This window comes from Azolla caroliniana, unplaced genomic scaffold (assembly GCF_043228905.1).
Source record: "Azolla caroliniana isolate FFs.n. ecotype wild unplaced genomic scaffold, voAzoCaro1.0.p SCAF_9, whole genome shotgun sequence".
Taxonomy (NCBI): domain Eukaryota; kingdom Viridiplantae; phylum Streptophyta; class Polypodiopsida; order Salviniales; family Salviniaceae; genus Azolla; species Azolla caroliniana.
In genome coordinates, this window is record NW_028230444.1 from 11,701,802 (window position 1) to 11,773,890 (window position 72,089).

At 42.8% G+C, this 72,089-nt stretch overlaps 3 protein-coding genes across 3 annotated transcripts; 1 reads left to right on the forward strand and 2 right to left on the reverse strand.

The window, feature by feature from the left end:
- Window positions 1-972: 972 nt before the first annotated feature.
- Window positions 973-2,965, forward strand: LOC147860178 (FAD-dependent oxidoreductase family protein). The gene is made up of 2 exons (XM_087324878.1): window positions 973-1,818; window positions 2,302-2,965. Exons 1-2 carry the CDS (start codon window positions 988-990, stop codon window positions 2,857-2,859), a joined length of 1,389 nt encoding a protein of 462 aa, XP_087181004.1. The 5' UTR covers window positions 973-987; the 3' UTR covers window positions 2,860-2,965.
- A 273-nt stretch (window positions 2,966-3,238) lies between these two features.
- On the reverse strand, window positions 3,239-7,094 carry LOC147860179 (uncharacterized). The gene is made up of 4 exons (XM_087324879.1): window positions 6,983-7,094; window positions 6,808-6,861; window positions 6,678-6,729; window positions 3,239-4,053 (listed from the first exon to the last, which is right to left on the reverse strand). The coding sequence occupies exons 1-4, from the start codon at window positions 7,042-7,044 to the stop codon at window positions 3,736-3,738; spliced, it is 486 nt and encodes a 161-aa protein (XP_087181005.1). The 5' UTR covers window positions 7,045-7,094; the 3' UTR covers window positions 3,239-3,735.
- Window positions 7,095-25,316: 18,222 nt separating this feature from the next.
- Window positions 25,317-37,704, reverse strand: LOC147860180 (DNA topoisomerase 1 alpha-like). The gene is made up of 16 exons (XM_087324456.1): window positions 37,601-37,704; window positions 35,574-36,835; window positions 34,717-34,911; window positions 34,520-34,600; window positions 34,369-34,428; window positions 34,080-34,174; window positions 33,056-33,212; window positions 32,826-32,951; window positions 32,079-32,159; window positions 31,908-31,998; window positions 31,653-31,786; window positions 31,496-31,561; window positions 27,255-27,344; window positions 26,787-26,890; window positions 26,338-26,506; window positions 25,317-25,796 (listed from the first exon to the last, which is right to left on the reverse strand). Exons 1-16 carry the CDS (start codon window positions 37,611-37,613, stop codon window positions 25,728-25,730), a joined length of 2,793 nt encoding a protein of 930 aa, XP_087180582.1. The 5' UTR covers window positions 37,614-37,704; the 3' UTR covers window positions 25,317-25,727.
- Between the last annotated feature and the right edge of the window lie 34,385 nt (window positions 37,705-72,089).

Below are 72,089 nucleotides of genomic sequence, written 5' to 3' on the forward strand. Positions count from 1 at the left end.
GGCGGATCGATTCCGATTCCTTCGACACTAGATGGGCGTAACGAAGAGTCAATCCGATTCAGTCGGACATTCAGGATGGTTTCAGACAATTGGCATTTGGCATAGTCAACGTCAGACTCTTTGAGTGGGATTCCCTTTCGAACTAGTTGATTCGGCCTCAGCTGACCCGGTCTTTTGTTCCCGGATGTTGTTGACTTGGATAAAAACCCTTCGTATAAGTTTGCATTTTCTGTCTATTTTCTTGATTACAGATTTTTGTATACGCCCATTACGGAGGATTGTTGAATTATGGGAAATAATGGACGTATTCACACTGTCCGATTTGGACATAGTAGGTTTTAGGTTATTTATGTAAATAGTGGAAACGATAGTTTACCTAAGTGAGTTGGTATTTAAATTGACTTTTGTAACCTAGTTGTGGTTGTTCATCTTGTATATTGTGCTATTGTAACTTTGAGAATAATATAGTTACATTGTCTTGTGCTTACCTTGGTGTCTCTGTTCTCCTTGTCTTCTCTTTGATCTTGTTGTTGGTTAAGTTGCTTTTACTCTTAAAATCTGTTATTGTTTTATACCTACTTGGGATCTTCATAGGAAGAGTGTTGATTCTCATTTCGCACATGGCGGTTGGTTTCAACACCTTGGGTCCTGGAAAGCTTTAACACTTCGTCTAACTCTGTCACTCAAGTTAGGTGTTGAGGTAGCATCATGGAATCATCACACCAGCATGAAGATATGCAACTTATGCAATGAAAAGCTTGTACACATATCCATTTTTCCTTGGCGATAAGCTCGTACACATGCATACATGATACACATATCATACATATATGATATGTATGTAATGTATTATATATATATGTATGTACAATGTACATACATACATACTTGAAGTTGAAACAGAGAGAGGGAGGGGCTTTTTGGTGAAGAGAAGAGAAGAGAAGAGAAGATCAGATCAGATCAATAGATCAATAGATCAATAGATCAATGGCGGAAGAAGAAAAGAGGAGGAGGATTGTGGAGGAGGAGGAGGAGGAGGAGGAGGAGTACTACGATGTGGTGGTGGTGGGAGGTGGCATAATGGGCAGTTGCACGGCGTACCAAGTGGCGAGGCGCGGTGCCACAGTCCTGTTACTTGAGCAGTTCGATTTCCTGCACAGACGGGGCTCCTCTCACGGCGACACCCGCACCATACGCAGCACATACCCGGAGCCTTACTACACGCTCATGATGAAACAAGCCTTCTCCCTGTGGCAGGAAGCCCAACAAGAAATTGGGTACCTTGTCCATACCAGCACACCCCACCTTGACTTTGGCCCAACCCACAGCAAGAGCCTCATGGCTTGCATGGCCAACTGTGTCCACCATAACATTCCCTTTCTCACCTTGTCCCCGCACCAAGCTTGTGATAGCTTCGCAGGCCTCTCGTTGCCTCATGACTGGATCGCACTACTCACCCAAGAGGGCGGGGTCATACATGCCTCCAAGGCAGTGGCTATGTTCCAGGCACTTGCACTCAAACATGGGGCTGTGCTTCGTGACCGAGTTGCCGTACAACACATTTCAACCCTCCTCCTCCGTAATCATAATCGTAATGGACAACCTGCCGTTTTGGTCCATACCAATCGTGGTTCAGCCCTGGGAGGAAAATGTGTGATTGCCGCTGGTGCATGGACCCCAAAGCTCGTCCAAAGGATATGTGGACTCTCACTGCCCATCACACCCCTCCATACCACCCTAGCTTACTGGAGGATCCTGGAGCCCGAGAAGGATGCTGGCGCTGGCGCTGGTGCAGCCGCAGCCATCCATGAAATCCAGGTATTCTTATGACAAATCCTTATAGATTTCTGGTCATTTTCTACTCAATTCTTATGAGAAATGATCTGACAATGTAACCTTCAAAACTGCATATGTGTATCAAGGTAAGGTGCCTACCTACCTACCTACCTATATATATATATATATATATATATATATATATAGAGAGAGAGAGAGAGAGAGAGGTACGGAAGCATTTACTCTTGGCCACAATTGAAGCTTCCTACTGACCTGAAAATTGAGGATAAATAACTATGATGGAAGGCAAACTGGGAGTTAAAACGTACATGCAAGACTTTTCCATCGGAGGAACTCCTGTAAGATTATTATGTTATATTTAGAACTAAGGGGAACAAAACAACAACACTCCCTCCCTCCCTCCCATCTTATTTATTGTCAAAGGTTTTGTGTTAAGCATTTCTACTCCTTTTTCTGGTGCTTACTCCTCATTTCCGTATTGCTTCTTACTTCATGCATGAGAAGGAAAGTCAAACTCCATCAACAGAGCATTGTTTCGGGGCCTCAGCTGGTTTCCCAAGCTTTGCTTGCTACAGTTACCCATACATCTATGGGAATGCCTCGATAGAGCTACCTGGCTTGCTCAAAGTGGGCCTACACTCAGGCTACAAGTGTGACCCTGACAACAGGCCCTTGATCCCCGACATAAAGGCATTGAAAGACTTTGTAAGTCCATGGTTAGAAACATATTTCAAAGGTAAGGTGGTTTCAAATGAGCCAGTCTTAGCCGAACCATGCATGTACTCAATGACCCCGGACCAAGACTTCATTCTGGACTTCCTCCCGATGGGCAATGATGACGACTCAGGAAATGAACATAAGCTAGTACTCGTTGCTGGAGGTTTCTCTGGGCATGGATTTAAGATGGGCCCCCTTGTCGGTAAAATCTTGGCAGATCTTTGTCTTAAAGGGTCTTGTGAAGATGTGCCATTGCACCACTTCTGTATATCTCGATTCAATCAGCACCCACAGGGAAACGTAAAGGACTTCGAAGAGCAGGTGACCCCATTCGACAATGTATGATATAAGTATAATTTGTATATATATAGCTGATTAAACAAAGCATAACATTCTAGGCTTGATTAAAGAAAGCTTTAATGTTTTCATTATATTTGAATGAGTTTTGTTTTTCTCCTCAAATTCATGTCAATTTTTGGTAGTCTATTATGAAACCCTTCTAATCCCTTATTTCACTAACTATGATACACTGATATAAACAAACTATGAGGGAAGGATACAGAAATGACAAATGACAAATTTTGGAGTTTTATTACCTTCATCCTTTCTCCAATATCATTAAAACTGTGTTGAGTGATGTGCCAAAACAAGAGGACAAATTAACGAAACAAGATATTGTCAGAGAAAAGTACGAGGAATAATAGCGGTTTGAGGTAGCCAAAAGTATGAAAAGTAGGAGCAATACTAGCCTTTTGAATAGCCATTAGTATGAAGAGAACGATTGTCTTTTAAAGTAGCCAAAAGTACAAAAGGTATGAGGAATAACAACCTTATGAGGTAAGCCCTAAAGTCTATGAACCCCATTAACATAAGACCATCATCTATCATCATACTGATAATCCTTCCAACATGTACTCTCAGCTCTCAACATTACTACGAATGCACGTTACTCAAAAGTTGCTTAACTGTTGAGGCCATTTATGTTCAAACATATCTGATTTAGAAAACACTATGGAAATGCATTTCTATCAAATTTGTAGATTCTCCGCGGTACTTCAAATAAGAGAGAAGGCCATGATCATCCTTCTTTCATTTGCTAATACATACCTATACATTCAATAGGAAATCAGTTGCCAAGCAACATTGAAATACAGGATACATTTAAAGAACAACCCTCTATGGCAAAATTATAATGGCCATACATGTAAACTATATATTAAACTATTCAGGACTAGTTGGCAACTCTTTTGCTGAATCCATCACATGGGTTTGTAGCACGGGCCTTACAATACGCATGTTGCTGTCAACCAATTGAAATTCATACATAACTCTATCATTGTTGCTCCCTTGTATCCTCAATAAATTATGAGGCCATTTCACTCCAAACTGTGAGAAAGAAATTGGTATTGACACTTCCCCAAACAAATCCTTCAGCCTTTCTTGTGCCTTTAAATTTGAGATTTGCAAATCAGTTCGAACAGATTGTAGTGATGGAGGTTCCTGTAGAACTGTGGCAACCAAATCGGCAGCATTCTTTGCCTTCAAGATTTCAAAACTCCAAATTAGTCATCATGACCATGACGACAAAAGAATGAAAAAACAGATTAAATTAACACCCACATTTGACTTCTCTCACATCAAACTAAAATGCATGCAACTGTCACTGAAAATCTTTACATAACAACCTCGTGCTTTTAAATAGATGTATTTTCAGAAAGAGAAAAACACATTTAATAACATCAGTGAGAAATGTGACATTTAGTATCAACGTCCTTGGCATGGAGGTTATTTAGGACTAGAAACAAATGGTTTATCAGTGCAGTTTTAACTCACAAAATTCTTCAGTTTTAACGTCCTAAAAGCATAAGTATAACTTTCTGTGTAGAAAATGATCCAGTAGAATTTATTCAATGATAATTCAAGTAGTTAAAACACATTGTGTGTGCCAGTTGTGTTAATCTAAACGTAAGAACTCAAAGATTTTGATTATCTTAATCATGTAATGCTCCTATCTACTCTTGTTACAACCTCTTCCAAGGACAGAATATAGGCTTTTGCTTACTTTGGGTTTATATTAAAGATGTAGCATATCAATATCTTTACAGCAGCAGATGTCAATTGAACCAACTAGAAATGGGGTCAATTTGTCTACAATTAGGATGTTTTCATCACAATGCTGACCATTCAGATTAGGTAATGTTAAGCCTTATTCAAGCAGACATATAACGTGGTATCAATACATTTGGGTACAACTCTATATCCAAAAGATTGGATGACACCAAGGATACCCCTCCCCAGAAACAAGGCCTAACACAAAGATCATTCATGACCTTCTTGAAGGATGGATTCATACAGAGATTGAGATATATGGATGTCTATATGCAATAGGCCAACAACTATAAGGTTCCTCTCACCAGCTCGAGACCAAAGCAAGACGAGGACATCACGTACCTAGAGCCAAAAGATTTTGCAAGTTATGCAAAGGAGAAGTGAAAGAGCAATGAGCCTTCATGTTCAGGTACCTAGCTTTAAATCACATCAAATACAGAAGGCTCATCTTCTTTGCTGACTTCACCACCATTCGATAAATGATCGAGAAGGCTGACCCATGACACTTTGGCCAAAGTTTGCTCAAGATTCAAAAGCATACGGATCAACTCTCAGATTATACCACACGACAACAGAGACCATATATACCAAGATGCAGACACATGAACCATAACAGCACCAGATCATAGAGAGAATTTCTGAACACGTCCAATATGCCCGAGGACATGCAGATGCACTCATTAAAATTACTTGTAGCCTCATTCCACTGCACGCAGAACCCTCAGATACCATATCTCTCACCCCTAATACCAATATATTAGTTATGCATTTCTTGCTTGTAAAACACCTCAAAAACAGTTCCACCATATACATAAGATCATTTCATGAATCTTTTCAAAACTTAGAGTTTTTATTTTTGTTTCAATACTTAGACACAGAAGAGAAGCAAACACCTAGTGAAATAGGCAGTTTAGACTGGGATAAACTGCCAGAATGGGAGATCCCCAAAGAATGTATTTATACCCCCAAAGATCTTCACCACCCAGAATTAAAGCTTTCAATAGGATTAATGTTCAACCACATCAAGTTACTCCGTCATATGACAGATCAGAAGCAGAGGAGGAAGTTAATGCCAACAACTCTTAAAACTGAAGATACACCAACCTGCATGTAGGTTTGCAGGACAATAGGCCAGAGAGATTGAGAACCACAAGATAGGCTATATCCTAGCTAAGTTAATTGACCTTGGGGTAGAGGACGTACTCAAACTCAATCCAAAACCCATAACATACTCCATCGAGTAAAAGGTGCACTACAAGCAATGTACGTAGAACCAGTGATGATTTTCATCAATATTTGTAATCATGATTTGTCTTATTGGCCAATTTCAGCCTCGAGTAGATGCAAATGCATCTTTTTATCTCTCTTTTCTCAGTTTACTATCCCAATGGTGCTAAGAATGCCTAAAAGTGGAGAATTCTAAAGGGTCAAATCAAGCATATAATACATTCTATAGATAATTGCCAACGCAAGTAATATCACCTTTCTTCTTCTTTCTCCCTCGAGTAGATGCAAATGCATCTTTTTATATCTCTTCTCTCAGTTTACTATCCCAATGGTGCTGAGAATACCTAAAAGTGGAGAATTGTAAAGGGTCAAATCAAGCATATAATACATTCTATAGATAATTGCCAACGCAAGTAATATCACCTTTCTTCTTCTTTCTCCCTAGTTACATCAAGAGATTGGGTGGCTCAGGAACTTTGATAAAAATGGAACTCACAACAGTGTGCACCATTCAAGCATGGGTAACAAGAACCAAACAGGGAGGTTCTCATTGTTTCTATGTTCAAATGCAAACAATGGCATAAATATAAATTCACATGGACATGATCAAGGTAAAAAGAATGAAGTGATCCAAACTGATCACATGGATTTAGATAATAAAAGAACATGAAGTGATCCAAACTAGCACAGTCATAAAACCCTAAACAAATTCGCTAAGATATAATATAAAAGTAAACAGGAAGCAAGAAAATACAATAGTAAATATATACTCAAAAACTGAACAAAGATTTTAAATTACAAATAAAGATGGAAAAAAGGATTCCTACCAGACGAACTGTTTTAGCCAAAGTAGCTTTGCTAAGTGGAACTATAGAAAACCTGAAATATAAAAGTGAATTAAATCTAAAAGGACAAAGTTAAAAATATAAAACCCCAAATTTTGAATGGCATACACACATTCCTCTGCCTCCTAAATGTGCAACCGCAACAGGATCCCTCCACTCATCATAACTGGAAAAAAGAGATGAAGAAGAAGGTAGGTATGTATGTATCGTAAAGAACAGAACAGGCAGAAAGAAATTAAGTAGAAAAACAGGGAGAGGGGGTGGAAGGGGGGGTTTTTTTTGCTTACACCCAACCATAGCGACTATCAAAAATGAGTTGCTTCTTCTTCTGAGGTATCATCATCATCATTACGTAAGCTTTGGGGGGGGGAGACGGACTTTCGTCTTCTTCTGCTTCTTTGTTTTATCCCCTCTTCTCGAGAGATAGGTTTTTGAGTTAGTTTATGTATGCTGTTTTCCTTACATTGGCCTTGAGTTGTGCGTGTACATGTACATGTATTTATGTTATGTACATGATTTATATACGTACATATGTGTACATGTACATGCATGTGAGAAGGCGGTGTCTAAATACCTCCAAAAATTGAAGAGGGCAAGTGAGGGAATCGCGGAGAGGGACGGTGCAGGTAGCTCAGCCGAGGGCACATGCGATTTGCACCGTCCGATGTGGGGAAAAAAACGCGCGAAGAAATCGTCACTTACTGGGGAGCCCGACTAGGAGCCCCGCTGTCTGACAACCTCTGTAACTAGGAGCCCGACTCTGTCAAAAGGAGCCCGACTCTATCAAAAGGAGCCCCAATCATTATTAATGAGCACTGATTATTTAAACCCTAAATCACTCATTTTGAACCTATTTTGAAAAGAGAGTTTTAGGGTATTTGGAGGGAAGAATCAAAGAGGAGCACCACTTTCCACCAAAATCAGAGAGGCGCACCACTTTCCGCCAAAATCTGAGAGGAGCACCACTTTCTTCTAGCGAGCACTTCCCAACCACCTACATTCGATCTGCAAAATGAAGGCAATAAAAGGTATATGTTTTCATGGCTATTTTTATTTTTTACATCGTTTAGGGTTTCTTTTCATTTACATTTTGATCACATGGTTCCATATTCTAACATGGTGAGAGACTTAGTTGTTCCATTTTTCAAATGTATCATATAAATGCATTGTAACAGTTATAATTTCAGCATCAATATGACGAAATGTTGAGGAGGAGCCCAATAGTCTATTGTGACCCGTTGAATAATCCATCGACGGTTAACTTGAAGACATTGGGTGATTTGGTGATAAGTCATATCTCTATTGTTGCACCCGGCCATTGCATCATTAGCGATGAGCGGCATCATGTATTGCATATCCTGACCCAACCCAATGGGACAGATTGTGGGTTTTACGTGATGCTTACAATTTGGATGATGGTTGAGGAGTTCATTCAAGGAATCTTCGATTCAACAGATTTTGTAAGTATGGCCCAAGTATTGAATAATGGTATTTGTTATTGTAAGAGCTACAACAAATGTGTGCATTGGTGTAGGGTAAGGAGCGATGGTTCGGATTTGAAGATGTGGAGCTCCTTCGAAAACGTTGGCAAAATGGGCACGCCGGATTTTGGGCTTTCCCATATATTAACCGGAGGAAATGTTATACTTTGTAACATAAAATATATGATATCGGTGTATTATCAAGCTTTTTTGTAACAATGCTGTAAATCTTTTTAGTACGTTGGAACCAAGGCTGCCAACCTTTTTTGCATATTGTAACCAAGGCAACTTGAATGATCGTGGCATGTTGTAAATGGTTGATTTTGCAATATGGCATCTATACGTCTTGTGTATCTTCTTTTTGCCTCTTATTTGTAACATGGATGTAAAGCTTGTTTATATGAAATTGTTTGTATATAGGCTAATGAGTTTTGATTTTGTTCAGAGGATGGAGTTTTGATTTTTCGGTTTTTGTATGCAATGGATTTTGTTTAGAGGATATGATTAATTGACAACATGAGTAATGCAATGAAATTACTTATGATACACTCTTATGCCAATGGATTTACTTATGATCTACTCTAAGGGTGATGATCTACTTCTGTATAACCAAAAGTGATGATGATGTATATGGATTTTGTAATATCAAAATCAATATTTGAATCTCATTTTGGTTGTATCTGACTCAATGTGGAGTCAAATCTGTTTTATAGTTCTATTTGGTGTTCTTTGATAGGAAAGTCCAATAACTTGTGCCTTCATATATTTGCCTTTATTAAACATTAAACTGAGTAAGATCTTGAGGAGTTTGAGACATTGGATTAAGCCTTCTATTTGGTTATCACTTTACTGTACTTAGTCCATGATACATCTTGTTAATATAGTCTCAAAGGTTATCAATCTCTATGCATAAAAAATGCCACTAGATCTCCAATGACATTAAGTTTCAAGTTTCAAATAAGGGTTAATGTTGAAAATTCTATTTGAAATCCTCAAAAATCATTATGTTGTATGTATATTTTTTTTACACAAGTTTGTATCTATGAACTAAAACTACATATTGGGGCATCTTTATATGACACCTTTTTGCTCATTTTTTCTCACATTGTTATATTTCTTTGTGAAGCGAACATAAATCACAACTTTGTTATGTTATGTTATACATGTAGCTGCACTGAAAATGCCATCATGGTAATATCTCAATGTTCTTATATGAATAGCCATTGATTTATTATATGGATTTTGGGTGTGTTAAACCAAGGATTTTCTGTTCAATGCTCAAAAAGGGTCAAAATTCAATCTTATAGACAATCCTACAAGAATACTAATATATGAGTTCAATACATGCTAAACTTGTCCTATTATCATGAGATATTGTAGTTGGGTAATGGTATAAAAGAATGAAACACTTCTATTGAATTCAGGTGTTAAGAGAGAATGGAGTAGAATAGAATCTATTCTTATTTTCCATTCAGCAAATTCCGATCTATGGGAGCAATTAAACATGTCATCATCATATATGTGATCCCTTGTGAAGGGGGTTTGCTATTTTGTAGTTAAAAATTGTGTGAAGGTAATTAATGTGCTTATATGCTCATCCTTCTTGGTGGGATTTGAGTATCATGCTTCTCTAGTACGGCATCATACTTATTGCATCCGATGAGAATGATATTCACCATCCACAAGGTTTTCTATGCATACCTTGTATATATTCAAAATTGGGTAGTATTATATTGATACTGGTACTCTAGAGGGATGTATGTATGGAAATTTATTTTTACACCCTAATATGGAATCTTTCATGTGGAATTGAAATGTTATAGGTGCCATTGTTTTTTGTACTCTTTAGTAGTTGTTTGCTATGTCTATTTAACCTTGGAAATTCCAAGTGGTGTCCAATGCTTCCTACAAGTTTGAAAATGTGAATGTGTTATTGTGTCATTTCGTCTTCTGTTGATTGATGATCCATAGGTAGTAGTAATTCATGGTAGAAAGTCAAAGAACCAAGAAAATGCCAAAATTATGAAAGCTAACTTTACATGGAACATGAGTGAATGAGTGAGTTTGAAAATGTGAATGTGTCATTGTGTCATTTCTTCTTGTTTTGGCTCATGATCCATAGGTAGAGTATTCCATGGTATAAAAAGTCAAAGAATAAAGAAAAAGCCCAAATTACGAGAGTTAACTTTACTTGGAACATGAGTGAGTTGCATATTAAAGTGACAATCAACATAGCCCAAATGGTAAGAGCTAATTTTACTTAAACAAAGGTGTTAAGGGCAGGATGCGGATTAGAAGGATCATAGGGTAAAAGATCTACAATTGCAAAAGACACGAATTCATCATGTTATAACTTGTAAAGACGAGAATTCAATACCACTATTACGACCCTTAAATGTAAATGAAGTGTAAAGTGACTAACCAAATGTTGAAACCCTAATAAAGAAAGTAATTGAAGAAGAAAAAAAACCAAAGATAAAGAATTAAAAAAGAAGAATAATTTGAACCATAAACCTAGCAAAATTTAAGAATAACTCTAACCAATACCCTATTCATTTTTATTTTATTATATTGCTATTTTATTCATTATTACTTTTATTCTTTTGAGAGTCGGGCTCCAACCCAAAGTTGGTCGGGCTCCTAGTGACAAAGGTTGTCAGACAGCGAGGCTCCTTATGACAGAGTTGGGCTCCTGGTGATAGAGGCTATAAGACAACGGGGCTCCTTATGACAGAGTCGGGCTCCTGATGGCAGAGGTTGTCAGAGAGTCGGGCTCCTGGTGACAGACGTTGTTAGCTTTTTATCCAGATTGGACGGTGGAGATCGCACGCGCCATCAGTTGAGCGACCTGCACCGTCTATGCCCGCGATTCCCTCACTTGCCCTCTTTAATTTTTGGTAGTAGTTAGTCACGAGCAAGAAGGCGCAATGTGTGTTTATTTTGTGTATGATTAAGAATGCACATACATACATATGTTTATGTTGGTGTGTGTAGACATATAAGTGTAGTTAAAATGCTTGTATTTTCATGTGAAAAAAATATATAGTGTTTTAATCTATGTATGTGTGTGTGTGTGGAGGTACATAATGCGATGAGGTCCTTTATTGCAACAAAACTACATACTCCTATGCATAGAATGAACCATATGTATCATACGTGCATTCGCATTCGAGAATGATTCAATCAAATGTGTATGGTAAATCATCTCAAAGTTGGATTGGATTGACTATGGTTTATATTATATATTGATTCACTCTCAATCTCAATAAGTGGACTCTAATTCATTGTGAACCACCAACCGAAGTATGGTTGCAATATTTGCATTGTATCACATGCATACTTTTGGGATGCTTCGTAAGAATGAAGACATCTCTATCATCCTCACTTTAGAACTTTACAAAAAAATGAGTATGAACTATAGAGATTGAATCAAAATATGTCATTATAAATTATAATCAAACGTTCAAAAACTCATAAAACGTATATTCGAGAATATGAAGAAAACATGACATAGGCAATAGTAGCATAACTTACCACTAGGGTGAGCTAATTTCTAATAACAAAGAAAGAAAGAAAAAGAAGAAAAAGGAACATAACACTACCATGACAATATGAGAAAGTTAGGAATTGAACCCAAGACACAAGTAATAGTAGCATGGCAACTTACCACTAGGTTGTGCTTAATTCTAATGATATGAAAAGAGGAAAAAAAACTATTATAACATAAATAAAATTTTGCTATGGCATGGTACTAATGAGAGAGAGAGATGAGAAAACTAGGAATTGAACCCAAGATATAGACAACAACAACATGACTCCTTACCACTAGGGTGAGCTAAACTTATGATAATAATCACTGAAAAAATAAAATAAGGACCATATATTTTTCCCTTTTCAAACGTTCGTTTTCAAACGTTTGATGCTTGCACGAACACGAATATTACGTTCTATGCTCATATGCACTAGTCCTATGTCAAGCAACAAGTGGATTTTCCTTCTTCTAATATTTGTTGTCTAGAAGCCCTGCGCCATAGAGCTCCTTGACTTTCACTTTTGTTGGCCATTCACACGATGGCTCACCATGTGAACTCATGTCGACTGAACTCGTTGAGTAACAAAGTGTAAGCGCACCATGAGAGCACACTTTGACTTCTCTCATCTAGGTTTACATAGAAAAATAAAAGTGTTTGTTTCTATAAATACAAAGTAGACAATTCGTTGTTAAAGTGATAATGTTAGAAGGCACATAAATGAGTGTGAGGTTACCAAGTGGCTCCTTGGGACCTTCACAAGATAATGACTTTTCTTGTTCCATCAAAGAATGAGTTTGTTTTTTTGCAGTGAGCATATACAAGACTTCTCTTGTGTTAAGCCTTTGCATGAGAGACAAATAGAAATAGTTTTGAATTTAAGTATAGAAATTTTAATAAATAGGAAAAAAACAATTGGAAGCTTACTTGAACTTTTGTGGTTTACGTAGATAAATATAGTGGCAAAGTGGTTATAAAACCCACAATTTTATGAGTGGAAATCGATGCAGTTGACATGATTTACCCAATATTTTGAGATGATGTAACCCTTTGCATAGGGTGAAAAGAAAATAGATAAGATAAGGTTGGAGTGACATCCTTGATTTAGCATAGCTAGTATATGATCAACAACCATGACACATTAATGATTGTAGGCCTTCCGAGAAGCCTTGTGATTCCTTTCCCCTTGGTATTTGGTTTGTAATCAAACTCTATCCTTTGGACTTTCCAAAAATTACAATATTCAAAATAAACTCTCATTCTCATTTTATAGCGTCCAAGATCTCTCTTGTTAGATAAATATAGGAACTCGCAATTTGGAACGCATTATCTTCTTCTTTTCCTTTCCCTTCCAATGTTTGCTTGATTAGAATCTAAAACTTCTATAAAGCTTGAACTTTTCATGGTTTCATTCCTGTCTACTCATGGTACAGTCTGTCATTGAACCATGAACGTTAGGAGTTCCAAAACGTTGAACCTTCACAATGACCTGTCCTCAATTTATGGCTTACAAGATCTCTCTTGCTAAATAAAAATAGCAACTCTTTGTTTGAACTTTTCATGGTTTCATTCCTGTCTCCTCAGGGTTCAGTTTGTCATTGAACCATGAATGTTAGAAGTTCCAACACTTGGAACCTTCACAATGACCTGTCCTCATTTTATAGCTTAAAAGATCTCTCTTGCTAAATAAAAAGAGAAAGTCTTTGTTTGAACTTTTCATGGTTTTATTCTTTTCTACGTAGGGTTCAATTTGTCATTGAAGCATGAATGTTAGGAGATCCAAAACTTGGAATCTTGACAATGGCCTGTCCTCATTTTATAGCTTACAAGATCTCTCTTGCCAAATAAAAATAGGAACCCTTTGTTTGAACTTTTCATGGTTTTATTCATGTCCATGCAGGGTTCAGTTTGTCATTGAACCATGAACATTAGGAGTTCAAAAACTTGGATTCTTTACAATGACCTATCTTCATTTTATAGGTCACAAGATCTCTTTTGCTAAATAAAAATTGGAAATCTTTGTTTGAACTTTTCATGGTTTTATTTCTGTCTACGCAGGGTTTAGTTTGTCGTTGAACCATGAACGTTAGGAGTTCCAAAACTTGGAACCTTCACAATGACATGTCCTCATTTTATAGCTTACAAGATCTCATTTGCTAAATAAAAATAGGAACTCTTTGTTTGAACTTTTCATGGTTTCATTCCTGTCTGCTCAGGGTTCAGTTTGTCATTGAACCATGAACGTTAGGAGTTCCAAAACTTGGAACCTTCACAACAACCTTTCCTGATTTTATGGTTTACAATATCTCTCTTGCTAAATAAAAATAGAAACTCCTGGTTTGAACTTTTCATGCTTTCATTCCTGTCTCCTCAGGGTTCAGTTTGTCATTGAACCATGAACGTTAGGAGTTCCAAAACATGGAACCTTCACAATGACCTATCCTCATTTTATAGCTAAAAAGATCTATGTTGCTAAATAAAAATAGGAACTCTTTCTTTGAACTTTTCATGGTTTCATTCCTGTGTACGCAGGGTTCAATTTGTCATTGAAGTATGAACGTTAGGAGTTCCAAAACTTGGAATCTTCACAATGACCTGTCCTCATTTTATATCTTACAAGATCTCTCTTGCTAAATAAAAATAGGTACTCTTTGTTTGAACTTTTCATGGTTTCATTCCTGTCTACGCATGGTTTAGTTTGTCATTGAACCATGAACGTTAGAAGTTCCAAAACTTGGAATCTTCAAAATGACCTGTCCTCATTTTATAGCTTACAAGATCTCGTTTGCTAAATAAAAATAGGAAGTCTTTGTTTGAACTTTTCATGGTTTTATTCCTGTCTATGGAGGGTTTAGTTTGTCATTGAACCATGAATGATAGGAGTTCCAAAACTTGGAACCTTGATAATGAAATGTCCTCATTTTATGGTTTACAAGATCTCTCTTGCTAAATAAAAATAGAAACTTTTTGTTTGTCATTGAAGTATGAACGTTAGGAGTTCCCAAAACTTGAAACCTTCACAATGACCTATCCTCATTTTATGGCTTACAAGGTCTCTTTGCTAAATAAAAATAGGAACTCTTTGTTTGAACTTTTCATGCTTTCATTCCTGCGTACGCATGGTTCAGTTTGTCATTGAACCATGAATGTTAGCAGTTCCAAAACTTGGAACCTTCACAATCACATTTCCTCATTTTATACTTTAAAACATCTCTCTTGATAAAAATAAATAGGAACTCTTTCTTTGAATTTTCATGGTTTTATTCCGGTCTACGCAGGGTTTAGTTTGTCTTTGAACCATGAACGTTAGTAGTTCCAAAACTTGGAACCTTCAAAAAGACCTGTCCTCATTTTATAGCTTAAAAACTCCCTCTTACTAAATAAAAATGGGACCTCTTTGTTTGAACTTTTCATGGTTTCATTCTTGTCTACTCAAGGTTCAGTTTGTCTTTGAACCATGAACGTTAGCAGTTCCAAAACTTGGAACCTTCAAAATCACCTGTCCTCATTTTATAGCTTAAAAGATCTCGCTTGCTAAATAGAAATAGGACCTCTTTGTTTGAACTTTTCATGGTTTTATTCTTGTCTATGGAGGGTTCAGTTTGTCATTGAACCATGAACGTAAGGAATTAAAAAATGTGGAACCTTCACAAATAAATGACTTGTCCTTATTTTATGGCTTACAAGATCTCTCTTGCTAAATAAATATAGGAACTCTTGGTTTGAACTTTTCATGGTTTCATTCTTGTCTACTCAGGGTTCAACTTGTCATTGAACTATGAACGTTAGGAGTTCCAGAATTGGAACCTTCATAATGACCTGTCCTCATTTTATGGCTTACAAGATCTCTCTTGCTAAATAAGAATAGGAACTCTTTGTTTGAACTTTTCATGGTTTCATTCCTGTTTACTCACGGTTCAATTTTTCATTGAACTATGAACGTTAGTTGATCGATTGTTGTTGTTTTCTGTGCGCTTTGTTCGTCTGTGTGAGAATGATCTTTGCTTTGTTTGCTTGTATATTCCTGTGCTTTTCTGTTATAGAGAAGGTAGCCACAATTTTTTTTGTGGAAAAGTGGTCCATATTTCGAGAGAGAACGTTATAAAATTAGGATTCTCGATTAATAGCTCTTTAATAGCCACCACTCGTAATCAATACCGAATCATTGTATGATTTACCATTCCAAGGCACATGCGGTCGACCAGTACAAGTACAATTTACTCAATAAAGTTGCAACACCAATTCGAGAAATACTACCGCAAGACAACTTCTAGGAAGACCGGAATCGGTCGGGGCGCAGGTTTGAAGAGGATGATCGGCCTTGATATGATGATCACTATAGGTCAGATCATAAGCGGTGGGACGATAATCGACGTGATGATTATTGACGCAATGATTGATATGATGATGCTCGAGCGGAAGAAGAACCAACATTGTTCGACATCTTGAACAAAGATGTAAGTGACGACGATGAAGTTGACGAACCTGAGGAGGTCCACGGCCAAGAGTAAAAGGTGGGGTTCGACCTTGCAAGGCACCGTCCCACCGGCGTGCCAAGTCTTAGCCGGTCGGCTACAAAGTGTCAGATGGTTGGAGTTGGACAAGTGTGACAAAGAGTCGGAGTCGGAGTCGGAGTCGACAATGTGAACAATAGTCGGAAGTCGAAAGAGCAAGGACAAAATTAAATAGAATTAATATAATATCGTCAAGTAAAAAATATATAGTAAGTTGGTTAGAACAGTTTTGTTGTAATTCTTGCCGAAGAGGGCGAGCGTAATCTTGAAAGAGAGACTCTCGGATCACCAAAGGGACCCAGAGCATTGTAATGTTATTGTTCTATTTTGAGTAATATAAGTTAGTAATTTAGTGTATCTGTTGTGTCAACTACATTGTGTTGCATCTTCTAACTGTTTTTGTGTCGAACATTCGAATACAATATCTGCTACCTAATTATATTGCAACAAATAGTCGATCATCAATGCATGTTAACCATAATAACAATTCTTTGTGTATCAATCTCTGAGTATAGGACTAGTGGCTACTAGTCTATTTCCCTACAACAATCTTCTTGACCGAACGTTCTGAGTCGACGTTCGACCTATCGTGGTTGTCAGTTGTCGGTAGATCAACAACCACGTGGATGGGCTTGGATCAAGCTACCAATCGCTCTTATACCATGTAAAGAAACGGATATGATTTTGTGCAACAGAATTGTCAAAGTTAATATGTGGAAGCTTTGACAAACCGGTTTACCCAGATAGCAACAAAAAATATGCATAGGTTTAATGGAAGCTTGAATCACACAGACTAAGGGCGGGAAAGATAGAGAGAGCAGAACAACATAAACTCAATTAAAAAATAGCACCCTGTATATACAAATGTCCCATAGAACACTTTTTATACAAGTACTTAAAAGGACTGACAAAAGTACTGACATGTACTTCAATGCTCATACGAGCAACTGGCACTAACTCCAAGGAATATGCCTACATACTAGGCTCGGACTGTAGGCTCCAACGGTCTACTGGTTCTCACTATTCCGAAGTATGATCTGGTTCTCCGGTCCGGCTCTAGGTTCTAGATACTGATATAATCGGACACTGATCCGGGTACCTATCCGGTTCTCCGTTCTGGATACCGATCCAAATCTGGCTTATTCAGCTGATCCGGATCCGGTTGAGCTTGCCAGCTCAACACTCCCCCTCAAGCTCAACTTGAGGTCGGATCACTGTGTGAGTGTCTATCGAACCTTGCAATCGGCTTCTTCTGGCGTCTTCTTGCCTTGTTCACGCTCCTAGACCTATCTGGTTTCACTTCCCACAACTTGTCTGGTTCCGCGCCTCTCGACCTTCTCGGTCAGCTTGTTTGCTCAACAGGCCCATCTTAGCTCCTTCGCTATTGCGACTTCAGCGATTCTTGACCCGTCGGTTCCTCCATGTCGGTGTCGACTTTCGCTACCTCCTCGTCCGTTTGGCCTTCAGTTGATCTGGTTCCTCTGGATCAAACACCTCTTCCGAATCGGGTGCCTCTGATTCATTCCAACTCTTGTCTGAATTGGTTGTCTCCATTTCTTCTTCAACCTCCAGGCCCTTCACCACGTCAGACCATGTCTGGGTCTTGGCGTTCTCGTTCCGGTCAGTTCTGTCCTTCTTAACTCTGCCTCCGTCGCCGCTTGTTACGACTTGTTTGGATGTGCCGACTTCTTCAGCGGACTCGGCTCCGTTTTTCTTCTTGTCTCCCCCTGCTTCGTTTGTTTCCTTCTCTCTCACTGCTTGTTCGGTGCCATTTCATGCTTTCCCGATTTCCGTTCTAGTTCCGGTTTTCCCTGTATTAGTACTGGTTCTCCCCCTCAAGTGCGGCATGTTGAGATGCTGAAGACCAAGCATCTCCGAAAAATGATGCAACTTGTCGGTTCCAAGGGCCTTGGTGAAGATGTCGGCAACCTACCGATCCATTCAAACATACCGGAGTTTAACTTCACCGCTCAAGCCTCGCTCACACACAAAGTGGTAGTGCACTTCTATGTACTTTGTTCAAGCATGGAACACGGGGTTCTTGGTCGGCTGCATGCTGCTCATGTTGTCACAGTAGATTAGGATCAGAGTTGCTACTTCGATCCGGAGGTCTTGCAACATCCGCCGAAGCCAGATGGCTTCATAGGTGGCAACGGTAGCACCCCGATATTCAGCCTCAGTTCTCGATAGAGCCATTGTCGGCTGCTTTTTACTGCTCCATGCAACAACCGTGCTACCAAGGGAGAACATGTAACCGGAAGTGGACCGACGATCCGACGCATTATCATTGTCGGCTACTTTTAACTGCTCCATGCAACAACTGTGCTACCAAGGGAGAACATGTAACTGGAAGTGGACCGATGATCCGACGCATTATCGGCCTAGTCGGCATCTGTATAGTCGACTAGCTTCTCGGTTATACCATGTCGGTATAACAGTCCCCGGTCCTTAGTGCCGCCAACATACTTCAGTATTTGGTGCGCACACTGAAGGTGCTCCACGGTTGGCTTCTGCATGAATTGACTAATCACTACGACCGGATAGCTAATGTCAGGTCGGCTGATCGTTAAATCAATAAAGCTTCCGATAATTTTTCGGAACCGTTTCTCATCGCAGGCTGGTCCGGAGTCGGGACGAAGCATCATGTTCCCATCCAGGGGTGTGGAGACTAGTCGACAATCGTTCATGCCGAACTTGAACAACATATTCAACACGTAATGTCTTTGGGTCAACAATATGCTGTCGGGGGTATGGATCACTTCGATCCCAAGGAAGTAATGAAGATCCCCCAGGTTCTTCATTTCGAAAGCATCCAACACTTGGGACTTCATGTGGCCGATTTTAGCGAGTCCGGGTCTGGTGATAACTAGATAATCCACGTATAGTAGGATACATACTAGACCACCTGGACCTTTCAGGATGAACAACGATGAGTCGAAATTTGAGGCCACAAACCCCATCTTACGCAACCGACGTGTGATCTTTGATTTCCAAGCACGAGGGGCTTGTTTCAGGCCGTAAGGCGACTTCCTAAGTCGGCACACTGCCAACTTGTTCATCTCCGACTGAAATCCGGGGGGTTGGATCATGTAGACTTGTTCTTGAAGAAATGCTTTAAAGAAACGTATTCTTCACGTCCATTTGGTGAAGATGTCACTCTCGTTCCGCAACAACTGCTAGTACTACACGAACCGTCGTCATCTTCGCTACCAGAGCGAAGGTCTCGTCGTAGTTGATTCTGTGGGTCTGCGCATACCCTTTGGCCACTAATCGGTCCTTGTACCGGTTGACCGAACCATCAACATTATACTTGACCTTGTACACCCACTTGCAACCGATCGGTTTGCAATGTCGGGGACGGTCAACCAAATCCCATGTTTCATTGGCATCAAGTGCCCGTATCTCTTCCTCCATAGAGGCTCGCCATTGCACATCCTTTGTCGCTTCTGCGTAGCTCTCTGGCTCATGCACCTCTGCCACTTTCGTTATGTATGCATAGTCAACACTATCTTTGTGCCACTGGTTTTGCTCTTGTTAGCCGCCTGTATTGCGTGCCCACCTCGTTCTCCACGCCCACGTGGCCGATCCGCCTCAGTGTACAACATTCGGTTGTCCGATTGAGTGGCCCTTGAACCACTTGTGTGTTTTTCTTCGACCATGACCATTGATTGCAAGTCGAAGAAGGACAGTGGCTTCTCTTGGGTGCAAATTGTCGTCCAGATTGGCTCGTATCGGTGTGCTAGACCACCAAGGCAAATCTGGACCATCCTCCTCGTCCACCATCACGTTGATGGACCCGAGCGCGTCGCAAATCTCCTTGATCTTGATGGTGTAGTCGGTGGCTGACATGTCCTGTTGCAAGATACTATTGAGCTCTTGCGGAGCTGCAATTTTTGAGCCGTCGTACTTGCGGCAAAAAACTTCCGAAGATTTTCCAAGGTCTCCTTCGGTGACTTTGCATCTCTAATGTAGCCAAACATCTAGTTGTGCACACAAGACGTGAGGTAGTACAACACCATGCTCGCTCCTTGCTCCCATACCAGGAAGTCCTTGTGTGCCAAATCCGGCGCTGCTTCATTTGCTCCTTCCACGTAGCTATAGTGTCCATGCCCCAGCAAGTATTGGTGCCTTTTATACGACAAGGATGCATAATTGCTCCGGTTGAGTTTTTCTGTTGGATGCGAGCTCGCCATGCTTCTGTCCATATCTTCCTTCCTATTCTTTACCGGGTGTTAGGGTTTGTCTATGAGCGTCACTCATCGGCATCTGAGGATTCTCAACCCTCACGCTCTGATATCATGTCAAAGTTAATATGCGGAAGCTTTGACAAACCGGTTTACCCGGATAGCAACAGAAAAAACACACAGGTTTAATGGAAGCTTGAATCACACAGACAAAGAGAGTAGAACAACATAAACTCAATTAAAAAATAGCACCCTGTACATACAAATGTTCTATAGAACACTTTTTATACAAGTCCTTAAAAGGACTGACATGTACTTCAATGCTCATACAAGCGACTGACACTAACTCCAAGGAATATGCCTACGTACTAGGCTCGGACCGTAGGCTCCAACGTCCTCCCAGTTCTCACTATTCCGAAGTACGATCCGGTTCTCCGGTCTGGCTCTAGGTTCCAGATACCGATATATCCGGACATTGATCTGGGTACCTATTCGGATATATCGGGACATTGATACTGATATATCCGGACATTGATCACTAAATTTATGCCACTAAGTTATGTGCATACCTGTGCTCTTGGTGAGGGACCACCGGGGACTTGAACTAGAGAAGATGGGTGTCTCGAAGACTCGTCAGAGTCGAAAGATCATCAGAATTGAAAGTTCCTAGGAGTTAAAAGTTCGTTAGACTCAAAGATTCGTTAGAGTTGAAAGGTCATTAGACTCGAAGGATCGTCCAAGTTGAAAGATCATTAGAGTTGAGGCATCGAAAGGTTGTTAGACTCGAAGGCTCAATAGAGTTAATGGCTCCTTCGAGTGGAAGGTAAGTCAAAGTCTAAGATTTGCAGAGTCGAAGGTAAGTCAAGGTCAAAGATAAGTTAGAATCAAAGGTAAGTTAGAGTCAAAGATAAGTCAAAGTCCAATGCTCTGCAAAGTTGAAGGTAAGTTAGAGTTGAAAGCTCCCTAGAATCGAACGTAATAATGACCAAAACAACCAATTAGGCAATTTGGCTCCCAAGATGAACATTCACAAGGCAAAGGTTGGCTAGGCAAATGTGTGGTAGGCAAATTCTTTGTAGCCAAAGGCTTGTGAGGTGAAGGCTAGAGAGGCAAACATTCATGAGGCAAATGCTCAAAGGTGAACATTGGGAGCAAAGGATCATTTTCCGACCGCGACATTACTCTTCTCAATCTCTCACACAGAATATTCACAAATTAGGTTTCCCAGTCGCTGGTTGAAAGAGGGATTGCAAATAAAAATATTATATCCATTTGAGTTGAAGCCTTGGCACACTTGTGACAAGAAGAAGCAATCGATTATTGGTAGAGAGAAGAGTTTGAAACCTATCTGAAATCGATTATCAAAGAATGTTCATCACTTTTTGCAAGGAAGACCCCGGTTTAGCTATTTAATGGCTTGGGGATTCCGAATCGAGGCCCCTTTCGGAAAAATAAATGCACCATTGTTTTACACTCACTTAATGTTAACCAAACAAGATTAGCACTAAATACACTTTATTAGCACTAATATCTACTAGTTTAAGACGCAAATTCACTTGATACCATGAATATAGTGATGTTTTTATGAAAGACTAATAGGCTTAAACAAGAAGAAACGGTAGGGGCTTGGCGCTTCCGGTGAAGGTTCAAGTTTAGTGGTGTCACGGAGATCTCAACTACTATCGATGGTAATGGTGCCTCGATGTTGATGTAGTGTTCTTGGGCCTCTTAGTGCTCTTTCAACGATTGGTGAGTGATTGAGCCAAACGCTTTACAATGTGTCATCAATATGCAACAAGGTTTGGTGATGATGATGGACGCAATACATGAAATAGGAAGGAGGTGGAGGTAAAGAGGGGGTTGAATGGACACTCTTACGCTCTCTTCCCTCTAGCCCTCAATCTCTCAAGAAGAAAAACAAGAATAGGAACCCTAAACTCTCTAAGTGAGAGTAAGGAGAAGAAGACCTCAAGAAAAAATAAGATCCTTCTCCAAAACAATGAATACCTAAATAAGCTCTCGTCCCTTCTTTTTATATATAGAGAGAGGTGCCACCTACTATATATCAAATGACAGCCTCCCAACACTAGTTGGGACTTGGTTTCGAGACCTATTTATACATCTTTTGTGGCCTTAACCATTACTTTTATGTTCTTATAATATATATAGACATTTCATGGTTGTTCAAAGAGCTTTATAGATTCGTCAGCATTCAACTCACCACTATCTTTCCTACACATTTGTATTGACTAATGATGTCCTCTAGCAAGAACTTGCATACCATGGTGTCCATCACCATTGAGTTCAAGAATCTTCCTATATATAGCCACTCTTCATCACACTCACTTTCATTAAAGGCGTTGAGCATTTGCATATTATCCTGTTTTTCTACAGATATAATGGTTATGTTAAAGAATTTGAGAATGATATCTTCATCTTCCAATACCATGTTGTTTTTGCCTTCATACATCTCCCTCAATAGCATGTTTACCATGACATTCTTCTTAACCAATATGTGATGGAACTCTAGGCCCATTGAATTGATGTTTGTGATCCATCTTAGCATGGCTAAGTCTGACATTGCACACCTTGATATCAATCCTAACATTGGAAAATGTTTTGGTTAAATTAGGAGCTTTGTTCTGATTAGGCAATCCTTATGAGCCTTCACTCTAGACACTATGCCCCATAGCTCTCTCTTAACTTGGGCATATCCTCTTTCTTTCTCACTAAGTACCTTTTCTCCGAACCTGATGTCATGTCAGCCTTTGTCTTCGACCTCTTGGTTGATGACCTATCCGAACCTAGGTAGACTCGTATCTACCGTCACATAAATGTGCATCCCTTCCTTGTATATGGATTTTCTTAAAGCTAGTGCCATTACCAACATTCCTTTTCAACCTCTTCTTTACCTTTGTGTGCTCGTACAAGGGCATCCCTTGTGAGCATGGGGGATCCAAATGTGGTAGAAGGCACAAGCCCAAGAAACCGGCTCACTTCCATTTGCGATTTTCTTTCTTCCGTCATCTCCTTGATAGTGTCCATCTTTGTTGGGGATGGCTTCCATCCATATGCCCCGCATAAAATGTCCCACCACAAGAATCTTTGATTGACCAGATGCCAATTTATAACCCGAGAATGATAGGCGTGCATCTTCTATCACTCTACCTCTTGTATGTATGTCGTACTTGGGAGGTTACAAAAAGTTCATGGATTAGCTACAAGCAATGATATTAACTCCCCTACAATGGCAACACAATATGTGTTATTTCTAGGTGTCTCGCATCGAGTAAAGATCTTCCCTTCAATTAGAGTTCTTTCTCCTTATTGAAATCATACATCAAGACTGGATTGTCATATACCTTTTTGTTGGTGAGATGGACAAGAGTGGTTTATGCAAAATCTTCCTCTCCACTGTTGTATAAGTTCAAACTTTTGCCAAAAATTCCTCTTCATGTTTTATGTTGAATTATTCGTAGCAATATTTGTAATTAGAGAGATGTCTCCTTTTCCGTGTTTTGGTTACATATAATATTTAATCTTAAAGTGTAAACTTCTCTCTTTTTTAAGGACAACTTGACCATAATCCATGGACTACAATACATAAAGTCAAAGAGACACTTTTGTCATATTAGAAATCACATGCTCACCGAACCACCATAAACATTACCACTCCTTTTCCAATCTATATACATGAGCATCTCCTGAAAAGGACTCGGTTTTGTAACTCTTTTTGAGAAATGATTCAAAACCTAGAAACAAAATGTCCTACTATACTAATAAATTCGTGAACATTGGTGCATGTTACTTCCCTTTATCCATGGTCAAACTGTTTACTCTTTTTGAGAAATGATTAAAACCCTAGCAAGCAAAATGTCCTACTATACTAATCATAGTATGAATCATACATACCATTCGTGCATTCGCAATCGCAAACATTCTTGTCATTCGAGTAAGAAAAACACCCTTGAAGTATGGTAAATACCATACTTTTGCATTCATTATTTATTATAAGGTAAATTGTTTTCTTTTTTGGGTAAGAAGTTAAAGGTAAAAAGTGTAAAAAAGAAAAAAGGCAAGAATGTTTTTAAAACATACGTATTCGTTTGCAAATGTATGAAAGCAAATGTTTGGGCTAACAAACGCGAATATTATGTACTATAATACTAATAAATTTGTGAACATTGCCACATGTTACTCCCCTTTATCCATGGTCAAATTCTTTCTTAAATCTTTACTTTGGATGAAACAATGCAAACTATATAGTCAATCATTTCCACTAGAATAGACCTTCAAAAAAATTCATGAACTAATGTTTATGAATTACATGCTTGAAGACGAGCCCCTAGAAAAATAGTCATCACATTAAATATTACTTACTCTAGGTCTACATAGGATAATTTCATATGGGGAAAAGATGGCACAAGGGTCACGCACAGTTGGACCAATACCTTGGTCTTTAAATACCAACTTCTGATGGCCTAGATGAGTAACTTGTCCTTTATTAACCTACAAATCCTATGGTCAAGATGAGTGGCTAATCCTTGATGACAAGTCTACCATAGCCATCTACAAGGTGAGCCACTAAAGTTAGTCTCGTAGTTAATGAGCTAGACTAGCCTTCATTAACACCTAATTACTTAGCAATGAAATGTTCATAACACATCTAGATCCAAGTCAAGCATTTAGTTAACATGGTTCATCGAAAGACAGCTCGCAAAGCGATAAAGTAAGCACTCAAACAACATACTCATGCATTGAGTATGTCGAACAAAATAATGAGTTTTTCCCTTGCATTTTTCTCAATAATTGAAAAGAGCAATGAACTAAGTACAAAATTATTTTATTGGAGTGTGCAATAGCTTCACAGCTGTTGACTAACATATATTCAATATTGTATATGGAGACCATACACTATTTCCATATTATAATGAGGATACATGGCTCTTCAGCTAGGTCCTCCCAACTCTCTTTTCATCTATGATTGTATTATAATCCCAACATTCAGAAAATTTGTCCATAAGCTTTTGTTAAGCTGTAGAACAAGAATGTTTTGGATTTTGTTCTTTACTGGTTAGGGACCATTCTGGTGGAGAAGTAAAAACTTTACATGAATATGGTTACCCCATGAACTCTACTCACTTTATGTGATCCTCAACTCCCAGGGTGAAAAGAATGGATACAATTCTCTACTCATCGAGCTTTTCAAATAATTGGCTCGATTGTAAATTCAACCAATTAAAACTATGGAGGGAAGGCGCATTTGGCACCAAATTGGTTTGCATATCAATCACTCATAGCTAGCTGCCACGTGATTCTAGGCCTAGAATCGGTAGTCCATTCTCACATCCATTGCCCACGCAAATTTTGCAAGAAGAGACTTGTTGAATATCTGTTGAAAAACCATTTCACATCATTCTGGTATTTTGAAACATTTGTATCTAGAACTTCTTTTAGAACATAGGGTTTAGGAGTTTTAAGGAATAAAATATAGTTTAGGGTTTCAGGTTTTATAGTTTAGAGCTCAGGGATTTCCTTAGGGTTACGGGTTTCTGAAGCATTCATATTAGAGTTTTTTGGGGCACTGGATTAAGGATTTGTTAAAGGTTAGAGCTGAAGACTCCCATAATATGATATAGTTTAGCAAGTCAGATTTTAGAGTTTACAGTTCAGGGTTTTCCTTAGGAATTCAGGTTAAGGGATTAGAGCTTAGGTTTAAGGTTTGAACATCTTTGTTTACTTATAGTTGATCATGTAAATGTTGGTTAACACTAAAAGAGAGTATACAGTAGCATTTGTTTAGGGTTTAACGCTTAAGGCTTGTCCTTAGGATTGAGGGTTTAGCTCCTACATTTTTGAACTTAGGAGTTTGGTTTTTAAGGAATTAGGGTTATAGAGTGCAGTTCCATCCAAAAGAATGTTTCAACACTCACCTTCTCGATTGGAACTTCATGCCTTTTGCACCACGCAACTGTAATCCGTGGATCCATGTAGTTAATCTTGGATGTTCCAAGAGCAACTGTTTTTAGATCATCCTTGATCCGCATGTCCAGCTTCATTTTTTCGATCTTCTGTTCTGTTTGCTCAATCTTCTTCTCCAATCTGAAAATAGTGAAGATCAGTTTGAAGCTTCTTCTAAAGCTATGATAGCATATCTAGCAAGCTATATATTTAGATTTCTTCACTGGCTATTAGTTTCCACAAATGCCAAGCATCCCTTAATAAAAACTTCTAAAGCTCAGTTGTCCGTCTAGCCAGCCATAGCTTTCTTCTTGTTTTATAACCATCCATCAACACAACATATATTTGGCTTTGATTTTGTTTTGTATTTCTCATGCCTTAGCAACAATCTATCAAATTTATCGATAAAATATTAACTTACGCCTCTGGATTCTGGTTCCGCTTTGGTTTTCCTTCTGCATCCTTGAGTGGAGGCTTGCCCTTCTTGGCTCTTGACAAATCAGTCCGCAGTTCTTGAAGTAATTCCTAATTGCAAGACAATATTTAGATCCTTAGTACTCAAAATCATTTTTGGTGTGCACTTACATTGTTTGCTTTGTTTCCTAAATGGCTCTTGGGTTAACCAAGGATGAATGGACCTTCTAAATACTATAGAAGCCCATATCATTGCTTGAGAGGGGTTGACCAAGAAAATGATGGGAGTATTTCGGAGTTTTTCCATTGATTTATGAAAGTTTCTATCACTTCATTTTCTCTATGAAATTATGAAACATAGTTTCGATATGAAATTTTAAAAACTTTGTTTTCTTTATGAAGATTTTAATTTTCATTTATTGAAGTACATATTCAGAAAAAATGAATAATCTGCTACAAAAAGAAATGGCACTACCTCCAGCTCTGTCATTTTGGTTTCCAACTTCTCCATCTGTGCTCCATGGGACTTGGAAATGGATCTTTGATGATTACATAGAATAGCCACCTGCATATCGTTGTTTGAAAATTGAAATCATCATAGGTCAATGAAACTAAAACCATGAAAGTTCATGATATGTCATACATCTACATTAGAGATAGTGGTAGAAAGAAAGAAAGATATAATAATGTCTTTTAAGAGGCCAAAATGGTCTATGAGACTAAACAAAAGATTATGTCTTAAAATTATATCTTGTCTTTGAGAACAACAAACCAATATAAATGTAACTGAAAAAAATGAAAGAGACAAAGGAATCATGTTATCTATACATATCAATTCTGAAGTGGGATAGATTCATTATTTCCATTTTCAAAAGATCTCCCAATATCTCCGAAGCAAGGAAGCACTTCGAATGGAGGGAGATAATGGCCTCTATCTTTGATGACAAGGGTGGCAAAATCATGCTTCAAAAGACTAGGCTCTACATGCATGACAAATTGTTGCTGCTCCTTGTCTAGAGCCCATTTGTATAGCTATTGATGAACTTGAAACGCAAGTAGAAAGAAAGAAAGAACGATATATTAACGTCTTTTAAGAGGCCAAAATGGCCTATAAGAAGACCAAACAAAGGATTACATTTTAAGTGTTGTCTCATCTTTGAGAAAAACAAACCAAAATAAATGTTGCTAAATAAAATAAATAAGTAAAGTAAATAAGATAAAAAGAGACTAAAGAATATTGTTATTGGTACATGTAAGGTCATCAAGTCAAAAATATTACAATAATTGTATTTGAAAGGTCTCTTGCATAGGTAGATCCAGAATAGAGAGGTCTGCAAAGCAAGGAGAGCAACTGTGATGGCGGGAGATAATGGCCTTTATTTATCGATGACAAGAGTGGTGAGATCATGGTCCATGAGGCCAAGGCCTACATGCATGGCAAATTGCTATTGCCCGATCTATTGTAACCCCTTTGTTATGTCGTGGTCGGGAGCCCATTTGTGTAGCCCATCATTGACTTGTAGCATGAGTAGGAATGAAGGGGCTAAAGAAAGTTGTGATTGTTCGTTGTTGATGAGCTTGAGTGGTTGTATTGTTGTCCTTCAACAACTTCTCCTTGTGTCTCTTGAGTTCTAGCGAGAAAAGCCCCAAGCACCGTTGGCCCTCGTATTTCATTACCTTGCAAAGTGGGGCAATGCCTTCCTTAAAGAGGCAAGGTATCTCCCTCTTATTTCATTAAAAACACTATAGTGACAAACATAGTGTTCTTCATATTCCACTCCTTGATGACACAATTGGCGAATTCTTTCTTCTAGGGGTATTCCTGCATATTTGCCGACCTCAATCTCTAATGATGTGATAAAGTTCGCGGGTGCCCTATCACACTTTGCAGCACATATGATAGATGTATGTCCATATAAGATGGCCTAATGACGAATGCATTCTCCAATGTGTGTTAAAAGTGTCTTATATTGGGCCTCCTTCCTACCAAGTGATATTTTGGGGCTGATCCAAGTCTTATTTCCAAGTTAATAATATCAGTTCAGATCAATCTATTTTTTTCCACTTTGATCATGTTTAGAGCGGGACAATTCAAGCTATATTGGAGCAGGGGTAGTGTATTTACGCATATGCCATGTGACTTGAACCATTGTTGCATTTCAATATAACAACAATGAATGTGTCACTATTTAGCAAGTTGTTTTGATGACATAAGTGCCAGCCTTCATTACCTTCATTTAGGGAGCTCCCATAACATTCGGATATAGCTCATTGATCAGAATAATGGCTCGATGAGGGGCTTCTCCCATCTCTACCACACACACACTACGTTTCTGAATACTCAACTCTACTAGAGTTAGATTCTTTACACAATTGAGAGACCACACTTTTCTTGACATGAATTCATACAGTGCATGGATACTGAAGAGGGTGGGTGGTAATGGCATCCTTTTTTTACTCCAATTGTGCTAGTCACCACCTCCGACAAACAATTGAGAGATTGCACTTTTCTTGACATGAATTCATATAGTGCATAGATTTCCCATTGCATATCTATATGGATACCAAGGGCTTCTAACTGTTGCATAAGATGAACACACGGCACAATTCAAAGGCTTTTTAAAAATCCACAATGCAGAAATAAATCCTCTTATTATGGGCTCTGCCCTTCTCGATAAGGGCTCTGAAGATCAATATGTTATCCAAATTTGTGAACCCCTTCTGAAAGCCTGCCTGTCCAGCTGAATGCCAGCAATTTTGCTTTGCCAATATTCTCAATTTGAACTCTAGGATCGAGCCATATAGTTTCGCCAAGTAATGTTCAATCATGGTTGTCCAATAATTGCTCGGCATCATGGGTCTCCACTCTTGAGGATTTGCACAATGGTATGTTCTGTCCATCTAATAGGGAAACTTTCACACATAACTCTATTAAAGATGTGTGCTAGCAATGGGCGCAAGATGCCACAAGCATAGATAAAGTGCTCGCCTACAAATCCATGATCATGGACCTTCCCAAATTGTAACCGATCAATAGCATTTCTTACATTTTTTGGAATAAAATAGTGGATTTATTTGGGTGTGAGCCATGTGGGTGGGGAAGTGGAGGCTGCCTAGGTATAGCATATAGTCCCTTGCATAGTCATGCCACACCTGAGGTGGGGTCAGTTGTGTGGTAGGTTGCCTCTCATTAAACAATTTCCATGCTCTTTTACTTTCTTGTCCTAGAAACAAGCGATATAAATGATCCTCAAATTTAGCTAAATATAATCTCTTATTCTTCCTCAAAAGGCATTGGAAGGTTTCTCTTGCTTGTTTGCGTGTATAAATACCCTGAGTTACTTTGAGCTGCAAGCATTTGCTTGTACTACAACGTTGACATATTGACTCCCATCTAAATCCTTGTACATCGAGGAGTTTACCACCCATGCATTAACATGTCTTTGTATGCATAACAATATCTGTGTTCTAGAAGGTATATTCAAAAAACCCGACATTTGTCCTTAGAGAGTCATTGCGATTCCATTTAGTCATGTGTAAGGTTTCATATGCCATACATTGTCATGCAGCTATCTTCTATATAATTATGACTTTACCATCTTTATATACAACCCATTTTCCATCCTTTCTTGTGTTGAGCACTCATGGCATGTTTTCTTTGTGATGTACCACTTAAGCTAGAGTGAGATAGTCATCTAAATATATTTTGTCACCCTTGAGTGCCCTTCTCGTAGATAGGAAAGCTTTTTTCTTTTCCAGATCCATGAAGCAGGTGATGAGGGCTATAGTTGTACACTCATCTCTTCCCATCGTCCACCCTAAAACATCTTTGCCCATGTTTGCAGTTCCTTACTTACGTTGCCTTTAACTGTGGGGATCCATTTTTTCCACTGTTTCTTGTCCTTTTTCTAAATCAACTTTATATCTAGTAATTCAACCTTATTTGAGGATATTTCATCTTAAGGTATTGTGTCATGTCATCCTTGAGCTCTAAGTTTAATTTATTGACAAGGCTTGTGATGTCTTTTTGTATCTCTTCTAATAACTCAATCTTGAGAGAGGCATACAACTCTGTTTTCTGTTTCTCTATCTCCCTTTTTTTTAAGAGAGGCTTAATGCTCTTTCAATATTATCTCTAATAAGATTGATCTCTTGCGTAATCAAATGGCATAATAGATCATGTTTCCCCTTTGCGACTCGAATGGAACTTGCATTTTGGGTGACTTCCATCCTGTCCTTGTCTTCTATGGTATCTTCTTGAGAGCACAACAAAGAAAGAAAGATATCTATCCCCCATGTAAATAAGAAAGAAAGAAAAAAAGAAAGCTATAATGCCTTTTAAGAGGCTGAAATAAAGACCAAACAAGCAGTTACATCTTACCATGTTTTGTCATTTTTTAGAGCAAAAAAATACAAAATAAGTACAACTAAACATATGGTAGAGAAAGAATCTATATATCTAAGTCTTAAGAATCTAAACTTAGATAGACTGGAACTTATCTTTGAAAATTTTCCAATATGAGAAGTGCACACATTCTATTGTTTAAGCGAATGAATATTCGGAAAAGACAGCCCTTTCGTTTATCATCCCAAGGAAACCCAGAGCTTTCCTTTTTCCGTAACCCATAAATGCAACAATTTCGCTGATATGAAAATTTTAGCCCATAGCAAACTCTATCAGCTTGGATCTGCAAAACAAGAGTGAGATAAGCAAACCTCCTTATTAGCCCATTGATATGCTGCCAGCTTTTCTGCTACAGTTTGTCCATCTGTATCCACAAGCTGCTCGGAAAGAGGATAAAGATAACTTCATCATTTAGGTAAAGAAAGACAGTGAAGGATGATTTTGCTGAAATGAATGAACATATAATACCAATGTATCCAAGGTGATTGATGCATTGTATGTTCGAAACACTTTGGCTGTAAGCTGTGGCATAATGTTCTTTAGATGTGCATTTAATTTGCTTGTATCCAACTTGTCAAATAAGTCATCTCCAGTTTTCTTTGCTGTTCAATTAAAGAGGCCAAATATTCCTTTTAGGAAGAATTTGAATTGATGATTGCAACAGATAGGCCTACATTCATATAAAGCATTAACATGAAATAAAAGAATGTATAGAATCCTAACATCTTCTGAATTCCCCCACAGCTTTGTAGACTGCGTCTTCAACTTCAACAACATTGAAATATCTAATTGAATCCTTCCCTAGAAAATCAAACTGCGCAGAAGCAATGGAAAATCATATTCAATGTCTAATTTATGAAAAGTTTTGGAGGGCTTGAAGTTTAAAAAGTATACCTGAAGAGATTTAGGGGGAATAAGTGTTACATGTTCCATTTTCAAAGAACAACAACCAACTGTATCAGCCTCATCATCATCCTGTAGAAAGAGAGAGACACACATAAGAAAGTGTCATATCCTTCTCAAATGATACCAAAGACATTGCATTCCTTTCAAACAGTGGAATCCAGATAACTTACTTTAATGCAAAACAGAAAATTTCAGAGTGTTCAATAAACCATCAAGGCATGTATTTAAAAATGAAAAGTTCATAAGTTTCTTCTTACATTTTCTTTCTAGTTATGAACTTTATACCTAATTTTTCAATCCAGAGTGATTACCTTATCCTAAATAACATGCATAATATTAGGCCTAAAATTTGCTCCTCGTTTAACATTAATGTTATTTCCACGTGCAAGATAAGCAGTGGTGAATGACTCCATGATATCATGTGCTGCCAAGCTTAGTGTGGCATACTTGATTTCTGTAGCATCATACATCATTATTATGAAGATCAAAGGCTCTGCAAGGAGGGAAAAGTTCATACCTCACCAGCACATTGACTGTAGGGAGCAAACATGTCTCAATACAATGTATCAATAACAAAGATGTACACAGTATACAAAGGTTAAGTAGACCCAATAGACACTATTTGTTCAACTTTCATTAGAGAAGTGAAAAGCATACAGAAATGTAGATACAATCATGCAAAAATCAAATTAAATATCATCCAAAGGAAAAAGGAATTTACGAAGTCATTTAGACCTTCTCATTCCCTGCCCTTAAAGCAAGACGATCAATAAGGTAAGTTGCTACAGCTATCTGCTTTTTAGTCATGTCTGCAGCCATGAAGTTCTTTGTGTATGTCCTCCGAATATCTTCAATGTAATCCTGAGAAAAGATTATCAATTGGTAATAAATAACTAATTAACCCATAAATCATTCCAGAAAGGAAAACACCTTGTCATTATCTTTTTTCTACAGCAAACTAATACCTTCAAGGTTCTGGCTTTCTCGTATTTTTCTTTATCACTTTGACCCTTAAGGTTGCTGCTTGGAGACAAGAACACATATTTGAACTCCCTTTGATTGATTGGATCAACCCAATAAGCAAGCCATGTTACAGTATTATCATTCCTTATTTCTTTCCATCTGACAACATTTAGCAATAAAGAACAATCCGCGATTATTTTGTTGAATGCAAAATGAAATTCACAAGTGCTTACATGTAAACACATCTAAATACCCATTCAGATACATAGGCAGGTTGCGTACATTCCTATCCATGTGTACATACATGTATGTGTAACTAAACATAAAGATAGTATTCTCACCTATCTCTCAAACAAAACAATTGAATTACTTCAAAAACATTATCATATATGTTATATCCAAATCCAGAAAGGTAATCAGCATGTTCTACATAATATTATACAGAAAATGATAAACCTTCATGATCCATATTGTAAGGAATCAGAATCAATCGCAAGGATCATACATTGGAAGGTCATATTATTTCAATTGTAGAAAACATTGGTTGGGAGAATGACATCTAAAAAGTCTTGCACAAAAAAATGATATGTTATTTACATCCACAATATTCTTTGGGAACCAAAAGATACATAAAATCAATATTATCCACTCCAGAATATGGGCTTACGCACGTGCAAACATTAATGACAATGTACAGTTTTAAGTACCAAATTGTAGTTATGATTTTGATGCATATATTAAAGAAGCTAGAAGACCAATAATCATTGTTCCTATAGAGATAAAGTTAAATTTACACAAGACCCATATTTGTAGTTGACATCTACGAGAGGCCAAAATTGGCCTAGTAGACAAATCATGATAACAAATATGGGTCTTGTGTAAATTTAACTTTCTTCATATGCACATGAAGCATTTGATACACAAATGCACTGATAATTAAATTTCAAATTCAGCAGTTAAAATATTTCAGAGCTAATACTAGATCAACAAAAATTGATGGCCTTGCAATGTCCAAGAAAATTGCACCTGTGACCAGGAATTGGGCACTCTGGCACTGGTACACCTTTTCCAATATTTATGACTATGTCTTCAGGGAATATCCTCCTCTTTAACTTTCCCATCTGCAAAAATATGCATTTAAAAACATAAGTCCTCCATTAATTTAACTGTGTCCTTACTAACAATACCTCCTACATTCATCGATTAAGGTTCAAGGTCAACATAATCATTTACTATAAAATAGATTGATATTTCAGCATTTCTCCTGTACTTGATACTAATAATTGGCATGCAAAATGAACATGTGATATAAAACCTTTGGGTGTTCTCCTCTGCCACGAAACAATCCAGGTGGCTCCACCCGGAAATTTCCAACCTGTACATCAATATTTGATAATATCCTCACATTCAATATCATCGGCTCTCCCAATATAGAGAGAAAAAGAGGATAGAATTCCCAACCAAACCTTCTCCTTTACGCCATCTACAACTGCCCACATGTATTTCTCCTCTTGTTTCAGCTTCTCTTCTTTTAACATTTTCTTATCCTGTAAAATAAACAAACAGTAATAAAGTAATTGCATTAATTATCTACTCTCTTTGTGACAGACACAAACCACAGAAACATTTCAATAACCACATCATGAGAGAAGGATTCTCTAACCTCAGATGACATCTGCTTTTTCTTTTCCTTCTCTGCAAGATGCCACTCATAAATGGGAGTGAAATCACATCTATCGAGACGCTGTATCACATGACCAGGACCTAATATCTTCTTCCAATCATTCCAAAAATTTGACAAAAATGTCTTCTTTTGGACATAATCTGTCTCACGCATGACAGCAAACATAGTGGCAACCTGTAAACAAAGAAATAAAATTATTGGTACCACATTATCACGTGGCATAGTGGAAACTAGTAGAATAAGTCCTTGATGATAATCAAAAGATTTAAGATTCTTGCACATTAACAAGATATAAAATGTTTGTACATTTCAATCATATTGTTCACACAGCATTGTCCACATTAATATTGTTTTGTGAGTTTCACCAAATATGAAGGTTTACAAGAAGCGTAAGTTATTACTAGAATATATAGAGATATAAGATGTTTGTGTAATAACATTCTCGTACATAGATATAGTATGTTTGTAGAATTGCACCATATTGTCTGCATGGCATTTAGTACACTAAGCATTTTTTGTGAGTTTTCACCTCATATTAAGCTTTCCCACTACATAAGTTATTATTAAAAAAGTAGATATAGCATGTTTGTGCACTCCCAAAACCTACTATTATTCTCCACCTGACATTTTGAACATTGACATTATTTTGTGGGTTTTCAGACCGTTTTGAGGTTCCCCACTAATTGTATACATTGTTGCTAAAATACAAGATATAAGATTTTGAAAGACAAAAGAACACCTGGCATTTTGTACATTGACATTATTTTGTGGGTCACCTCATATTGAGATTCCCCACTAATTGTGTGAGTTTTTCATAAAATACAAGATATAAGTACCTCTTCTTGTTCAGGTGTTAGCATAACATGTTTTCCTTCATAAAGCATTTTAACTCCATGAGGCTTGTAAGGAGGAGGAAATATAACTCCGTTATGCTCAAGGTGAGTCCACTTCTGGCCCCCATCAGCTCCAGGAGCATTTGTTTCACGTTTTGTATCCCTAGTCTTCTTCATAAGGTTCTTTTGTTGATGCTTGAATTTGGCTTTTCTTGCCTCAACCACTTTCTTTGCAGCCAAAGAACTTGACAAACTACCTGTGATTGGCTTTACAAGAGGCTTCTTAACCATTTTCGCCAGCGGAATCCTTTGGGCAAGTGGAATATCATCTTCATCTTCGTGCATATCCATTTTGACCAATGTGCTTTCGATCACCGGAATTCTTTTGGCAAGCGGAATATTGTCTTCATCTTCATCTGTATCCATTTTAACTATCACGTTTTCCAATGTTGTAGGCAATGAACTAGATGGTTTTGATGAACCCAACACAGATAGTAGATTAGATGGTTCCTTTCTCAATGCAATTGATGAGAGTTTTGACTCTCCAATAGATGGTTCAGACATTTTACCCGATGGAGATTTCAAAGATATATTTAATAATGGTTTATGTGTTGAATTTGATGGTGTAGAAGATCGTGCTTCAGATATATTTGATGGTTTAGATGAAGTAGGCGAAAATTTGAGCTTTTTTATAGAAGTTTCCTCAGCATCAATTCGCCTCTTCTTGGAATTATTATTGCTATCCCCTTTCGTTGTGGATGATTTGTCTGTGGCCACTCCATTAGATGATGTTCTTCTTAATATCAGTGGCTTGTCATCCTCTGAGTCTCTCTGATCATCTGCATTGGCTTGAACCTTAGGATGAGTGATCCTGATAGATAGAGGTTTCTCATCCTCTGAATCATACGACCCCTGAATATAAGATCTTTTCTGTTTGTTAACAACATTATCAATGCCTCTTTTTCTGGGTCCATTTTCATTGGATTTAGTGAAAATTATCCCATTTTTTGGCTGAGCCATATTACTACTCATTCCATGTGTTCGATTCGAAATGGTTTTACGAAACACGAGTGGTTTTTCATCATCTGAATCAGTATCCATAGGTGTATTAGTGGTTATACCCGATGGCGCCGATGTGCTAGCATTTGAAGGTGACTTATCATTGGGTGATATAGGCCCTGGATGTGGATATTTATCTTTGTTAACATTACCATTTAAAGGCGATGAGTGTTTGTGATGCAACCCATTGCTAGATTTCTCCATACCTATACAAGTTTTGCACCAGATCTAATCAAATATATAACCATGATATAAAGTAAAGAGAGAAGGCACCCAAAAAGGAAGAAAACAAAATGGAGGGAGTTAACATTTCTGCACAGCTTTATGTGCAAGGGCTCTAGTCAACATGTAATATGCTCAGAGAAAGGCCCATTTATCAAGTATATTACATTTTCTTCATACCTAATTTTGCATACAATCTAATCAATATAAGCAATTGGCTAAGTAAAGAAATGGGACACTAATAGGCAAACCAACTAGGAGGGAAGGCGAGATTGATAGGAATTCAGACAAATTATACTTCGATAAAGTGAGAATAATGCACCCAAAAGGCCTGTGTGTGTACATATAACAAGAAAAAGGCAATGAGATGAAGAATTGATGTAAACTATGAGATTTATGCAGTATTTCCAGATATTTATTTATTTATACGATGTATTCGAGTATATAAAGCTCATTATGGAAATACAAGTAAAAGAAGAATCAAATTGTAATTATATAGATGTAATTCATTACAGAAACACATGTCAAAGATGGATCAGACCTCAATTTTATATTGAGAAAATATACATATAAACTCATATATATCTATATCTATGTATATATACATATATATATATATGGAACGACCCTAATTGTTCAAATAAAAAAAGCAATGTGAAGATAACTTATAAGATGACTCAAACCCTAATTTTATATATAAATATATACATATATACCAGAGAGAAATGTGAAGAAAAAAAGATGCTTACTTGAATACAACATAAAGTGGAATCAACATCATTAGGAGGGAGAAACCATCGCCACTCTCTGTGTGTTACTCTCTCTCAAATTTTGTTTTTCAACCTCCTCTTTCCTTTTCCCTGGAGAGAGAGAGAGAGAGAGAGAGAGGTGGGTGTGTGTGTAAATACTAAATACAATATTGTAAGTACTAAATACAAATGGGCGAAAGCTATAATAAGTCTATCTTTCTTTTGAAGGCGCTGCGCTGCGGCCAATTTTTTCATTGATATTCACTCACACACAGACCTCAACATCCTTGGAGCTTTCCTCACTTGAAAGCCCCTGCCTTATAATGAATGGGCGGCTTTGATTGCCTACTTACATGTACGAATCTTCATATCTCCTACTTACAATGAGGCGGAACACCAACATGGGTTTTCATTTTGGCACATAATGAGTCCCACGGAAAAGGGTTTTGGTTGACAACGACCAAAAACAATATATATGCTCGTAACAATATGTATGATTATTAGAGACATGAACTAATGTAAGCATTAGATAAGGATAGAATATAGATAAATAGATAGAAATGAGAGAGAGAAAGAAGGGTGCCGATCCACCCGACCACCCCCAAGCGAAGGGATCGAGACGGACTCGAGCCTCGATCGGCGTCCCATACCACCGTCGTGGCATCGAGTCGTACCTGGTGCTGGCACGCTCGCTACAAGAGTTGACCCACCACAAGACAGAGTTTTGACGTAGTCAACAAGATGATGAAAAGAGGGTAGCTAGGCCTCTTATTTATAGCGATACCCAAGGCCCCCAGCCATGTTCACACTTGGCCTAATGGGTTGTCTCAATCCAGAGGATTAAAAGTAATCATCCCCTTCTTTACACTCTTGTTTAACCCTTACACTTATCCATGTGTATAGAATACTACGGTAAATTCTGACCACAAGATATTATATGGTCATGCCCGTAGCATACTCCCCCTCTTTAAAACATTGCACTCTTGCAATGGAAAGTTAGGGAAGTTAGTTCTGAGAGTACTTTCACGTTCCCATGTGGCATCTTTTATTGATTTATCCATCCATTTTATTTTAAATTCTCGGATTTCTTTAGTACGTAATTTTTTTGTTTTAACATCGAGAATTCTTTCTAGTACATGTGGTTTAGAAGATACATCTTCAGAAGTAACCAAAGTTTTAGTTGTAACTGTATTGTCGCCAGAACCTAGAAGTTCTTTTAGACGACTCACATGAAAGACTGGATGAATTCCAACACCATCTGGAAGAGCGAGACGATAGGCTGATGACCCAATGCGTTTGAGGACTGTAAAAGGTCAACAAAACTGTGGGGCTAACTTAGTGCACTTACCCTTAGACAATGTCTTAGAATTGTGAGGTACACGCAAAAATACCTTCTGTCCAGGGTTGAATACACAAGGTTGCCTATGATGATCGGCATAAAAACACACTCTATCTTGAGTTGTTTTTATATTATCTCGTGCAATATGCAACATATCTTGCATATCCCAAAGAAAGTTTTGTGTACTTTGCAACTCATCATGATGTATATTAACATCAATCGGGGCTCGTGGCTGAAAACCATACATCAACATAAAAGGACTATATCATGTCGACATATGCTTGGAGTTGTTATAAGCAAACTCCAATTTTGGGAGATAACGTTCCCATTTTGTTGGTTTTGCACCAACATATGCTCGAAGCATGTCCTCAATAATTTGATTTACTTGTTCTGTTTGTCCATCAGATTGAGGATGATCCTTGGAGCTCATGCTCAACGTAGTTTCTAACTTCTTAAAGACTTGTGTCTAGAAGTCACTAGTAAACTTTGGATCTCGATCACTCACGATATCCATCGGTAACCCATAAAAACGAAATAACTCGTCAACGAATTGGTAAAGTCAATTCAGGAGTTGTTATCGTGGTTTTAGTAGCAATAAATCTGGCCATTTTAGTTAGTTTGTCAACCACAACCCAGATGGCATCATGACCTTTTTGGGTGTGAGGAAGGCTAACAATAAAATCCATGGATATACTTTCCCACTTATTATTGGGAATGTCCAAGGGATGTAAAAGTCTAGCGGCTTTAAGTCGCTTGGCTTTGTTAACCTAACATTGGTGACATTTAGTCACATAGCTATGTATGTCAGGACGCATCTTAGGCCAATAAATTGAGTGGAGATGAGAACGAGTGTACAATCTATTCCAGGGTGCCTTGCTGAGGGTGCATCATGGCATTCAAAAAGAATCCTCTTTTTGACCTCGGGTAAATCTGGAACACAAACCTTCCCATTACGGTAGAGCATACCGTTAGCAATGTGGAAGTATTCCTTCGAGGATGTGGTGGTGTCTGTTCCAGACTCAACTCTATTGCCTAGTATTTTGCGAAATAACTGTCATCAGGATACTTTCCTCGAAGGTGATCATAAAGATCTAATGATATTTCAGTGAAGCTAAGCATGTTAACTTCACAGATGTGACTTAGTGCATCAACAATAGTGTTCATGGACCCTTTATGATATTGTATGGAAAAATCAAAGTCCTGGATGAGATCAGCCCATCGTGCCTTACGACCTTTCAGGTCTTGTTGGTCACAAAAATATTTCAAGGACTCGTGGTCCGTAGTTACCACAAAGCGATTTCCATAAAGATAATGGCACCATGTTTTGAGTGCATGTATAACTGCAAATAATTCCTTTTCTTGAACGATATACCGACATTGAGCAGAATCAAGTTCCTTACTCTCGAATGTTATTGGTTTACCATCTTGATATAAGACACATAAGTTTCAACCTCAAAAGGTTTTGAAGGATCAGGTAAAAGAAGTGAAGGAGCCTTGTACACTAGGTCCTTGAGTTCGTTAAAGTTGAGGTCTAGTGTAGCATTCCAGACAATAAGTTTTGTAGACTTACGCGTTTGACCTTTTAGAAGATCAGTAAACAACGTTGTCAATTGGGAGTAATTATGAAGGGATTTTCGCAAAAACCCGACAAAACCAAGGAATGATCGAACTTCTCGAATGTTCCGAAGAGTGGGCCAAAGCTTGATTTTCTTGATGCGAGAAGGATCAATTTCAACTCCTCGTTCGGTTATGAGATGTCCAAGATAAGTAATTGATTTCTTGAAGAACTCGCATTTTGAGATCTTCGCATAAAACTGCTTGTCACGCAATGTTTGTAAAACAAAGCGGACATGTTTAGAATGTTCTTGTAATGTACGGTTATAAACTAAAATATCATCCAAGAAAATAACGACAAATTTTCCAAGTTGTTCTTGGAAAATGTCATTCATTTCTTGTTGAAATTTAGCCAAAGCATTGATCAAACCAAAAGGCATAACCAAAAACTCATAATGGCCATAGCGCGTACGAAATGCCGTTTTAGGAACATAGTCCTCACTTATACAAATTTGATGGTAGCCAGTATAGAGATCAAGTTTCGTAAAATACTGAGCTCCCTGGAGATAGTCAATTAGATCGTCAGCCCGGGGCAATGGATACAAATTCTTGATCGTCACTTTATTCAAGCGTCGGTAATTAATACACATACGCCATGTGCCCTCTTTCTTTTTAACCAAGAGAACTGGTGCACCCCATGGAGATTTACTATAACGTATATAACCCATTCGTAAATCGTGCTTGAGTTGCTTAGATACCTCATCCTCTTTGGATCGACTTAAGTGATAAGGAGGTATACTTATTGGTGCAACGCCAGGTACAATATCTATACGATGGCTATATTACGTTTAGGAGGTAACCCATTTGGTAGTTCAATCGGAAAAACATCACAAAAATCATTTAAGATTTCATCAAGTTGTTGTTGTTCAAAATATGTTAATTGAACCGAGACATTATCGATATTGTAAACGTGAATGTCCGGATCAAGTACACAATAAAATAGAGTAGAACAAGACAACTCGGATATTGATGGAGAGGAAACAATCGAGAGGGATTGTTTTTTTACACATTGAATAAAATGAGTACAGTCGTTCAGTACAAATGTAATTGAATGATGAACCCAATCAATAGATAATGAAGAGTTTTTATTATAGAACCAGGGATAACCCAGTAAGTATTACATCAGTGGTACAAAGATTCATTACATGGAATGCTACTTCCTTTATATAAGTGTCAATAGAAATTCCTAATTGTTGAGCGGCAAGCTCAACTGGAGCCGGATCGGCTGAATAAGCCTGAGCCGGCAAGCGAGACGGATCGGTAAGCCGGCAAGCAACAGAGCCGGTTAGCCGGATCCAATCGGTAACCGGAAGCCTAGTATTAGTTTAGACTACTAGGCAATTATAGTCTCGTAGTCAGTGTCAGAAGCTCGTGTGAGCATTGAAGTACGTGGTACTTCTGTCAGTCCCATGAGGACTTGTATAAATAGTGCTACTGAGCACAGTTGTAAAACACAGAGTGATTATATCGTTTTGAATATAACTCTTACGTTCTACTCTCTCTGTCTCTCCCGTGTACTCCTTGTATTCCCTACTTCCTCTATTTTCTAACGTTTCCGCAAGTAATCATTTACATGGTATCAGAGCGCGAGGGTTGAGAACCTCTGCAGCCGACAAACGCTTGAAAGCAAACCCTAATAGGTCGTAAGAACAACAGAAAAGAAGTGATGGATAGAGGGATGGCTAACTCGCTCCCTGTGGAGAAACTCGATAGATCCAACTATGCATCTTGGTCGTATAAGATGCACCAGTACCTGCTTGGGCATGGCTACTGGAGTTTTGTCGAAGGAGCCAACGAAACAACACTTGATGCAGCAAGGGCAATGTTGGAGGAGAAGAGCATGCCCAAATTCTACTGGGCGGAGGCAGTCCAAACGGCTATCTACATCCAGAACCGGATCGGTGACAAGGTGTCAGCTCATGAGCTGTATTTCGAGTGCAAGCCGAATTTGAGACACCTTAAGATCTTCGGTAGCATTGCATATGTGCATGTACCGGAGGAGAAGCGGAGGAAGCTGGATGCAAAATCGAAAAAATGCATCCTAATCGGCTACGCTCAAGAGCAGAAGGGTTATAAGTGTTATAACCCCCTGACAAAGCAGGTCCGAGTTAGTCGAGATGTCGAGTTCGATGAATCGGCATCATGGTATTCCTTGCCGACTCCGACTTCCGATTCCGACCCAATGCCGGTGGATGAGGCTAGTGAGCCTGAACCGACCCAGGTAGAGGATGATGAAGCGTGGACTCAGGATGAGAGTCCGGAATCGTTCTGGTTGAGCAGGCCAAACAAGAGATTGAGTCAATCTGACCAGTCCGATGAGGAACCGGCGAGTAGTGGAGACTTTGCCATGCACTCCCCGCCCAAGGAACCAAGGCGACGGTTCATGCGCAAGGAGAAGGGGAAGAAGAAGATGTCGGAATTCGAAACCGGCAATGATGAGTCGGATTAGTGTGCATCCGACTCCGGCAAGGAGAAAGGCGGATCTTCGGCAACGAAAACCGAACCGGCCAAGAAGGGCCTCAAACCGGGTAACAGTGAGTTACGTCGGTCCACCCGCCAGAAGGATCCCGTCAAGCGGTGTCGTGAAGAAAACCGGCCATAGGCGGATTCAAGCGGTGTCGTGAAGCGGATTTCGGATACCGTCTGAAACCGACTCGACTTGAGCTTGAGGGGGCGTGTTGAGAATCAAGCTCAACTTGGTCTAGTGTGTGAACTCACCTTGAGAGTGAAGAGACACTCCAACGGTCAAGAGTCACCATTATGCCACCACTTTGTATTCTTGCATTTAGTATGAGTCATAGAATCATATTCTATGACACATAACTTATGAGCCTTCACATTCCCCATGCTCCATGAGGAATGTTGTTAATGAAGAGAGAGGGTGACTACATAAAGCACCCTCCTCCCACCTTGTAATAGGTTGAGTCTTTCTCCTTTGTCAATATACTTTTAACCTTGCGTATACTCTGTCTCTCTATCTCTCTCTCTCTCTCTCTCTCTCTCTCACACACACACAAACAGTTCACACCTATTCCGCTTCACAAGAATCCATTTCTTCATTCTTTACAATTCATAAATGGATCAACTGATGTAAATACTAAGTAGTGCACATTTAGTAGGAGGGATTGTGCATATCTCTGTCAGAAGGGACAGGGAATAAAGCGATTTGACTAGGGAAAAGGGGAACGATTTAAGGAGAGGAGAGAAGGAAGAGTGGGGGGGATCTCGCGTTAAGGAGGACGAAGTGTTGGAGGACCGAGGGCCGAACTCTATCTCCTCCTCCAACGGTCATTCTCCGTGGGTGCGGGGAAATTCCACGCCTTTGCTTTGTGGGTAGCCCGTGCGCTGCCAGTAGAGGCTTTCCCTTCTGCGTTTCTCTAGGTCCAGTGTGTTCCGTCTGTGTGCGTGAGTAGGGTCCCCGTGTCGGGTCCATCGCCGCCTTGCCGGTTATAACCGTCGAAGTTTGTAATCCCTTGTGATGGTAATCTCTTGTTTTTGTAATCCCTTGTTATTGTAATCAAGTGTTCTGTTCTATTTCTCTCCTTCTCGCTTCTGTGTGTTTGTGAATCTCTCGCTCTCTCTCTCTCTCGCTCCTTGGTCCAAGACCCCCGTGGTCCCGCCCTTCTACGCGCACGCGCAAAACTTTGCGACATATTTGGTGAACCCGACGTGAATGGGCGGAAAAGGAGTCAAAAGATGAGGGGATCGGAGCTAGCAGAGGCAATGGCGGTAGCCGTCGACCGGTTGGTAAGCGCTCGTGAGGGGACGGGTACCCTCGACAAAGCCATTGAATCGATCGTCGGCTCTATAGACTGGTTCGGAGGGAAAGACGCCACAAGTTATTTGGAGGCTTACCAGGCCGAAATGATCATGAGGGATATCCTGGTGGATAGGCGGTTGTTCGGATTCCCTCGGGTGGTGACGTCGGGCATCCACACGGAGGTGCTCGAGGTGCTGGCCGGATGCCAGAATTGGGAGTAGTTCGAGCTGTAGCTCCTTGAAAAGTACGGGTTTGACGACTCGCTTCGGCTGTCGAGGCAGGACTTCATGGCGTGGGTGGAAAGCCTTGGAAAAGGGAGGAACACGTCGGTGCTCCTCCAGGAGTTCGAAAGACGGTTCACGCGGCTGTCGACGCTGGACTGGACGGTGCTTGAAACGAGTCGAGTACTACTGTTTGTCAAGTCCATGGACGCGCTCGACAGGGAAAAGGTGGGTCCCCTATTGGAAACGTACGAAGGGCTCACGAAAGACTGGGCCGTGGTAAAACGGGTCTGCAACTGTTTCGAGAAACGGCGTGATTGAAGCGATGGAAGCTCGAGGAGCCGGTATTGGTGTCGGCCGGCAGGAAGGAAGAGACCCGAATTTGGCCAGAGTCGGGGTCGGCATCGAAGGACGTGGTCAGAGGCTCATCCGGAGGAGTGGCTCTGGAGGAGCTGACACAGATCGCACAGGCCCGGAGAGACAACGACGAACAACCCTAAACCCTAAACCGGAGGCCGCCGGCTGGGCAGCGGTGCATGAGGTGTGACGTGATCGGTCACGTTCGGAAGGATTGCGTGGATTTCGCTGACGCGCTCAGGACCAACGTGGTGTACCTCTGGAACGGGCGAGTGCACGCGAGCGAGACTTGGAGAGCCCTAGAACTAAATACGGGGCGCGACGGAATGAAGAGGCTGATGGAAGAGGCCGCGGCACGGCACGTTGAAGCCGTTAACTACTCAGTATCGGCGGGAATTTGGGTCGGGGGTGATGAGACCCGGAAGGCGAAGGACTCCGGATTCTGGCTGCTAGTGCTAGAAGGCCTCTCCGGAGTTCGGCTGAAGAAGGAAGAGGGGGACTGCGCGGATTAGAGGGTCCAGGAGGTCACTGGTTGGGACGATCCGATCGAAGAGAAAATAGGCTTCGTAGAAGCCACTTGCCAGAACTATGAGGTTCTGGTGGAGGACAAACGGGCAGGAAAGGCCGGAGGGGTCGGTCCCCCGCAGAGGTATGAGACCCGGTTCGGACCGAAACTGACCGGTGCCGGCAACCCAGGCGCGCCGGACGGAAAGAAGCAGGCGGGGTTTCGGTTGAGCACCGAAATCGAAAGGACCACAGACTTGCGAAAGGTCCTGGAGGAACGTATCCTCGATAGTAAAGTGGAGCTGTCGTTACGGGAGGTGCTGGGAATCGCCAAGAGGGAGTTCCACGACTCCATCGTAGACTTGGTGAAGCGGAAGAGGTTCTCGACGGAGCCAGAACTGGAGAAGCCGATGGAGGTGCAGACTACGCACTTAGAAGACGTGGCCCTAGAAGACGAGTTGGTGGAAAGCCACTATGCGAAGCCGCATTGGGCCAGGGCAACTACGGAAACCCCTGTGCGGATTGGCGACGTTCCGGAACCGGTGGTGGCCTTGGTAGACCATGGATCCGAAATCAACCTTATGTCCATGCATTTTTACAACAGGGGTAAATGGCCGATCAACACCAAGCATGGGTGGAAGATATGCGCGGCGATGCGTGCTACGGAGGAGTTGCATGGTGCGTGCCCGAATATACGCGTAAAGGTCGGTGACGTCGAGATAGATCAACATTTCTTCGTGCAGGAAACATCCTCGCACCCGGTGATTCTCGGCGAACCATACATTATTGTTAACGTAAGTGTTTGCAGAAGCGTAAAACAGAGAACAACACACAGAGAGAGGGAGAGAGACAGAGAGACAGAGAGAGCAGAACATAATTTCAAAATTATATCAAGGCTCAGTGTATACACTGTGCTAAGTAGCACTATTTATACAAGTCCTCTTGGGACTGACAGAAGTACCATGTACTTCAATGTTCACACGAGCATCTGACACTTACTACGAGACTATAGCTACCTGGTAGTCTATCCTATACTAGGCTTCCGATTGGACTGCCGGTTACGGATTGCACCCGGCCTCCACTGCTTGCCGGTTCGGTTGCTCACCGTCATACCGATCCGTTTCGCCCGATCCGTCTCGCTTACCGGCTCCGGCTTATTCAACCGATCCGGCTCCGGTTGAGCTTGCCGCTCAACACTCCCCCTCAAGCTCAACCTGAGGTGGGGTCGTAGTGTCGACCTCTGTGGCAGTCGGTTCTTCCAACCGACTTCTCCTGGTGTCACTTCGCCTTGCTCGCGCTCCTCGTCCGGTCCGGTCCCGTTTGCCGCGACCCCTTTGGTTCTGCGCGCCTCGACCCTCTCGGTCAGCATGTCTGCTCAATAGACCCATCTCAGCACTCACGTTGCTGTGACTCCGACGCTTGCCGATCCGTCGGTTCTCCCACGATGGCATCGACTTCCGCTGTGTCCGTGTCCTCTTGGCCTTCAGTCGATCCGACTCATCCGGATCCATCTGTTGATCCGAGTCAGCTGTCTCCGACTCGTTCCAGCTCTTGTCCGAATTGGTACACTCCGATTCGACTTCCGGCTTCATGCCTCTCACCACATCGGACCACTTTCGAGTCTTGGCCTTCTTCATGCTTCCCTCGGCTTCTTCAGCCGGTGAACCGAAATCGAATTCTTCATTCGACTCCGTATCATGGTCAGTATCGTCGTGATGACCTCCGCACAACATGCACTTCTCTTCCTGAGTGCACAACTCTTCTTCACAGCCGCTTGCTCCGACCTATTCGGATGTGTCGACTTCCTTCGTCGACTCGGCTTCCTTCATCTTCTTGTCTCCTCTTCTTCCGGCTCTCCTCTTACCGACGGGTTCGACAGTTTTTTTGCCTTTGCCCGTTTCGATAGAGACTTTGCCCTTGCTTCTCCCCCTCAAGTGCGGCACGTCGAGATGCTGAATACCAAGCATGTCGGTAAAGTGCTGCAACTTGTCCGATCCGAGCGGCTTGGTGAAGATGTCGGCAACTTGCCGATCCGTATGAACATACCGTAGGTCAACTTCACCGCTCAGGACCTGCTCACGCACGAAGTGGTAGTGCACCTCGATGTGCTTTGTGCGAGCATGGAACACAGGGTTCCTGGCGAGCTGCAGGCTGCTCATGTTATCGCAGTAAATCGGGATCGGGGTCGGTACCTCGATCCGCAAGTCTCGCAGCAGTCGCCGAACCCAGATGGCTTCACAAGTGGCAACGGTAGCGGCCCGGTACTCAGCCTTAGTGCTTGACAAAGCCACTGTGGGCTGCTTCTTGCTGCTCCACGCAACGGTCGCGCTACCTATGGAGAACATGTATCCGGAAGTGGAGCGGCGATCAGACGCATCGCCGGCCCAGTCAACATCTATGTAACCGACAAGCTATTTGGGTATACCTCGCCGGTATAGCAGTCCCCGGTCCTTAGTGCCGCTGACATACCGTAATATTCGTTGCGCGCACTGAAGGTGCTCCACGGTCAGCTTCTGCATGAACTGACTTACCATGCCGACCGGATAGCTGATGTCGGGTCGGGTGATGGTTAAGTAGATCAGGTTTCCGACAACCTGTCGGAACCGTTTCTCATTGCAGGCCGGTCCGGAGTGGGGACAGAGCTTTTGATTCCGGTCCAGGGGTGTGGAGACAGGTCGGCAATCCGTCATGCCGAACTTATACAGCATATTCAACACGTAATGTCGTTGTGAGAGCAATATGCCGTCGGGGGTCCGGATCACTTCGATCCCAAGAAAATAATGAAGGTCCCCTAGGTCCTTCATTTCGAATGTGTCTGACAACTGGGACTTGACGCGGTTGATTTCGGGAAGACCCGGTCTGGTGATGACTAAATCATCCACATACAAGAGTATACATATTAGACTGTCAGAGCCTTGCCGGATGAACAATGAAGAGTCCGACTTAGAGACAGCAAACCCCAGCTTACGCAACCGGTGCGTGATCTTCGCGTTCCAAGCTCGGGGGGCTTGCTTCAAGCCGTAAAGCGACTTCTTCAGTCGGCATACCGCCGACTTGTTCATCTCCGATTGAAATCCGGGGGGCTGAGTCATAAAGACTTCTTCTTCAAGCTCTCCTTGAAGGAAGGCGTTCTTCACATCCATTTGGTGAAGATGCCACCCCCTTGCCGCAGCAACCGCCAGTACCACACGAACCGTTGTCATCTTCGCCACAGGAGCGAAGGTCTCGTCGTAGTCGATTCCGTGGGTCTGCGCGTATCCCTTCGCCACTAACCGGGCTTTGTACCGGTTAACAGAACCGTCGGCGTTGTACTTGACCTTGTACACCCACTTGCATCCGATTGGTTTACAGTGACGGGGAGGATCAACTAGGTCCCAAGTTTTGTTGGCATCGAGTGCCCGCATTTCTTCGTCCATAGCGGCACGCCAATTTGCGTCCTTTGCCGCTTCTGCGTAGCTCTCTGGCTCACGCACTTCTGTCACCTTAGTCATGTACGCATAATGATGCGCCATGTATTCATTGTACCCGTACCGTATGATGGGATCCTTCTGGCGGGTTGATCGGCGCAACGCACCGTCACCTGATTTGAGGCCCTTCTTGGCCAGTTCGGTCTTCGTTGCCGAAGATCCGCCTTGCTCCTTTCCGGAGTCGGATACGCACCGATCCGACTCATCGTTGCCGGTTTCGAATTCCGGCATCTTCCTCTTCCCCTTCTCTTTGCGGTGAACCGTTTCCTCGGTGCTTTGCGCGGGGAGAGCACGACAGAGTCTCCACCACTTGCCGTCTCTTCATCCGACTGGTCCAACCAACTCAGTCGCTCGTTCGGTCCACTTAACCGTAATGATTCCGGACTCTCATCTTGAGTCCCGGCTTCATCATCCTCTGCCAGGGCTGATTCAGGCTCACTGGCCTGATCTTCCGGCATTGGGTCGGGATCGGAAGACCCAGTCGGTACGGAGTACCAGGATGTCGATTCGTCGAACTCGACATCCCGGCTAACTTGGACTTCCTTCGTCCGGGGGTTATAGCACTTATACCCCTTTTGCTCTTGAGCATAGCCGACTAGGATGCATTTTTCCGATTTTGCATCCAGCTTTCTCCGCTTCTGATCCGGCACATGCACATACGCTATGCTGCCGAATATCCGAAGGTGTCTTAAGTTCGGCTTGCGCCCGAAATACAGCTCATGAGCTGACACCTTGTCACCAATGCGGTTTTGTATGTAGACGGCCGTCTGGACCGCCTCCGCCCAGTAGAACCGGGGCATGCTCTTCTCCTCCAGCATTGCCCTTGCCGCTTCGACGAGTGTCCGGTTCTTCCTTTCGGCCACACCGTTTTGCTCCGGTGTGTATCTGCAGCTGAACTCTCGCCGAATTCCCTTCTGCTGTAGATAACTAGTGAATTGGCCGGAAAAATATTCCTTTCCGCCATCCGACCGAAGGCATTTGATCTTCCTCTCCGATTCCCATTCCACCATCTTTTGGAGGCTTCGGAAACAGTCGAAGACTTCGCTCTTCCGCTCAATGAGGTAGATCCAAGTATGTCGAGTATAGTCGTCGATGAAGGAGACGAAGTATCGGCTCCCGCCAAGGCTTACACTTTGTGCCGGTCCCCACACATCCGAATGGATGAGATCGAGCTTGTTACGGCTCCGGTTCCGTTCGGTGGGGAATGGAAGCCGGTGTTGCTTCCCAAGTTGGCAGGCTTCACAAATTTCGGCTCTCCAGCCTCTGAACTTCGGCAAACCGAAAACGACTTGTTTCGTTTGCAGGTCTTGAAGCCTCCGGTAGTTGACGTGGCCTATCTGCTTGTGCCACAGGTCGATGTCCGACTCGAACTTCTGTCGTTTTGCGAACAGAGCGGTGCCAAAGTCATTGGTGTTGAGGATAAACATCCTCCCGTCTCTGCGCCCTTGCGCAATGACTTCACCCTCATCCTCAATGAAGCACCCGAGGTGCGTAAACCGCACCTGCATCCCCTAGTCGACAATCTGACCGATGGACACCAGGTTCTTCGTGATTGTCGGAACGTGTAATACATTCATCAGCTTCCCTTTCTGTCCGACGTGGCTTAGAGGGACTTCTCCGATGTGTACGATTGGGTGAGGAGTGTCGTCTCCGGTTTCGACTACTCCTGGTTGATCCGGTTTCTCCAGAAAGGAGAACCACTTTTGTGGCTCGTCATGTGGTTCGACGCGCCGGAATCAACATACCATACTTCCTCCGTTTTGGAAGTGGTCTTCTTCATTGAGTTTGCCTTGTGATTGATCACCAAGGCTAGCCCCTTACCGGCCTTTCCGGTTCCGGATCCTCGTGATCCGTTTGCGTAGTGCGAGTTTTGTCAGCCATCCTTACCGGTCTTGCCGGATCCGGATTTGTCCAAATCGGCACGCTTTCTCCAGCACTCTCTTTCCCTATGGCCTCTTTTGCCACAGTACCAGCATTCCGTAGCGGATTTGTCTTGCCGGCCTCCGGCACCGCCTTGACTCCCCCTACTTGTGGAAGTCCCGGAACTGCTGTCGGCACGCTCATAGTGCCTTCGTTCCAGCTATTGCCGGCCGCCTCCATTGCGTGCCGACTCACCTCTTCCACCACGCCCACGAAACAGATCTGTTCCCGTGTACAACATTCGGCTGTCCGGGGATGCACTGGTAGATGCACCGGCGTGGTTCTCCTCTACAAGGAGCATCGACTGTAAGTTGAAGAATGAGGGGGTATTCTCCCTTGTACACACCGCAGTCCAGAACGCTCCGAACTTGGACGCCAGGCCTCCGAGACATACCTGCACCATCTCGTCTTCCTCTACGGTAACATTGATAGAGGCGAGCGAGTCGCAGATCTCCTTTATCCGGCCCGTGTAGTCTGCCACGGACATGTTCTTCTGTCGAACATTGCTCAACTCTTGTCTAAGTTGCAGCTTCCGGGCAGTGGTGCTTGCGGCGAAAACCTTTTTCAGGTTCCCCCAAGCATCCTTTGGTGTCTTGGCGTCATGGATGTGGCAGAGCAGCTGATCGCCGACACTGGACGCGAAGCAGTACATCACCCTGCTTGCCGCCTGTTCCTATACCGGGAAGTCCTTGTGTGCCGAGTCGGGTGCCGCATCATTCGCTCCTTCGACATAACTCCAATACCCGTGTCCAAGCAAGTACTGGTGCATCTTGTAAGACCAGGATGCGTAGTTGCTCCTGTCAAGCTTCTCCACCGGGAGCGATGTAGCCATGCCTCTATCCATGTCTTCTACTGTGTCTGTTTTCGACCTGTTAGGGTTTTCTTCTCAAGAGTAAATGTCTGCAGCAGAGGTTCTCAACCCTCGCGCTCTGATACCATGTTAACGTAAGTGTTTGCAAAAGCGTAAAACAGAGAACAACACACAGAGAGAGGGAGAGAGAGAGAGAGAGAGCAGAACATAATTTCAAAATTATATCAAGGCTCTGTGTATACACTGTGCTAAGTAGCACTATTTATACAAGTCCTCTTGGGACTGACAGAAGTACCATGTACTTCAATGTTCACACGAGCATCTGACACTTACTACGAGACTATAGCTACCTAGTAGTCTATCCTATACTAGGCTTCCGATTGGACTGCCGGTTACGGATTGCACCCGGCCTCCACTGCTTGCCGGTTCGGTTGCTCACCGTCATACCGATCCGTTTCGCCCGATCCGTCTCGCTTACCGGCTCCAGCTTATTCAGCCGATCCGGCTCCGGTTGAGCTTGCCGCTCAACAATTATGGCAGCACGCATGGAGACGAAGGTGCTGGACAACGGTTCAGTGTATGCATGCGTCAAGAGCCAGGACGGTCGGCATTCCGTCCAATTCATGACCGTACATCCGAACCATAAGAGGAATCGCGAGACCCTCGGCGGCGACAACCAAGGGGATTTTTAGAGAGGGCTATCAAGGCATGGGGCCGCGGTAGTCCGGACGAACCGGAAGAACCCCACACATGTACAGTAGGGAGGAAGTTTTGGTTTTCCGAAAACGGAGGTTGTACTATAGCCAGCGTTAGCGGCCGGGAAAGGAAGCGAGCGGAGGAGCGGCTCAGGGGATGCAGAGTCCTCTCCCCCGACGAAGGGATCGGCGACGCCGTGGAGGCGGTCTCTTTTGACGACACCTTGGGCAAGTTGCGAAAGGTGATCGGTGAAGACCCTAGAGAAGACCGGACCGTTCCGGTTAGTTCGATGGGAATGTACAAAGTCATTGCGGACTTCGGGGAAAGGATCGGATCGGATCGGACGGCCGGCGTGAGTACAAAGTACAAGACTGTGGACCGGAAGGTAAGGCCGGTCGCGACACCCTTGCCGGAGGGCAGCGAGGAGCGGATGAAGGGGGTCACGTCGGACCCAAGTTTACGGAATCCGACTTGCATAGGGCACCGGTTCACCGACATAACACTGCGGGAGCTCAAGGTCGGCGGGGGTGGCTTTCTACTGCCGGTAGAGGAGAATAGGTTTCAGAGAATGCTTGGAAGGCATGGGAAAGCCTTCGCGTTCTCGCCGGAGGAGATTGGGTGCGTAGACCCGACGATCGTCGAATCGATGGTGATCTTCACGGTACTGCATGTACTGTGGAATCTCAAACCGATTCCGGTGCCGAGAGCTCACATCCCGAAGTTGATGGAGCTTCTGAAGCAAAAGGTGGAGATGGGCATCCTCGAACCGTCGAGTGCCCCGTATTCGAATCGGTGGTTTACAGTGCCAAAGAAGAACGGCACGCTGCGCTTCATTCAGGACCTGCAATCGGTCAACAGGGTGACCATCCGTAACGCAGGAATCGGACCGACCATAGACGAGTTCGCAGAGGCCTTCGCTGGAAGGTCGATCTATTCGGTCGGTGACTTATACTCGGGGTACGACCAGTTCCAGCTAGCAGTCGAGAGCAGGGATATCACGACGATGCGAACCCCTCTCGGCCTAGTACGGATGTGTACCCTACTGCAAGGCGAGACGAATTCGGTGGCGCATATGGTGAACGCAATGAACAAGGTGTTCAGGGACTGCATCCCGGACATCACCATGCCATTCTTGGACGATATCCTGATAAAGGGGTGTCCGGTGGATGACGCGGACGAGACTGTCGGGCCAGACGGATGCCGGAGGTTCGTCGTGAACCACATCAACGACTGTGAAAAGGTGCCGCAGAAGCTCGAAAACGCACGACTCACCTTCTCCGGAGAAAAATCAGCGTTCGGGTAGTCAGAGATCTTGGTGGTCGGACACCTGTGCGGGCCCTACAGTAGGAAACCGTCTCCGGCAAAGGTGGAGGCCATCTCGGCGATGAGGGACGATTGCAGGTCGGTCACGGAGGTCCGCAGATTCTTGGGAACATGCGCGTTCTACCACATCTGGGTTCCGCACTACACGCATGTTGCGGAGCCTCTCTACGGGCTATTGAAGAAAGGGCGTGGGTTCGAGTGGAGGACAGAGCACACAGAGTCGGTACGGAGACTAAAGGAGGCGCTTACGGTAGCACCGGCTCTCCGAAAAGCGGTTTACGGCAAGGATGTCCCCATTTTCGTGACGGTGGACACGAGCCCGACCGGGATAGGTTGGGTAATCAGTCAAGAGGACAAGGACGGCGTACGGTTCCCGAACCGGTTCGGGGCGACGGTATTGAGCGAGCGGCGGCGAGGATACGCCCAAGTTAAGCGTGAGCTTTGGGGTATCGTTTCGGCAGTCAAGGCCGACAAGGACTATCTGATCGGGACGGAGGTGATCATCGAGACAGACTGCCTGCCGATACTCGGCATGGTTTTCGGATGTGCGACGCCGGACCTAGCAATGCTCTGGTGGATAGCGTACATTAAGTCCCTGAACCCGGAAATACGGCACATATCCGGTAAAGATAACACCATGGCCGACATGCTTTCGAGAGCGAGGTTCAATGACAAAGATGACATGGTTTCGGATGATGAAGAAGTCGGCGAGGACTTCTTCGGGTCGGCTAACGTAACGACGAAGAAAGGGGACACTCTGGCGCTTAACGAATTTGACGAAAGCAGGTACGACGAGGAGTGGCGTGGGCGAGAGAAGAGGCGATGACGCCGGATGACGCCGGATGCAGCGTGGGCGAGAGATGAGGCGAGCCGGGTACGGAAGAAGGCGTACCGATTCTTCCTGCGGGACGGGTGTATATGGAGGTACCCAAAGAAGAAAAATGGCATCCCGCTCCGAGTAGTGGCAAAGAAAGAAGAACAGGGGGGACTATTAGCGGCATTTCACGAGAGTCCCTAGGCTGGGCATCGCGGAACGTGGGCCACATTCGAGAAGCTAAAGGAGAAGTACTGGTGGCCGGGGCTGTACCGGGACGTCCATCGGTTCGTAACGACTTGCGAAAGCTGTTAGATGCACTTCGTAGTCCGACATCGGGACGAGCTACACCCGACCTACCCGCCTACGGTCCATTTCAAGTGGATGGTAGACTTGGTGACGATGCCGATGGGAGTAGGACAGATGTGATACCTGGTGCTTGCGCGAGAAGACTTAACGAACCAGGTGGAAGGCCGTGCACTGCAGAACAAGACAACCACGGCGGTATGCCGGTTCCTGATCGAAGAGGTAGTGTGTCGGTACAGGTGCGTCGGGAGGATCGTGGCGGACCGGGGAGAGTTGGATGCATGAGAAGCTGAGGAGATGTTTGACCGACTAGGGGTCAGACTCTCCCTCACTACGGCATACAATCCGGAGGCGAACGGAAAGGTAGAACGTGGGCATGGGCCGATCGTAAAGGCGTTGGTGCGTGCATGCGGAGGGCAGGTCGGGAATTGGCTGCGACTCCTTCCTTACGCACTATGGGCGGACCGAACTACGCACAGTTCGGTAATAGGGTTTATGCCGGTAGAGCTGATGTATGGACAGAAGCCGATCATGATGGTGGAACGGACGGTTTCTTCGTGGGCGGCGGTAGATTGGAAGGACGAGATGAGCAGGGAGGAGTTGCTAGCGGCGCGGATTTGGAAACTCGAGCGGAGGCCCGGAGGACATGAAACGGGCAAAGGAAAAGCTGCAGGCGGCAAGGGAACGGAACAAGACCCGGTTCAACCAGAGGCACTGGTTGCGACCAAAGAAGATCGAGGAAGGCGACTGGGTCTTGGTGTACAACAACAGCCTCGACAATCAACACAAGGCGGTGCGAAAGTTCGTGAGGAGATGGTTTGGGCCCTACACGGTGATGAGCGCGAACGACAATGACACATACCACCTCGCGGAACTTGATGGGACACGGCTAGCAGTACCGGTGGCCGGGAAGCGGATCAAAGCGTTCAAGAAGCGGTTCGAGGACGAGCCGGACCCAAAGGGCGTGGACGAGAGTGACGACGATGATCAGTTCGGGCCTGGCAAAGAATCCGAGAGCGCCGACTGAAGCCGGTTTTCTTCGGTATCAACCCATCTCTGGCGCATGCCGGTGGATGCGCGGTTTGGTGGGGGCGGATGTTGTGAAGAAAACCGGCCATAGGCGGATTCGGGCAAAAAGGCGCATGAACCGGCTCTTGCATGGGAGGACGCATGAATTGATATTCTAATATTGATTCATGTTGAGAATCAAGCTCAACTTGGTCTAGTGTGTGAACTCACCTTGAGAGTGAAGAGACACTCCAACGGTCAAGAGTCACCATTATGCCACCACTTTGTATTCTAGCATTTAGTATGAGTCATAGAATCATATTCTATGACACATAACTTATGAGCCTTCACATTCCCCATGCTCCATGAGGAATGTAGTTAATGAAGAGAGAGGGTGACTACATAAAGCACCCTCCTCCCACCTTGTAATAGGTTGAGTCTTTCTCCTTTTTCAATATACTTTTAACCTTAAGTATACTCTGTCTCTCTCTTTGTCTCTATCTATCTCACACACACAAACAGTTCACACCTATTCCGCTTCACAAGAATCCATCTCTTCATTCTTTACATGGTATCAGAGCGATTTGGTAGCTCGATCTAGCCCATTCGCCTCATCGTGATTGTGTGTTGTTCTCCACGCCGACGACCAAGAACCGGCTCATCGCTATCGTAGTTTCGCTACATAGCTCGCATTCAAAGAGAGAAGAAGAAGAAGAAGAAGAAGAAGAAGAAGAATCAACATAATGAATACTCAAATGGGGAGCGCTCTCCCTACCGAGAAGTTGGATCGAAACAACTTCGCATCTTGGGAGTACAAGATGCACCAATACCTTGTCGGACAAGGCTATTGGAGCTACATCAAAGGAGCGCATGAAGACCGACCCGCCGATGCGGCTCCCGGATACGCAACATGGGAGCAAGCCGCAAGCCGCGTGATGTATTGTTTGGCGACATGTGTTCACGACCACATGCTCGGTTACATTCGAGAAGCCAAGATGCCGAAGGAAGCGTGGGAAAATCTACGAAAGATTTTCGCCGCCAACACGACCGCGAGGAAGCTTCAACTTCGCCAAGAGTTGAACAACATTCAACAAAGGGATATGTCCATCACAACATACACCTTGAAGATCAAGGAGCTTTGCGACTCACTCGGCTCAATAAGCGTAAGTATAGATGATGATGAGATGGTGCAAATATGCCTCGGCGGCCTCGCACCACGGTTCGGCGCGATGCGAACCACCGTTCTAGCACGGGAGAAATCTCCCTCCTTCTTCGAGCTCCAATCAATGCTATTGGTCGAAGAAAACCATGTGCGTACAAGGAGCAATGAGTCGGAAGGCCACATGCTCTACACGCACTCTAATGGAGGAAGAGGACGCGGACGAGCGAGAGGCCGATTCGGCCAAGGACAAGGCGGACGAGGTCCGACCTACGACAACAACTCCCAATTTCGGCCGCAAAATGGAGGCCAACGAGGAACCTTCGCAAGAAGGGGGAGCTTCCACTCCGGCCCGAGCCGTCAAACCGCAACCGAATGCGGATATTGTGGAAAGCTCGGCCACCACGAAGAAGAGTGCCGAAAGAAGATGCGTGAATCGGCTTCCACAAGCCGACAACTCACGAATTACGTGCACAATTCCGACTACGAAGAGTATAGCAGAATGTATGGGCACAACTCCGACTACGAGGATCGAGGTGGAATGTACGCATAGAACTCCGACCGTGGCAGAATGTTTATGATGAAACATAGGGCAAACTCTATGTCGGCCTCTACCTCAACTAGTGCCCTCAATCTGGAGGACGTATGGTTTGTTGACTCCGGAGCCTCAAACCATATGACATCCCACAAAGAATGGTTTCTCGAACTTCGAGAGCCGGAGCAACCCGGCTATGTCGAAACCGGAGATGACACTACGCACCCGATTTGGCACATCGGCAATGTTCCGTTCGGCGAAAGAGGTAAGCAAACATACATTAAAAATGTCTTGCATGTTCCCACCATCATGAAGAATTTGGTCTCGGTCGGCCAAATGGTTGAGCAAGGGATGCAAGTACGATTCGATCAAGAAGGGTGCTTCATCGAAAAAGAAGGCCGAATCATTGCACGCGGAAGAAGAGAGGGCCGGATGTTCATTCTCGATTCGCACGAGATGAAATCCGCCATGTTCGCGAAAAGCACGAAAGCCGACTCCGACATAGAGCTATGGTATAAGCGAATCGGCCACATCAATCTCAACAAACTCAAAGCAATGAAATCTCCCGACATTCAAAGAGAAGGAGATTGAAGGTGTATGCGAAGCGTGCCAATTCGGCAAGCAACACCGACACCCATTTCCGAAGGGGCGGAACGTGAGCAAAGGCGTACTCGACGTAATTTATTCCGATGTATGGGGTCTGGCTCAAATGGCAACATTCGGCGGATGCCGATATTACGTGCTCTTCATCGACGACTTCTCTAGGCACACTTGGATCTACCCGATGCGGCAAAAGAGCGAAGTGTTCGGACACTTCCAAAGAACCCCGTAAGCCGATTCGGATACAACGATTATATGGCGTACCATTATGCCTTTATGATGAAGGTAGCGACAGTACGGGAGCCGGAAACCTTTTCGGAAGCCGCGAAGGCCCCGCGATGGATCGAAGCAATGAACGAGGAGATGTAGGCACTACGGAAGAACGAGACGTGGGATCTCGTTCCCACCTCACCACACAAAAAGGCGATCGGATGCAGATGGATCTACAAGGTGAAGTATAACGCCGATGGCTCCGTAAACCGCTACAAAGCTCGACTCGTAGTGAAAGGATACGCTCAGACGCATGGCGTCGACTACGAAGAGACCTTTGCCCCGGTGGCAAAGATGACGACGGTACGGACCGTAATTGCGATTGCCGCGGCGAAAGGGTGGCACCTCCATCAAATGGACGTCAAGAACGCCTTTCTACAAGGTGAATTAGAAGAGGTTTACATGATCCAACCACCCGGCTTCAACTCGAGCACCCATCCGAAAGCGGTTTGCCGACTCAAGAAGCCACTCTACGGCATTCGAAGATAATGCAATATCTTCATCAAATCGGCTTCCGTATGTCAAAATCGGACAACTCCCTCTACATACGAAGCGATTTCGCAAGTCCGATCGTCATCATCTTATATGTGGATGACCTAGTCATTGGAGGTGAGCATCTCGTCGAAATCAATAAAGTCAAATCCCTCCTTTCCGACAAGTTTGAGATGACGGACTTGAAGGAGCTTCACTACTTCCTCGGCATCGAGGCAATTCGGACTCCGGCCGGAATCATGATCTCTCAACGGCACTACATCCTCAACTTGTTATACAAGTTCAGGATGGCTGAGTGCAAATCCGTGGCAACCCCGCTCGATCGCAATCTCAAACTAGATGCGAACTCCGGCACCAAAGCGTGTGAGCCAACTCACTATCGGCAACTCATCGGGAGTCTCATCTACCTCACGATCACACGACCCGATCTCAGTTATCCGGTCGGTCTCCTGAGCCAATTCATGCAAACACCGTGTGATACTCACTTGGATTCCGGTAAGCGAGTTCTACGATACGTGAGTGGCACAATGGATTGCGGCATCCTCTACAAGACCGCGATGCCAATACGACTCGAGGGGTACACCGATGCCGATTGGGCCGGCTACAAAGCTGATAGAAGATCAACCTCCGGATTTGTTTTCTCCCTCGCAGCGGAGCAATATCCTGGATCAGCAAGAAGCAGCCTACCATCGCTCTTTCCAGTACGGAGGCGGAATATAGGGGCGCAGCCGTAGCTGCATGTGAAGTCGTATGGCTTAAGAGGATTTTGAAGGATTTGGGCGTTCCCATCAAGGATCTGACTCCCCTTTATTGCGACAACATGAGCAATATTTATCTGGCTCGGAACCCGGTGTTCCACGCGCGGACAAAGCACATCGAAGTACACTATCACTTCATCCGAGAGCGCGTTCTGGCTGGCGATGTCGACCTACAACACATTAGCACCAATCTTCAAACGGCCGACATCTTCACCAAAGCCTTAGGAGCCGACAAGCTATGGCAATTCATGACTGATCTCGGATTGAGGATCCCTGACCTGCCAAGCTTGAGGGGGAGTACTGAAGACACTACGCTATAACGCGTGGATTCCACAACCACGCAACGAAGCAGCGAAGAGCCGATCTACCGCGCAAAGCCGCGAAGAAAGACGCAAGCCGAAGCACAGACTACGCAACTATGCACGCAAGCCGAAGCTCAGACTTCACACAACGCAAGCTAGAGCACGGATTCCACAACTCCGCATAAAGCGAGCCGACGCGAGTCGACGCGGACTCCAGAACGCGAGTTGAAGCGGATTTCGGATACCGTTTGAAATCGACCTGACTTGAGCTTGAGGGGGCGTGTTGAGAATCAAGCTCAACTTGGTCTAGTGTGTGAACTCACCTTGAGAGTGAAGAGACACTCCAACGGTCAAGAGTCACCATTATGCCACCACTTTGTATTCTAGCATTTAGTATGAGTCATAGAATCATATTCTATGACACATAACTTATGAGCCTTCACATTCCCCATGCTCCATGAGGAATGTAGTTAATGAAGAGAGAGGGTGACTACATAAAGCACCCTCCTCCCACCTTGTAATAGGTTGAGTCTTTCTCCTTTGTCAATATACTTTTAACCTTGCGTATACTCTGTCTCTCTATCTCTCTCTATCTCTCTCTCTCTATCTATCTCACACACACAAACAGTTCACACCTATTCCGCTTCACAAGGATCCATTTCTTCATTCTTTACAATTCATAAATGGATCAACTGATGTAAATACTAAGTAGTGCACATTTATTAGGAGGGATTGTGCGTATCTCTGTCAGAAGGGACAGGGAATAAAGCGATTTGACTAGGGAAAAGGGGAACGATTTAAGGAGAGGAGAGAAGGAAGAGTGGGGGGGATCTCGCGTTAAGGAGGACGAAGTGTTGGAGGACCGAGGGCCGAACTCTGTCTCCTCCTCCAACGGTCATTCTCCGTGGGTGCGGGGAAATTCGACGCCTTTGCTTCGTGGGTAGCCCGTGCGCTGCTAGCAGAGGTTTTCCCTTCTGCGTTTCTTTAGATCCAGTGTGTTCCGTCTGTGTTCGTGAGTAGGGTCCCCGTGTCGGGTCCATCGCTGCCTTGCCGGTTGTAACCGTCGGAGTTTGTAATCCCTTGTTATTGTAATCTCTTGTTTTTGTAATCCCTTGTTATTGTAATCAAGTGTTCCGTTCTATTTCTCTCCTTCTCACTTCTGCGTGTTTGTGAATCTCTCACTCTCTCTCTCTCTCTCGCTCCTCGGTCCAAGACCCCCGTGGTCCCGCCCTTCTACATGCACGCGCGAAACTTCGCGATAGCGGTACGGGTACAACGAGTACATGGCGCATCACTATGCGTACATGACTAAGGTGGCGGAAGTGCGTGAGCTGGAGAGCTACGCAGAAGCGGCCAAGGACGCAAATTGGCGTGCCGCTATGGAAGAAGAAATGTGGGCACTTGATGTCAACAAGACATGGGACCTGGTTGACCCTCCTCGTCACTGTAAACCGATCGCATGCAAGTGGATATACAAAGTAATGTACAATGTTGACGATTCTGTAACCGGTATAAAGCCCGGTTAGTGGCGAAGGGATACGCGCAGACCCATGGAATCGACTACGACGAGACCTTCGCTCTAGTAGCGAAGATGACAACGGTTCGTGTGGTGTTGGCGGTTGCTGCAGCAAGGGGGTGGCATCTTCACCAGATGGATGTGAAGAATGCATTTCTTCAGGGTGATCTTGAAGAAGAAGTCTTTATGACTCAGCCCCCCGGCTTTGAATCAGAGATGAACAAGTCGGCGGTATGCCGGCTGAAGAAGTCGTTGTACGGCCTGAAGCAAGCCCCTCGAGCTTGGAATGCGAAGATCACGCACCGGTTACGTAAGATGGGGTTTGTGGCCTCCAAATAGGACTCTTCATTGTTCATCCGGCAAGGCTCAACTGGTCTGGTATGTATACTGTTGTATGTTGATGATCTAGTTATCACCGGACCAAGAGTTCCAGAAATCAACCGCGTCAAGTCCTAGTTGTCGGACGCATTTGAGATGACGGATCTGGGGGACCTTCATTATTTTCTAGGGATCGAGGTGATCCGAACCCCGGATGGCATATTGCTCTCACAACGACATTACGTCTTGAATATGTTGTACAAGTTCAGCATGACAGAATGCCGACCTGTCTCCACACCATTGGACTGGAACCAGTAGCTCCGTCCCAACTTCGGTTCGGCCTGCAACGAGAAACGGTTCCGACAACTTGTTGGAAGCCTTATTTACCTGATTATCACACGCCCTGACATCAGCTATCCGGTCGGGATGATAAGTCAGTTCATGCAGAAGCCGACCGTGGAGCACCTTCAGTGCGTGCAACGGATATTGCGATATGTAAGCGGCACAAAGGATCGGGGACTGTTATACCGGCGAGGTATAACCGAAGAGCTCGTCGGTTACACGGATGCCGACTGGGCCGGCGATGCATCAGATCGCCGATCAACCTCTGGTTACATGTTTTCCCTAGGTACCGCGGCTATTGCGTGGAGCAGCAAAAAGCAGCCAACAGTTGCTCTGTTGAGCACTGAGGTTGAGTATCGAGGCGCTACCATTGCCACCTGTGAAGCCATTTGGCTTCAGCGACTGCTGAAAGACTTACGGATCGAGGTACCGACCCCGATTCTGGTCTACTGCGACAACATAAGCAACATACAACTCGCCAAGAACCCTGTGTTCCATGCTCGCACGAAGCACATAGAAGTGCATAATCACTTTGTGCGTGAGCGGGTCCTGAGCGGTGAAGTTGAACTATGGTATGTTCACACGGATCGGCAAGTAGCCGACATCTTCACCAAACCGCTCGGATCAGACAAGTTGCAACACTTCACCGACATGCTTGGTGTTCAGCATCTCGACGTGCCACACTTGAGGGGGAGAACGGGCAGAGACACCGGAACGGGCAAAGGCAAATAGACTGCCAATTGCGCCGATGAGGGAAGAACAGAAGGCGGTAGAGTCAAGAAGGACAGAGCCGACCGAAGGAAGAAGGCCAACACCCGGACATGGTCCAATGTGGTGAAGGGCTTGGAACCAGAAGACGAATCGGGAGCAACCGATTCGGATAAGAGCTGGAACGAATCGGAGACAGTGGATTCGGTTCAAAAGATAGATTCGGAAGAACCAGATCAATTCAAGGCCAAGCAGACACGGATGCAGCGGAGAAACCGACGGATCGATAAGCGCCGGAGTCATAGCAGCGAAGGAGCTGAGAGGGGCCTATTGAGCAGACATATACCGACCGAGAAGGTAGGGGCGCGCAGAGCAAGAGGGGTCGCGGCAAACAAAACCAGACCGGACGAGGAGCGCGAGCAAGGCGAAGCGACACCAGGAGAGGTCGGTTGGAAGAACCTGCTGCCACAAAGACTGACATTAAGATCCAACCTCAAGTTGAGCTTGAGGGGGAGTGTTGAGCGGCAAGCTCAACTGGAGCCGGATCGGCTGAATAAGCCTGAGCCAGCAAGCGAGACAGATCGGTAAGTTGGCAAGCAACAGAACCGGTGAGCTGGGGAGCTGGTTAGCCGGATCCAATTGGTAAATAGTGCTATTGAGCATAGTTGTAAAACATAGAGTGATTATATTGTTTTGAATATAACTCTTACGTTTTGCTCTCTCTGTCTCTCCCGTGTACTCCTTGTATTCCCTACTTCCTCTGTTTTCTAACGTTCCCGCAAGTAATCATTTACACTAATGAATGAATCGCCCCGTTGATGTATTGTATTCTTCCATCAGCCAAGTGCACCGTATAGGTGTGATCACTTACAGTGGGTTGGGGATTCCCCATATCGGAACCAAACGATCATTCACAAAGTTGTGTGAGCTTCCCGAATCAAACAAAAATTGTACGGGAGATCCATTGATATACCCGTTTGCACGTAGTAAATCGTTGGGACCCAATACATATTGAGGGAAAGAACATTGACAATTACTTAAATGATGTGTATAGACTTGAAGGACATTAGAAATCTGACCTTTATGGTCTGCAGCTTTAGCTTTGTTGTCATGCTGTTTCCGTTGGAGCTTTTGACATTGCTCTTTTGTATGACCCTTCTTTTTGCAGAATACGCAAAAAGGATGTTGTCACTTACAATCGCGATCCATGAATTCGTTGGGTGTCTTGCATTTCCCAGCGAATTGTGATTGCTTAGTCCTGGGCGCTTTGTTGGGTTTGTTGTGGTCCTTCTTCGAAGTGCGTTGATAGCGAAGAACTATTTCAACGGCATCTTCGAAGGATTTTGGATCCTTATCGTGCACTATCCAGTGATAGTCTGAATTGGGGTTGCAATTGACAAAACAAGCTATTAACCAATTGTCCCCTTCTAGACTCGACTTTTGGATTTGGGTTCTAGCATGGTGGACATAATCTTCTAGCGAGGAAAACTTCCTGCTAGAGAGGTTCATTAAAGCTTGTGCTGCCTCGGTTCGAGAGGGAGGTTGCAGAAATTGGCCCTTGAAAAATGTGACAAAATCTGTCCAGGTATCAGGCAATTTCCCCAATGTACGGAGCCCACGCCACCAGGCGGCGGCCTTACCCCCTAGTTCTCGGCCGACATATGCAATCTTCGTACTATCTGGAGTGGAATAGAGCTCAAAATGAGACTCCCATCGGCCCAGCCACATGCAGATTGCTTCTTCAGTTCTTTCCTTTTTGTCTCCCGTAAATGGATTAACGACAAATGATGGTTCACCATGTCGCTCATCAGGTCTATTAGTCTCACGTTGTAAACTAATGACACATGCCTCGAGAGCACTTTGGGATTGCCAAAGTTCGGTCATCTGTTGAGCGGTGAAACTAAGATATTGGCTTATTTGCGAAAAATATATCTCAATGGACATTTGTCCAAGAGGATTCCCTTGAGTTCCTTCCGCTTGAGCGGATGACATTGGGTCGTTATTTTGAGCCATTAAATGAAGAAATAGGATAAGGTCAGAGAAATAGTCATAACATCATGTCGTGATGTAAACATATCATGGGCAACATTAATCGATATCATGATCTCACGTCAATACCCCTCTAGACATATGAGATGAGGTTCAAGATCAGGTTACTATGGTAACACAAAGGTGTTTTAGAAACCATGGGGGTGACAATTTAATGTCTTTCCCTGATCTCTATATCGATTTTTTCATGGTGGCTCCCCGAGGCTCAACCATGTATGTTCGCGTCATGAATAGTTTATACATGAAAAAAATGTTAACAATAAACTATGTTTCGGTGCCCAACACATGTCATATGTATCAAGAATGTTGTATGGTCTTGGTCATATTTGAACTCGAGACCTCGAGAACAAATACATTAAACACTTGAGCCAACCAAGTAGATTGCTCTTCTTTGAATGTTTAATGTTTCATGTGTATAAGAGATATGCAAGGCATTTGCTTATATGGTTTTTTTAAAAGAAACATATATGTCAAGAGTCCTTATTTCGCCCTCATTTACTACAACTATGTTGGTACGTTACCTAACTTCAAGTCTCATAATTACGATGGCATACGCCAAAGTGCAACCTAATGGTCAAGCCAAATGAGCCCTCTTTTCGTAGTAGGCCCACGTGGCCCATCACATGATCACGTCTTTACGAATGTCTCTCGTAAGAATGATCTCATGGTGGCATCGTATCCATGTAATGAGGGAGGGATGTTGGATACGTGTGTCATAGGAGCGACCTCACATGAAGTGGGCCAAGCCCTACGTACTCAACATCATTATGGCTATAGGCGTTTCTTTACGTAATGAAATATCGAAGTCACCAACGGGGATTTCAACAATAAAAAAGTGTTGAAAAAAGGGATGGTGACAACGCTATTCTCACAAAAATGTGAGGATGGCCACCAAGATCCTTTCCCCGAAAAGGAAAACATTTGATTTAAAATCACGTAATAACTTATATACACATATGTATATTATCACATATATACGATCAACTACGTATACACGTCACCACATATGCCTATATTAAACAAATTGTTTTATTTAATAGCCTAAAATGACATAATCAAGATACATAATCGAGGCATATACCTCTATGTACACAAGACATCCAAAAATAAGGGTTAATCGTAATACGCAATTGAGGTATTGACCTCTTACGCATACGAGACCAAACGCATATCATTTACAACGAATCGAGGTATTGACCTCATACGCAAACGTAACATATGTTTGTGAATGTAATACGCAATTGAGGTATTAACCTCGTACGCATACGATACTAATCACATATTAAATATATGTCAAATGAGGTATTGACCTCGTACACACATGTAAACGTTTTATACAACCAATTAATTACCACTACAACATCATTAAATTAATGAAAACAATTACATATAGACTATACACATGATTAGATGGGAGAAGAAAAAATAGAAAAAAAATAAGGAAAGAGTTACCGAAGTTCCATTGTTGATCGTTGTCTGGATCAAGGCTGACCGCACATCGATCGATCACCATCAATCAACAAAACAAAAGACAACAAAAGAAACATTAGCACATTAGCTCGGATACCAACTATTAGAGACATGAACTAATGTAAGCATTAGATAAGGATAGAATATAGATAAATAGATAGAAAGGAGAGAGAGAAAGAAGGGTGCCGATCCACCCGACCACCCCCAAGCGAAGGGATCGAGACGGACTCGAGCCTCGATCGGCGTCCCATACCACCATTGTGGCGTCGAGTCGTACATGGTGCTGGCGCGCTCGCTACAAGAGTTGACCCACCACAAGACAAAGTCTGGACGTAGTCAACAAGATGATGAAATGAGGGTAGCTAGGCCTCTTATTTATAGCGATACCCAAGGCCCCCAACCATGTTCACACTTGGCCTAATGGGTTGTCTCAATCCCGAGGATTAAAAGTAATCCTCCCCTTCTTTACACTCTTGTTTAACCCTCACACTTATCCATGTGTATAGAATACTACGGTAAATTCTGACCACGAGATATTATATGGTCATGCCCATAACAATGATTGTGGTGTATTTCGTAAAGTTGATTTGGATTCGGATGTTGTTATGCATACATTCATACATTCGTAACAATGATTGTGGTGTATTTCGTAAAGTTGATTTGGATTCGGATGTTGTTATGCATACTCCCACTTATAAGAAAAACTTGTGTATGCCCATTATTAACAACATGTATGGTTTTCGAGTAGTTTAATGTATGCTTGACATGTTACAAGTGTCATCTAAGACTGAGTTCCCAAGTCCTCCTTCAAGAAGCCTTTACTAAGAAATGAAATCCTAAGAAGCCTTCCCAAGTTTCCCAACATTTGTCTTAAATTCTTCTTTTGGAAAGGTAGGGTAAACTAAAACTTATCAAAATAGGTGATTGACAAATACTAAGGTTTTTGTGACAAATGCAATCCCTTAATAAGCTTCACCCTCAAATGAAATGATTAAGTCTCACATTAAGCCTTGTAAAGATTATGTGTGAAAGCTAAAGCAGAACACAACCGGCTCAATCGGATAGCAACAAAGAAATAATGGAGATAGACAGAACTCGGGAGAGACTAAGAGAGCAAATGACAAAAAATCAGATTCAAAATAATACATTGTCGTGAAGATTTTCGGCAACGGTGTGAAAATTGCATGGAATGTACAAAATCGAGTGTGGTTCTTCACACACAACATAAAACAATAATAGTGAAGATACTATTTTATACTAGTTTAAGATCTTGGTACAAAAAGATGGAGGTCTTCAAGAGCTTTCGAATACACTTTACCACATAAGAAACGGACAACTAAGTGACAAGTTATGTGGGTACGAAGTTTGCGAAGCACAAGAGAAAAAACAAAACTACGAGATATCCCACATAGACAGGACAAATAAGGATCCGAGAGTATATAACCAGGGCCAAAATCTATTACTTTGTGTCTATGATTGGATCATAGAATGTTTAAGGTGACTTGAGCTAAACTAATTAGATGAATGGGTGTGGCCTAACTACTCATAATGGTTTTGGAAGACCGGACCGGACGGACGACCACGGAGCCAGATGTAGATCGGATGGACGGGATAGATGGGTCGGTCGGATAGGTTGATCGCGAAGCACAGTTTCTTGAAGATTTCGGTGTGAAACGAAAAAGCCAAGTCATTTCTTTAAGTTATATTTTTATCATTATACTTTCACATGTAAATTCTCATACATGAGAGCTTGATTGAGTGACATGGTTATCATGCAACACATGTAATGCATGAGCGCCAAATGGCAATCATGCATTTTATGCATTACATGCATGTCTTGCACCCTCACATGCATCATATGCATGGGGGCATCTATAAAAGAGTGAATGAAGAAGAAAAACGAGCTAGGTATTAATCAAGAATTTAATAATAAAAAAAGAAAAGAAAATTCGTTATCCAATCTAAAGTCAAGAGTTGAATCTTAACCTCTCTCTCCATTTCAATCTTTCTCAATTTGTTTCAAAATTGGAATCTTAATCTCAATCTCTCTCTTTCAATCTATCTTAAATAATATATTGCTAAAGCTAGTACAAACTTCGAATCCTTCCGGTTCAGGACCCCGTCGGTTCCGCCTCATGATCCGCACATAGTGACGGATTTTCACGACAACGCTCTGATTTTTACAAGTGTGCTTAGAGAGCACTTTTATACAAGGCCTAATAGTGGACTGACACAAGTACTATTAGTACTTTAATGCTCATGAATGAGCTTGACATTAACTCGGACCATAATATTCCTATTTACTAGCATAGGAATATAGCCCCTTAGTGTTATAACTACCTATTAAACTAGGAGCGTAGGCCTCTAATGGCCTGCCAGCTCCCCACGGATGCAGCTCTCGACTTACTCAACCAATCCAACCCCTGTTGAGCTTGCTTCTCAACACTCCCCCTCAAGCTCAACTTGAGGTTCCTTCTGCTCCACCGGTTCTGGTGTCTTCACACTATCGTGGTGTGGCGTGTGCAGTGTGAGAGAAAGCGAGGTTCCAGGCACATCTCATACAGTCATGTATAAATGAAAAAAAATAAAATTAGATCATCTATAGTAGCCCAATGGTTAGGCCTAATAAGTATATATAGAGAGGTGTACAATTCAAGTCTCTCTTTTTTTGGTGCAAACCAAGGAGTATTTTGTTCCCCTTCCTTTTTTGTGACAAAGGAAATAAAAAAAAGCATGTAATGTTAATATAGGCGCCCCTGCCCTCTATAAGAGGGGAGGAATAGGGCTTATTATGGGGTCACCCATTTTGTCTTCTAGGGGTGTACCACTAGGGTTTCATCTTTTTCTCCTCTTCTTCTTGGGTTAGGGTTCAATAGCCTCCCTTTCTCCTTCTTCTTTTTCTTGTAGGGTTAGGGTTTGAGAGCTTCTTCTTTCTACTTTTCTATCTTTCTCCTCAACATATTAGAGAACCCGAGGTTTAGGGCTTTTATGTTCCTTATGAGAGTCTAGGGTTCTTCTTTCTTATGAGTTTTAGGGTTGTGAGTTTTGCATCTACTTGAGAGTTTGGGTTTGGGTTTGGGTTCCTTATACGACGACTTCTTCAACATCTTGGTGGTAGTCAACTCGGTGGCCAGTTGCGGAAGGGAGGTTGTAGTAGCACAAGGGCTACTCCGAATCGAGGCAACATAGCCATCGGAAGTAGTCGAGCTCGGAGCCCACTAGACTCGCCTTTGCTAGATTATTTTAGCCTTTGATTATTTCATTACCGATTATTGTAAAAACCACCAAAATTGTGGTGTTAAGCTTAGCAATTCCAAAGAAAGCAAAAACCCATTTTGATTCATAGCCGTTTTTTTATTAATCATGAAATTGATTCTATGTAAAAAAACCACTAACATCGTGGTATTAAACCTAACTGTTGTATAAATTGCCCATGTCTTTGTCTTGAACTCCCACTTCCTCACTACTTTTGTCTCCCTGGTCCAAGGCCCCAACAGTCCCGTTCAAGCGACCCACGCACCCGAAACTTTGCGACATTGGTGAACCCGACGTGAAAGAGCGGTAGGGGAGGACAAAGACGGATGAAGAAGAGATTATGTTGAAGTTGATTGTTGATTTTGTGCAGGCAAGACGCAACGAAGGAAAGAAAATAAAGGTTGACAACCTTTGGCCTCACCACATCAATTTTCTTCGGCACATGCTAGAGGATGTGCAGTTTGGTGGGGGTGGATGTTGTGGTGTGGCGTGTGCAGTGTGAGAAAAAGTGAGAGTCCATGCACATCTCATGAAAGAATGTATAAATAAAAATAAAAACAATAAAAATAATAAGTACCTTGTAGTAGCTTAGTGGTTAAGGCATATAAGTATATGTAGATAGGTGTAGACTTCAAGTCTCTCTTGGTGCAAACCAATGAGTATTTTGTTCCCCTTCCTTTTTTGTGACAAAGGAAATAAAAAAAAAGCATGTAATTTTAATATAGGCGCCTCTGTCCTCGACTACTTCCGACGGCTATGTTGCCTCGATTCGGAGTAGCCCTCGTGCCACTACAACCTCCCTTCCGCAACCAACCACCGAGTTGGCTACCACATGAGGCGCCGAAGAAGCCATTGTGGAAGGAATCCAAGCCCTAAAATATCTTGAGTAAGAAGTATAATAGAGGCAAAACTCTCAAACCCTAAAATCCTAACTCCTCTAGTATGTTGAGGAGAAAAGAAGAAAAGTAGAAAGAAGAAGCTCTCAAACCCCAACCCTAGAAGGAAAAGAAGAAGGAGAAAGGGAGGCTACCAAACCCTAACCCAAGAAGAAGAGGAGAAGATGAACCCCTAGTGGTACATCCCTACAGCAAAATGGGCGACCCCATAATAAGCCTTATTCCTCCCATCTTATAGAGAAAAAGGCGCCTATTTAACATTACATGCTTTTTATTATTATTTTCCATTATAGAGGAAAGAGGCGCGTATGGAAGGGGAGCAAAATGTTCCTTTATTTGTAGCAAGAGAGACTTGAACTCTATACCTCTATATAAATTTATAAGCCTTAACCACTAAGATACTACAAGTTATTTATTATTTTTATTTTCATTTATATATTATCTCAGAAGATGAGCGTGAAAACTCGCTTTTTCTCACAGTGCACACGCCACACCACGACATCCACCCCCACCAAACCGCACATCCTTCGGCATGTGCCAAAGAAAACAGTGATGTGGCTAGGCCAAAGGTTGTCAACCTTTGTTTTTTTGTTTTTTTGTTTTTTTTCTTCTTCGTTGCGCCTTGCCCTCGCGAAATCCACGTCTTTGACATCATCTCCATAAAATTTTCTTCGTCTGTGACTGTCCTCCCCTACCGCTCTTTCACGTCGGGTTCACCATGTCTCAAAGTTTCGCGTGCGTGTGTCGCTCGAACGGGACCGCTGGGGCCTTGGACCGGGGAGACACAAGAGGTGAGGAAGTGGGAGATTATGACAAAGACATGGAGGAAATATGCATAGGTTTTTATATAAATTAGGGTTTTCGTTTTTATTATTTTTACAATTGTTAGGCTTCACACCACGATTTTGGTGGTTATTACAATAATCTATTATAAATCAACCAAAGGCTAAAATAATCTAGTGAAGGCGAGTCTAGTGGGCTCCGAGCTTGACTACTTCCGACGGCTATGTTGCCTCGATTCGGAGTAGCCTATTCCTCCCCTCTTATAGAGGAAAAAGGCGCCTATGGAAGGGGAGCAAAAAGCTCATTGATTTGTAGGAAAGAAAGACTTGAACTCTATACCTCTCTCTATATATTTATAAGCCTTAAACACTAAGCTACTACAAGTTATTTATTATTATTTATATATTATTTTATAAGATGTGCGTGAAAGCTCGCTTTTTCTCACAGTGCACATGCCACACCATGACAACGCCTTGCTCGCGCTCCTCGTCTCATTCAATTCCGCACATCTCGACCCATTTGGTCGGCTTGTCTGCATGTCGGGCCCTTCTCCTCTCCCTCATTGTCACGGTTTTGGCGCCCCTCGACCCGTCTACTCCTTCGTTTCGGTGTCGGCTTTGACTTCCCTCTCGTCCGCTTGACCTTCATATGATTCGGCTCTCCTGAATCAAACCACTCGACCAAATCGGCTATTTCCGATTCGTTCCCGCTCTTGTCCGAATTGGCTGTCTCCAATTTGTCCTCCTTCTTCAGGCCCTTGACTACACCCGACCATGTCCATGTCGTGGCCTTTTTCCTCTGGTCGGCTCTGTCCTTCTTGACTCTACCACTTGCTCCGGCTCTACCGAATGTTTTGACATCCTTAGTCGATTCAGCTTCTTCTTCGGCTCTCCTCC

Coding starts and splice junctions, on each gene's coding strand:
- LOC147860178 (XM_087324878.1), top strand. CDS start 988: ATGGCGGAAGAAGAAAAGAGGAGGAGGATTGTGGAGGAGGAGGAGGAG. Junction 1,819..2,301: donor CAGCCATCCATGAAATCCAG/GTATTCTTATGA, acceptor ATGCATGAGAAG/GAAAGTCAAACTCCATCAAC.
- LOC147860179 (XM_087324879.1), bottom strand. CDS start 7,044: ATGATGATGATGATACCTCAGAAGAAGAAGCAACTCATTTTTGATAGT. Junction 6,862..6,982: donor GATAGTCGCTATGGTTGGGT/GTAAGCAAAAAA, acceptor TCTTTTTTCCAG/TTATGATGAGTGGAGGGATC. Junction 6,730..6,807: donor CATTTAGGAGGCAGAGGAAT/GTGTGTATGCCA, acceptor TTTATATTTCAG/GTTTTCTATAGTTCCACTTA.
- LOC147860180 (XM_087324456.1), bottom strand. Junction 27,345..31,495: donor ATCAATGGGCTAATAAGGAG/GTTTGCTTATCT, acceptor AACGATATGCAG/GTGGCTATTCTATGTAATCA. Junction 26,891..27,254: donor CCAAAATGACAGAGCTGGAG/GTAGTGCCATTT, acceptor TCTTGCAATTAG/GAATTACTTCAAGAACTGCG.